Source organism: Barbus barbus, assembly GCF_936440315.1.
Source record: "Barbus barbus genome assembly, chromosome: 3".
NCBI classification, from domain to species: Eukaryota; Metazoa; Chordata; class Actinopteri; order Cypriniformes; family Cyprinidae; genus Barbus; species Barbus barbus.
In genome coordinates, this window is record NC_136731.1 from 28,837,645 (window position 1) to 28,909,733 (window position 72,089).

Consider the following 72,089-nt stretch of genomic DNA (forward strand, 5'->3'; position numbering starts at 1 on the left):
GAGATAAAAGGTCAGAAAAGTAAAAAAGTAAATTGTATTTTTTAAAAGTTAGTTTTTTTTCCTTGTGTGGCAGAAATAGGTTCATATAGATAATATACAACCTAAAATTAAAGGGATAGTTCACCCACAAATGAAAATTCTGTCATTATTTACTCACCCTCAAGTAGTTCCAAACCTGTAGGAATTTATTTGTTCTGCCGAACACAAAGGAAGATATTTTGAAGAAGGTTTGTAACCAGGCTGTTTTGGGGCACCATTGACTTCCATAGTAGGAAAAAAAAAACACTATGGAAGGCAATGGTGCCCCAGAACTGTTCTGTTTCCCACATTCTTCAGAATATCTTCCTTTGTGTTCAGCAGAACAAAGACATTCGTACAGGTTTGGAACTACTTGAGGGTCAGTAAATGATGACAGAATTTAAATTTTTGGGTGAACTATCCGTTTAACCTATATAGTTATATAAATAATAATATGAAAATATAAAGTTTCCATTTGTCCAACTATTATACCTGTTAATGAATGTCCTTTCAGAAATCGACAACAATTTTCATGGAACAACAGACAATATATACTTATTAATACCTTGCTTCAAATATTCATGTCACTATTTTTTTTATTGGCGGGTCTCCACCTTATGCTTCTTTGAAGAGTCACACAGATTTGCAGTAAACTATTATTTCAGCACTGTGCATTCATTCTGTAGGTTTTCACTATAAGATCACTGATGTAAACTGATAGATGATAAATTTCCGATTTGACCATGGAGTGTCAATAAACATAAAATATTTCTTTAAAAATTTATTTTCAAGATAGTGAATTATCGTATCGTTGTTTGGATGTATGTGCTTCCTTCTCAGTATTCATCAGCTATTGTTTCTTCAAGGCCTTCTGCAGTCTGATTGCACATCACAACCGAAGGAAAAAAATCCAGTCAAAATCCATTGAACACAAACTGTTTGCAGTGCAGTTTCTATTTGCAGCCTGCCTGAATGTGAATCACAAGGAGATCGTGCTTCTGTTTCTAGAAGGGAAGAATACAGCAGACTAGCTCAGAGATCCTGTTTGCGACTGCCCTTCAAACATAACACGTAATCAATTTATATTAAATATGGATGCTCAGCATCAGTAATGAGGGTTCATTAACCATTAATAAAACAAAAATAACTATTAGGCAATGCAAGGGAAATATATTACTTAATTTCATTAGATGGGGGTGATAAAAGGGGTAGTTCACACAAAAACATAAATTTTGTAATCATTTTCTCACCCCAAGTCATGCTTATATGGTTTACAATGTGTTTCTTTTACTTTCAAATTATTTTTACATCCTGGTTCCAAAGTCTGCTTCACTTTTACTGTATGAAAAAGAGCAGCTTGGACATTCAGCTGGATATCTCGTTTTTGTGTTCCACGTGACAGTAAAAGGCCAAATATTGCTGTTCTGTTTGGTCAGGAAGAAATAAATATTACTGAGCCTACAGACTGCAAAGCCAGCCATTAATGTCGCTCAGCTCTGCGTGTGGCTGCTGATAACTGCCACAGACATTTTGATTATCGAGATTTCAGACCCCTCTTTTCTGAAGAAAGCCCTCCTCGTAATAGGTATCCATGTTCACTTTTAGTTCTCTGTTGTCAAACACTGACAGTCGTTGTCACTTAAACTATGATGGCTTTGAGTCTGAATGGGATTGTTCAACCAAAAATGAAAATTTGCTCACCCTCATATTCCATGGGTTTCTCTCTTCTTCTTTTTGAAGAAAGAATGAATGAATAAATAAATAAATAAAATATTCTTGCCCTAATCAGGAGAGAGACAAATAAATCGACTTGGAACAGGTTTTCATGAGCAGGAGTAAATGATTACTGAATTTTCATTTTTGGGTGACTGGCCCTTTAAGAACAACATTACAGCTATATTTGTTTGCTTTCCTCCTCCTAAAACATCCGAAGTAGGAGAACCTCAAGGAAATGCACAAAGCAGCGCAAGAAAACTAGAAACTGCACCTGGTAAAACCAGCATGAAATGATCAATAAACATTAAACGGCCTTTCCGCACAAACAGAGAAAGATTACGCAAACACACGCTGTATAAAGAACAGAAGATGTGCAAATACGCTCTCACCATCTGCAAATCCAGCCTTAATGTGATGATAGTTTCTAATCATTATCCATGACCCCAGCCTCCAAAGACAACCCGGTTAGTTTTATTTGCACAGGGCCAGGCACATATCATTAGAAGAGTCATTTCCAGTCTGTCTGACTGTGGTTCTGTGATAGATGACATCAATGAGGGGCGATTCTCATTTCTCTGCCATTTTGTTTGGATTCAATTTAGTCAGAGCCCACAGTAGATGACACTTTGGTTTTGGCCTGGAAGCGCCCGGTTTCCACAGAGTGTCAGAGAAGCAGATGCTATAAATGAACACGAGAGCGCTAAAAAAGGAGGCTATCAAAAAAGGGTGTTGAAATGTTCATTGCATCTGGCTAGCGATTAACATTTTTCTGGGAATGTAAAAGTATAAATTAAACCTCTAGATGAAGATTTTCAAACACAAATGTTGGCATGCAGAGGGGGAAAAAAGATAATCAATTTGAACTTCATATTAATTATGCATTATATAATTACATATGCATTGCACATTATAATTTCTTCATATTAATGCAACACAGTGTGCTGAAAGGACAGATTCTGTTTTTAAACATAATCAGTGATAATCAGTGATCTTGCTACAAGAATTTATTTTCATGTTACTAAAATGACCAGTAATACTTTACACTAAGGTCTCTTTTGTTAACATTAATGCGTGAACTAACATGAACTAACAATGAGCAATAGATTTTTACAGCATTCATTAACCTCTGTTAGTGTTATTATGCATTGTTAAATAAATAGTTCACGCAAAAAGGAAAATTTGCTGAAAATGTACTCAGGCCATCTAAGATGTAGATGAGTTTCTTTATCGAAACAGATTTGGATAAATTTTGCATTACATTTACATTTACATTTATTAATTTAGCTGACGCTTTTATCCAAAGCGACTTACAATTGCTATATATATCAGAGGTCGCACGCCTCTGGAGCAACTAGGGGTTAAGTGTCTTGCTCAGGAACACATTGGTGTCTCACAGTGGATTCGAACCCGGGTCTCTCACACCAAAGGCATGCGTCTTATCCACTGCGCCATCACCACCCATAATACATTCCTTGTGTCACTTGCTGCGTGTTTGTAATAAACAAATCCATCATTAAGGCTTTTTAACTTTAAACCATTTCTTCAGGCTAAAATATGAGCCCATGATCCATAAAACTTTCCAAAAAACTGTTGTCCTCTCACATTAAAATCCACCAACATATTTGTTTAGAACTGCCAGAAGCAATGATGTGAGGTTAAAAATACCTTAATTATGGATTTCAAGCTTTTCACTTTACAAGATTTTAACTGATTGTAATGGAGTTGTCTGGTTTACTTGTGGATTATTGTGATGGTTTTATCAGCTGTTTGAACTTTAATTCTAACGGCACACATTCGCTGCAGAGGATCCACTGGTGAGCAAGTGGTGTAATGTTAAATTTCTCCAAATCTGTTCCAATGAAGAAACAAACACATCCCAGATGGCTTGGGGATGAGTAAATTATCATTTAGGCTACTCATTCAAATTGCCATTTTCCGGTTAACTGTTCCTTTAATTATTATTTTGTGTTAACAAATGTAGTTAACTAATGTTAACAAATAAAACCTTATTGTAAAGTGTTACCAAACCAACCGACTGAGCAACCACCACAAAAAAACAAACAAACAAAAAAAAAAACATACACAGATCAAAATGAAATGGGAGTTACATGTGCTGTCTTGTGCATGAACATCAAAAATATGAAATCTTCCACAGTGTTGAAGACACAATCTAATAAATCTGGGATTTCTGCCAGTCAGAGGAAATTACCAAATGCCAGTCGGAGCAGCCGGCCCAGTTAATGATCATCTACTCAGTCTTGATCAAGCTCCTGCACTTCAAATATCAATGATAAATTGATATTTGATTAAATTACTATAAAATAAGGAAAACTGATAAATAGACTACAAATCACTGGGTAAAACAGTATTGTAATTGAACTGACCTAAAACCGTTTTAATATCAACTATGTGGGTGGCTCATTTGTAATATATGAGGAAAGCTTTATGACACCCTAATAATATTTTACAGTGAAGTGTTCAGCCGTCTCGTAGCGAGACAAGTCAGACTAGATAAATTACTGGCAATTTTCAAGATGACGTTCTGAGAGAAAGGATCCTGTGTGTTGTTGTAAGTGTCATTAAACTATCCATCAAAACGCCAAACCACCCTCGCTGCCCGCACACCATTTACAATAGCACTAAAGTGTTATCAGTTGAAACGCCTGTTTCATTTTATTTATTTATTTTTTGTAATTTTTGTGTCTTTTATCTCCAGACAAAAAGGTTTGTTTTGACTTATCTAATCGGGTTTACTTTATACTTTTTTGGAAAACCCAAAAAAATCTTATTTTAGCAAAAATCGGAATCATCTCTAATTGAAGTGGAAATATGCTGTAGTCAAACTACACATATAGAGTAGGGCTAAAATAAGGGTGCATTCTGGCAGGTCTCTGGACAGGAATATCTGTAAATATCACTGCCTGCTGAGTTTCCTGCTGACTACTGCCAATACAGACTGGGTGACAATTACCAGGTTCCAGAGAAAGGCTCAACCAAGACTCTGAGCTGATGACCAAACGGGTGACATTTCTAACTCATGTCCCCCTTTGGTGAGCAAACATTAGTGATCGATGGATCAAAACAGTTCTGATTTAAACAACACAGGGAAAATGTCAGTAACAATTAGCTGATTCGGTCATTGGCAGGAGAAGCAGTAACCTGCTGTTCAATGGCCTTTCCTGGGCACCTGGTTCCATGATATTACCTTTCCCATAATAAAGAAGAGATAACAACGTTTATGCCTCTGGAACGCCGCTAGTGGCAAACACACAACGGTTCAAACTGTCACATTTTCCACTTGCAAAGGTTTAAAGTAAAGAGAGGGTGAGAAAATTTTCTCCAGCCTTTGAGGCTGAGAATGATGCATGCAAGCAAGGGCTCTAATCTTATTACTGTGGAATGATTGCCCCAAACCGAATTCAGAGGAATGAACAGTCGTACAATGGTGATTGGAGCTTAGAGAGAAATGGCTCAGCCCTGTGCAAAAGGTAACACAAAGAGCACATCTAGCACATCTAAAATACCCGTTCCTTTCCACAAGGAGGACAAATCTTGTGCACCTGCAGATTGGATTATTTCATTTGCAGAGAGTGAGACAGTGACTGGTAACCCTGTCATGATTAGGACTAATCTTTCGACAAAAATACGAAACAAGAAAAAAGTTATTTTTTGTTTTTTTTTATAATTTAAAAAAATATATATATTTGTTTTTATTGTGTCTCTTTGAGGGGTCACTTTGCGGGGCTGCTACTGCAAAAAGAGTAACACAGTTAGGTTATATCTAGATTTTGTTTGTTTATTGTTGATGTAGCAAACTATTTTAACATAAAGACCATTCGACACATGACTAAAAGGTTACTATGTCTGTATGAAAGAAAGCTCTTTTGACAAGAAGCAGTTTTCAGCACCATGGACAGCGGTGCTTAATGGTGCTTAAATGAGTGCATTATTATAATAAAGGGATAATTCATGCAAAAAAAAATATTTTGTCATCATTTACTCACCCTGACAGTGTTCTGTGGAATACAAAATATGGTATTTTTCAAATCTTCGTACAAAAATAAAATAAATAAGGCGACTAAATGATGTCAGTTTGTTGACAGAATTCGAGTGATTTTCAAATAACTTTCTTTTGTGGAAGAAAAAAGATTATTTTGACAAATTCTTGACAGAAGTTAAAGGTAAATACAACTGTTTGGTTACCAATATTCTTCAAAATATCTTTATGTTCTACAGAAGAAAGAAAGTAATACAGATTTGACATTACGTGGGTAAGTAAAGGATGACAATTTCAATTTTTAGGTGAATTATAAATACATAACAAAATTCTGTCATTTCAGTGTTTTGTCAATCTAATCTTCACGCTCAAGAAAGAACTAAGGAGAAGGTGGTAGTTGAAACATGTAATGGAAACATGTAATGGGAAATACATAGTAGAGTAAAAACATATTAAATAGATAGGTGAAAACAACCCCCAGATGTGTCATTCCAGGATATAACCATGTAATTGAAAATCATTTTGAAATGGCACTCCGCTCCTCTGGAAATATTACATCCAGCAGAGTTTGAAATTGTTCCACTAAAAATTAAACAATTCCTTAAAGGCTCACCGCACTTTGACCTGGGTTATTTCAGATGATATCTCACAGCACTAACCTCTGAAGCCAATAACATTTCTATATATTGTAGGGAATGCTCCTGATCTCGTTCAGAGATATCAAGAACGAGGCTCAGCACTTGGTGGACTGAAAAGGTTAATGAAGCCCCATGCTTAATTGTATCAGTGTCATCTGGGCCAATGCTGTTGACCCAATTGATCCATGGTCTCTGATCACATTTCACTAAAAGCGGATTCAGAATCACAGCAAGGGTGGCTGATTAGCGAGACAGACTCTCTGGTGCCCCACTAATTGGGAAAATTGTCTACAGATAAACACTCTCTCTGTAAACCCTACGCTTTCACTGAAGAGAATAGTCCCATAGCTTGCAATATATATTTACATGCCATGACCTTTGGGGAAGGTATTTTTTTCTCTTAAGAAAGAAAGAAAGAAAGAAAGAAAGAAAGATTAAGCTATTGCAAGGCAAGTTTTTCACTGAGCAACATGATAATCTTAATATGTTCACATTATTTTGGGGTACAGTGCTCATTTTGTGGTGTCAGCATTATATAAATATAACCTGCACATCCAGTATTTTGTGGGAAATGTCAGAACGTCACCAAACGAGTGACATTTGCTGACTGAAATGCTCTTGTTCTCTTGTGAAATTCATGTCTACAACATCCAAGCCTTTGGAGATAGTTAGAAATGATTTGTTTGCCTGTAAGCAGAAGTACAAGACACTTAGGATTATATCCAATAAAAGTAAGCAATGTTAATGAGAATGTGTTTATCACTTTCAGCCTCTACTCCACACTAAGACATGTAGATTAAAATCCTCCGCTCTGAGAGGATGATTATAATCGTAGGGATTTCACATGTGCAAACCAAAACCATTTCGAAACTGTCTCTCTCTCTCCAAGAGAAATGAGACCCGTCAACAATAATGTTCTTCTAGGCAAACACATTGAAATAAAGCTCTGTTAATATAATTGTCTTTAGGAGATATTAAAACTAAAGATTTGTGCTAGTCCAATGCCTTTGACCTTATTTAACCTTTCGACAGAGGCTGATATCTCCAAACAACTAAAACAGCGAGAAAATTATGGTTTCTATCTTCTAAACTACACTTACAGATGCTCAAATTGGATTCTGTATGTGACTGATATATTAAAGTTTACACATACAGTGTGATCCAAAACTCTAAGATTCCAGTTAAAAAATACTATAGCCTAGATATATCCAATCATGTGAAAAAGGTGCATGTTATTTTTTTTAATTTTTTTTTTATTTTATTATTATTAGGCCTACCATTTTTTTTTTTTTTTTTTTGCATTCTTCTCAGCAACAGTAAAGCCAAAAACGGGCAAAAATGCTCTTTACTTACATTAAAGTGCAATTACACTTGAGTTTGAACTTTTTAACAGAGCCTCACGGCTGTGACTAAATCCACATTTACTGTGCAAATAGCATCCTCTTAACACCACTGGTGTGAAAACCTCATAAATATCAGTTTTAAGCAGAGAGCTGTTTACTTTAGGGTCTCTGAGAAGCAATTTCATAAAACTGTAAACAATTGAATATAATTACAGAATCGATTAAGGATCCACTCCAGGGTTGCAAGCAATTCGTGAAGACGCGGGGCAAATGAGAGTTTAAGCAGAAAAAAAGGCACTTGGTGCAATGGTAGCCTACATGCAGCTGGGCAGTAGCTACTCCTTTAAAAAGACAAACGCACGAGGAATATGAAAATATGACGTGACGTCAGGCGTCGTCTTTAAATATTGATCTCGAGCGCTTGACTGCCGCAAAGCCGCTCTTGAGAACTTTAGAAAGACACAAACATGAGCTGAGCGGCGGCGAGGCGAGCGCTGCGCGGCTTCGCGTTGGGAACTTGGGAGCAAAATGTGCCTTTTAGACCTGGAATGTGACATTTCCAAAACGGATTACATTTAGTAGGACGCTGTGTCACAACACCAGGTCAAACAAGAGGATTACTTTTAATATTTTAAACACTACATCAGCACAGAAGCAAGTGCGTTGCTGAGGTGATCTAAAAGTGACGCGACGCGGAAACTAAAGCGCAGTGGGATTAGGTTTGTTTTCGCTGATTTGGAAACTTTGCGTTATTGATACCTGTTCTTCTCAGACTTTCTGTCATCTTATGTGTCCGGTAGGGAATATTAGCTATCCTTTTCCCAAATGAGATGTAAGTTCGCGCCGTCGGAGTTGATGGGGAGAACGAGACAGCCATCAAACCTCACAGAGAAACTTACGGACAAAACCATGCCGTCTTTTCATCCATGGAGACATGGCATATAGGTTCCTGTCCAGCCGAATCGTGCCATCCTCAAACAGATTAAGCAGAAGATTTATTTTTATATTCACTATCTCTTTGTCTTTCATGTATCTATGCTACAGCATCCTCTTCTGCTCCGGTACAATCATGCCTAACCAGAGATTGGAGGTGCACCGCTGCGTCCGTCTGAAGAACATGGGGAGTAAAAAACTTTTACAGAAGTCACATTATTGCACTATATCAGCGAAAGCGAGAGTCATCTCGGACAAGACGAGGTCTGTGGGTCTCTTAAACCTTACTGGCAACCAAAGCAAACATTCAGCCTTTCAGAAAACACAAGACGTGCTTGATTACAAGCAGAGTAATAACAGTAATTCGCCAAAATATGGGAATAAGAAGTTGCCCAATGCACTTATAGTTGGCGTTAAGAAAGGAGGCACCAGGGCGGTGTTGGAGTTCATCCGGATTCATCCAGATGTTCGAGCACTTGGGACTGAACCACATTTCTTTGATAGAAACTATGACAAAGGATTGGACTGGTACAGGTAGGTTTCTTTTTTGGCTTTTTGCATCAGTATTCTGGATTCAAAATTTCATTAGGCAATAGAAAATCCACCATTGCGTTATACAAGAAAACCTTGAACATTTAAACTGTATACTGAAAATTGGTCATCACTCTCATGCAAATATTCAGTTCCACAGCACAGCTGCAAGAATGATATTAATATTAATAACGAAGTTAATATTGAGTAACATGCATATCAAATATTGCCCTTATAGTTTTTGTTTCTTTTTCAACAATGAAAATAATTCCTAAAGAAGTCAAAGCATCATCTTTATGTGTCATAAAGCAGTGCACAGACAAAGCCTAAAAGGAACAGATAATATGAGTGGCGCAGATTTATCTTTGCTGCACAAAAGGTTTTCTAATCACTCCACTTCAGCTCCACTTTGGGTTTTACATTGTGTTATTAGTCAAGGAAACCTCATAATTGATCAAGCAATCGATCAATAATAAATAATAAAAACTACAACAACAGCTCAATGTCATTTTTATTAAACCCGCTCTTTGCTCCAGGCAAAAATCACATTGTCTCCAATATTGTTTGCAAAGAAAAAAAAAACATAATTGTTCCACCTTTAAAAAACCTGCTCCAGGCAAACTCCATTCCTTCCTCCACTTTCACTTACAAACTGCTCACATACAGTGATACGTTTAGTAAAAATTTTCAGTGCTGTTCTACTAAATGAGTATTCTTGGAATGTAGATTGGCCTGACAAATTACTCAACAAAATTAAACAAAATATGTTGTTTTTTCACAAAGAAACAATGCTCAGTACAAACTATTTGTGTGGCAGTACTGCTGTTAAATTGTTGATATTTATTTTGATTTGAAAAGGGGAAGCTGACATCCAGTTCAATAAAAATATGAATTAAATCATATGAATTCAAGAGCCACTCAAATTCAAAGAAAATGTTGATTTTAGGTAAATTGCATTTTTCGAAATTACACAAATCGTAAAAAAGAACTGTCTATAATGGGTAAAATGTCATAAAGGTAAGATCAGCAGGGTGCAAAATGATGAAAACTGCTTTTTTGGGGTGGCAGTGAGACAAGAGCTGAAAACTCGAACTGCTGACAAGGAGATGTTAGCAGTAAGTCATACTGAGAGAGCAGGAATGATAGCGTTTTGGCCAGAGACCCAGAGCGGAATGACACAGAGTGATTGCAGTGTTCGGTTTCAGGGGGAAAATATGCAGATAAAGGCCAATGGAGCTCTTTCAAGAGTAAACCTTCCATAAAGCCTGCTAGGGAAAGGCATGGATCATATTGATCAGTGGGCAGATTAAAATCAACTCCTTCCTTCCTTCATCCCTTTCTACTGATGGGCTGCCATTCAAATACCCATTGGGGAGCCGTTCGACTGTATGAGAAGTCTGTGTCAATTCTGTGTGGCGTGTAGTAGGGCCGTGAAGTAGGGGTCTCTGGGAGACAATATCATCCCTCCCTCTTCCAGCACGGCGTCTGCCTGCAGCTCAGCTTCAGTAATTGCACACACACATCACATCCCAGCTCAGGCAGGACAGAGAGCGAAAGAGAGGACTCCCTGTGGGCCATGTCCAAACGTGAGGGGGGAAATCCATAGAAGCAACAGTACATACCTGTGTGAGAGCAGCCCTTCAGCCATTAGCAGGTGTTGCGGCTTGTTCGGTCTGCTTGTCGTCTGGAAACCACAATAAAACACACTTCTCCTCTGTTTGCTTTCGTTTAGGGGCAGCTCCACTCACCCACAGCCTACTGTGCTTAAATCAATTGAAGCGGATGTGTTTGTGAAATGTGTGGATCGATGCTAGTCACTTGTATTTGGACATGGGGAGAAAAAGATGAGGAGGAAAAAGATGTAAGGAGAAAAAGAGCCAGGATAAGGGGAGATGAAAATTAATTTTGTGGCGCAGTATGACTGCTAAACAAACAAATGCCCACAAACAAGCTATTAATAGAGTAATAGATGTTCTTTTGTTAACTACAGCAAGATGAACCCATTATACAGTAGTTCTTGATGCTGGGAACAGTTTGTGTATGGTTATGCTGGTAATTAAATCATAAAGCATACGTTGCTTTGATATAAGGTGTCACGGTTTAGTTTCTGTCTAGTTTCCCTTTTGTCCATATTTTCTTCCTGTTCTGATTTACTTTATTAGTAATCATCGTTTAGTCCTGTCACCTGTTTTGTGTTAATTATCTCGTTTTCTCTTTTGTTCCCTGGTCTTTATAAGTCTTGAGTTTCCTTGTCTAGGTTGTCGTGTCTTAAAGTTAGGTATACGTTTGTTCTGAGATTGTTTTCTTGTATCCTGAAACTCTTATTTTATTAAAGATCTGTTTTTCTATTTACCCGCTGGTTCCTGCATTCCTCCATGGTGTAAACCGTTACATAGGGTAGATTACTTATAAATTGTAGTCCATTACTGATTACATGATGAATACTGTATAGTTAATAATATAATCTTGGTTACTAATATATTCTGAATGCTTTTTAGATGACCTTTTTTTTTTTAATCAAAGTTGTTTTAAACTTACTATTAAACTTACCATATTGAAATAAAAAAGTAGATATAATATATATATATATATATATATATATATATATATATATATATATATATATATATATATATATATATATATACGTATATATATATATATATATATATATATATAGCAACATAATAAAATGCATTACATTACACCAAGGTTTCCCAAACTATGCTTAATCTAAAAACTGCAGTGGGTTTGTGAGTTGATAAAAAGCTATTAATTAAATAATAAAAAAATTAAAATAAACTAATTTAATTTAATCTTAACTTAAATTATTTTTTTTATATTACACTAAAAATATAGATATCTTATTTGTTTACCGAATGTGACCAGTTTCCAACATCAGAGAACTGTAAACATGAAAACAACAATGATATTCCATACTAGGGTTTGTAATTTTTTTGCCCAGACTTCCAGAATCAATAATTACTGAAGGTCACTGGATATGATGATAACATCAGTGTTTCACAGCTATACATCACCAGTAACTTGCATATTATTTGTTTCATACATGATCTAATAGCTTGAGAGTTGCTTTTTCCCTCAAATTCAGAACCGTGGTTTGTGAATATAGTCAAGTCTTAATTGTTTTATACACAGTAGGATTTTTTAAAAAGGAAAATGTAAAAGAGAGAGAAAAAAAGCATTAGGGAATATTAATAAATTACGAATCATTTATTGCCATTGTATGAATATGTAATTAATTATGTAATCCATTAATATTAACTGTAATCTGATTATGAGGTTTTAAAAATATAATACACTGTAATTACAAGTACTTAACTTTAGAATATGACTACATAATCCAGATTACATGTAATCAGTTACTGCCCAGCTTTATAATCACACACACACACACACACATATAGGGATGGGTATCGTTCAAAAATTTTCGATATCGATACCGATACCGATACCTTGAGTTCGATACCGGTTCCTGAACGATACTTTTTTCGATACCAGTTTTATGAAATCAGTTTTAATAAGATTACATTATCTCAAAAAACTTTTTTTTTTTAGCTTGTTGATATTTATACAGACTCAAAGCCTCATCTCCTGAGCCACTGAACAAAGGAACAAAATATATCCAACACAATAAATAAATAAAATTTTTTAATAAAGTTCAAATAGTTTTCAGTTTACACATCTGTTAGGCTACGTTTACATTAGTGCGTGTTCATTTTAAAACACATAGCTCAGACAGAATCATCATTTCTAGGTTGTTAAAGAAATTTAAAATCTTCATCCACTTTCATAAGTGGGTGTTTTATTTTCTTTCACCATATATTTTATTGTTATTAAATTCTGGTGTAGTATGTCTAATTATTTGAATGCATAAAAATAATTTAGTTTATTTAAATTTATTCTTAAAATAGCCTAATTCTGTGTTCTGTATCTGGTTTTCAAATGAAGACATAAAACATTAATTTAATTTATCTTTAAATTATTGAAAATCAAAGTTTATTTATTTTGGCAAACAAAGGGGGTTACTGTTAAAATTAAAACATGGAATAACTGTTGTGTGATCATTACTAAAAAAAAAATAAAGTTTTAATAATTTTAATAGTAGCCCAGTAGTACCAGTATGTACTGTCTGCTGAACAATATTAATATATTTCTGCCGCAGTGTCTTCCAAGTTAAACCGAACTTTTATTTTGACGGGTTGCCTGGAATACCTTTACAGTTCTATGTGTATATGATATGACGCAAGTTTTACTCGAATCAAACGGTAAAATGCTCATGAAGTGACTCTCAGAGCAGGTCTGGAGATGTTGTTCATGTGTTTATGTCCTCATTTAGTGAGACGGCAGACGCTGAAATGACCGCGAGCGTCACGCGTGCTTCAGTCTGTGTATAATAAACAAACCACGCGATATAGAGAGCAGACTGCTCCTTACGCTTTCGAAACGCTCTCGCGGAGGTCAAACACTGATCAATCAGCACGTCACTGTTTCTAGTCAAACACACCTAGTGCTGCAGGATTATTGGCTCACTGACGGTGATGAGTTTAACCCCTTAGGTATCGAAATTTGGTACCGAACGACAAGACGTTTTTCGATACTCGGTGGTATCGAGGCAATTCGGTCGGTGCCTAAAAAGTATCGAACTCGATACCCAGCCCTACACACATGTGTGTGTGTACATATTACAACATGCGTGTAATATGTACATAAGCACACATTAACACATAAATACTCAGCTTCTCTTATTCTCACACTAAGAAACTCATCAATACTATTTGTGGATAGGTTAATTAAAATGCCACAGAAGCCAATACACTGAAACAGTCACCCTAATCCTTACTGAAAGTCATTTTATTTTAGCCACTGACATCTTGCAATAAGAGGACCAATAAGGGTGGCAATAAAGGGCAGAAGTAATGAGAAAGATGAATTGGCTGATTAAGTCAAAAGTTCCTTATAAAGCCCTTTAATAATGTGTTTTAGAGTCTTGTTTTTCATTAATCTTTGTCTTGGCAAGGCCCATTCATTAAATTCATATAGCGTTTTTGAGATTACCCCTGGGTTTGTACTAGAAGTTGTCCTAGGTGGAGAAAAAGCAACAATGTCCTTGCTTTAAATAATAAGATCTCTGGCATAGCTTAAAAAAAGCAAGGTTTCTGGACAATTTTGTTAATTGTTTTTTGAGTTTTATATGCTCTACCACTCTGACGAAGCATACAAGAGAGATGCAATACATACGCGGCGATGCTCATTACTTTATTTTTAGAATGGACAAGGTTCCTTACGGCCTCATTTGTTGTAGGCAAACCTGTTTTCCCACTATGAGTCAACACTCGTCAGCCTGCTGATGTCACGAATCTGGCCCATGCTCTCCCGGTTAACCACCACCAGAGGTCACCCGTTCACCACATTGACTTTCACTCACAACACACTGGACTCCATTTCCCACAATGCATTGCACAGATCACAGCTGTCACCATTCACACATCACACACACCTGATGCTCATTTCACAATCACTCACTCTCTATTTAAGCCTGGGACTTGCTTTTGCTCACTTCCGAGTATTGATCTGCGTTTAGTGCTCTCCTAGCGCTAGCTGCTTTACCGTGCCTTCCGTGTTTCTGTTCAGTTTCTGTAATTGTTAGCGTTTATCGCTCGCATAGTGATAGCAACTTTACAGAGCCATTGATCTAGTCCTAGTCTTGCCTTGTTTTCCTGCCGTGTTTGACCCTGCTCGTGTTTCCTGGATTTACCCTTCGCCTCTGCCGTTTGGACTCTGTTCGCTCCCCATTTGGATTATTGCTCTCGTCTCTGGATTATCTCTCTGCCTTGCCCCTTTGGATACTGTTCGCTGATCGTCGACCCACGCTTGCTCCACGGATTGCTCTGTCTTGTCCTTGCCATACCTGTTTGCCGATCTCTGACCCTGCCTGTTTTCTGACCATGTTTGGTAATAAAGCTTTGCATATGGATCCGCACGTCTCACACTCTCGCACTCTCGTCAGCCCCGTAACAGCTGATGTAGGTTTCATATTCCAGCGATTCATCAAATTAAACAAATACTCTGCACTACACACCATCTTGACTTAAAAGGGCATCTGAATTCTACTGATTTTACTATAGCTGGAAGTTCTTCAAGTAGATTCCCTAAGAAGTCCTCAGATCGTACCAGGCATCTTTTAACATTTGCTAGAGCCAAGAAATTCCTCCTGGTCCTCCATTAATTGGCTCGAAGGGGAAAGGAGCAGCGAAACACAACAGTCAGAAAGGATGATGAGGACAGAATGTTGGACAGAACTTATTTATCTTGGAAAACCGCACATTCCTCCATGCACAAGAGAGACCTTTCTATTCCCCTGCATCACTAGTGGGAATTGCTAATCCCAGCATGGTTCAGAGAGTTGTAGAACTTCCTGTAGCATTAATTACCTACACAATTCAGTCTTGGATGTGCCCCAGTAGGAAACAGCAAGCTACCGAGATGGTTTGATTTAGCGATTTTAGTGTAAATTACTCATTAGATATGAGTGCCACTAGCAAGAGCACCGAACAAATAGGAGCTACTCTGAGGCAGTGTGTCTACCAATGGGAGTCCATTATGGGACTGACTGGATGAATGTTGAATGCTCCGAGTCACTCTAGAGACAAACCACAGAACCATGGAGGAGCTGAAGGTGAGGGCTCAAATTCACTTCGAATACTTGAAGAGAAGCAGTCATCATATATTATCATACATTATGCTATTCCACTGGCACTCTGCTGTGCAAATTAAATTGTGCATATACTGGGCCTGTAAAACACATTCACCCCTTCACACATTGTGTGCTACTCTGTAATGCAAAGTAAAAACACTAAATAAATTACAAAAAAATAATATACTTTGTGCATTTAACAAAAACCATCCCCTTGCTATTACATATGTAAGTAAAAAAAAAAAAAGAACTAAATGCATACTTCATGCATTTAATAAAATTCACGCCCTTGCTTTTACGCATGTAAATTACCCCTGAAGTTTTCTCTATACACATTAACATGACCTGCGACCACATGCAGCTGAGGTGTTATGTGCAGTGAAAATGCACACGTTCTTGGGAGAATACTCTCCAATGTAGTACATTTCCAGGAAAGGGGTGCATCATAAAGACCAAGGACACACTTCATGAACCTGCCTTATATAGTGAGAAGAAATCCTTTTTGGAAAGATATATCTCTTGAACCTTTAACACCACACGTTGTGTTTGGTGATAACCTAACATTGCACATTAGAACACGTTCCTGACAGTGAAGCACTAGGAGAAGTTTTTTGTGGATGCTTCGCAGTTCACAAAGACAGGGGAAATGAATGGCGCTGCAGAAAAAAAAAAAAAAAAACAGAGGAAAACGTGCTGCAGTCTGCTGAAGTACTGAGACTTGGAAGATGATTAATCTTCCAACAGGACAATGACCCAAAAATATCCCCAAAAATATAATAGTCGCATTGGAGCGGAGAGAAAAGTTCATGCTCTAAAGTGGCCCAAATCAAAGTCACTCCAGATTAATTATATGCATAGGAAAAATGACTTGTTATTCATCAACAGTCCCCATCAAACTTGGAGCATCAGCAGTTTTGTTAAGGTTAACAGTTATGTTCTGCATCACCTATCTCGACCGAAGAAAACAACAGCTGGAATGAGGGAGAGGAATACTAATGTATCCAATTATTATCTATTTTTTATTTGTAGAAGAGTAAAATGTTTGGATTTTTCCCTTTGACATCATAGAGCACTTTGCATCAATGTGGAAAAAAAATCCAAGAGATTTTATAGCGCATATATGGGCACCAGAGAGGGCTATAGATATCACTTTTCACTTTTTTTCAGGCTCCACTGCATAAATATAACCATTCCCCATTTTAAAATCAATTCACAAGCCAATGCATATTCACAAGTTCACCTTATGGGAGAAGATGGTGGGAGATGGTGTGCAGTGAAGTTCCCTTCCAGGAACTTCGAGCTGCGTCAGAAAACGCTATGGGGAACGCCATCAGCGTTACCACGCTCTGAATCACCTGTGCAATCAGTCCAAAGGAAGGGCGAGGCGTCACGGGCGGGGTGACGTCACGACCAGGAAGTATATAAGCACGTGCGGCGGAGCCGGCGTCAGCTTTTTGTCATTCAGCAAGCGCTCTGTGTGTTGTCAGTCCGATTTTTGTCTTGTGAGTCTTATGTAGTGTTGTCTGTCCTAAAAGATGCCTAAATCCAAGGCCAAGACGATGGCGATCCCAGATCGCGTTTCAGGTTGTGTGTTAGTCCCTGCCCTCGCTACATCATGAGTGGACACACACACACACACACACACACAATCTGTGCGTGGTCTGCCTGGGTGCGGAGCATGCGGCAGCGGTTCTCGAGGGAGCCGATTGCCTGCATTGTGAGCGGCTCTTGCTGCGCACACTCTGCACCCAGAGGGCTCTCTTCGAGGAGGGAGCCTTTGTGAGTGTTCCTCACAGTGCTGGTCCCGCTTTTGCTGAGGAAGAGCGGCGGCTGCACTCGTGTGGCTCGCACATGGATTATCAGACCCAGCGCCCGCTCTCTGTGTTCGGAAGCCGCGTTTCTTCCCCCAGAGAGAGGGCTCGACGCTCCGCTTGTCTTCCTCCGAGGAGGTGGATGTGAGGGACGTCATGAGCTTTGCAAGCTGCAGTGTTTGCACAAGCATAAACAGAAAGTAAAGCCGGCCCCGCTTCTGCCGTAAAAAAAGAGAGAAAAAAAAGGCAGAGCGGCGGCTGCGCTCACGGGGCTTGCAGAAAAGGAAAAAAAAGCTGATCTGGCTGGCGAGAGTCAGACGAGGCATGTCTCTATCTCCTCCTGTGTCCGCCAGATCTGACGCCCCGTCTCTCGGTTTGGAAGCGGTCTCTTCCCCCCGAGACGAGGGCTTGACGCTGCGTCTATCTTCCTCCGAGGAGGTTGATGTGACGAGCGTTGGCGAGGTTTCGAAGCCTTTTTCGCCCCCGTTTGAGGAGCCACTTCTATACAGGAGCCTTCCGTTTTTTCCCCAATCTCCTCACCGAGGTGTCGAGATCGCGGTTGAAACCTTTTCGTCCCGGCCATTCGTTCCCGCGGGAACTGAATGAGTGCGGGTAGGGGGCGGTGCCGCGGGTTGTGCAGACGCTTGCGAGCTATCTGTCTCCCTCTATGGCATCGTCTTTGAAGGCTCCTGCTCTGCTTACAATATCTTTGATGGGCAGAGGGTATGCGCGCTCTAACTCAGGGGGCTGCTGGGCGGGCGCAGCCTCCTCCGCATACCAGCTCCTCGCGCAAAAGGTCCTGACGGGCGAGCCCCAGGACCGTGGAGGGCGACCGCTACTGGGGTGGAGCGGCTTACACCACGGTACACAGTGACCGTCTCTCCTCAGTGCCCTCCGGGGACCGTTCTACCAACCCTGCCATTGTTCCAGGGCTCAACGGGTCCCAGCGAGTATTTCTCTCAGGTTTTTCCGCCTGTGAACACAGCGGGCCTGAGAGACTCGCCTCAGCTGCCGGATCGCGCGTCCTTCCGGTGCGCCGCATCGAGACAACGGTCTGGCCGCTTCTATTACACCAGAGGTCAGTCTCGATGGACTGATTCCCCTAGTAGATCATTTGGCAGTCTGGCAGCGACTGCCGAATGTGTCTCGTTGGGTCCTGCAAATCATTCGGCGTGCCACCACCGCCGTTCAACGAGGTTGTTGTGACTGAGGTCCGCCCCGAGCAGGCTCTGGTTTTGGAACAAGAAGTCGATATTTTGCTGAGGAAGGAAGCCATCAGATCGGTTCCTCCTCATGAACTCACACCGGCTTCTACAGCCGGTACTTCTTTGTTCCAAAGAGGGCTGTCTTGTCGGCCAAGACGTCCTCGGCAAAGAAGTCCTGACGGGCGAGCCCCAGGACTGCGGAGGGCGACCCCTACTGGGGCGGAGCGGCTTACACCGCGGTACTCGGTGACCGGCTCCCCTCGGTGCCCTCCGGGGACCTGTCTACCAACCCTGCCGTTGTTCCAGGGCGCAGCGGGTCCCAGCGAGTATTTCCCTCAGGTTTTTCCGCCTGTGATTTCAGCGGGCCTGAGGCACTCGCCTCAGCCGCCAGATCATGCGTCTACTGCCGGTGCGCCGCATCGAGGCAGCGGTCTGGTCGCTTCTCTGACACCAGAGGTCAGTCTTGAGAGACTGATTCCCTTAGTAGATTGTTTGGCAGCCTGGCAGCGACTGCCGAATGTGTCTCCTTGGGTCCTGCAAACCATAGCGAATGGATATCGCATTCAGTTCGGCGGGTCATCCCTGCCGTTCAACGGGGTTATTGTGGCTGCGGTCCGCCCCGAGCAGGCTCTGGTGCTGGAACAGGAAGTCGAGACTTTGCTGAGGAAGGAAGCCATCGAGTTGGTTCCTCCTCACGAAGTTCACACCGGCTTCTACAGCCGGTACTTCATTGTTCCAAAGAAGGATGGGGGGCTGAGGCCCATACTGGACTTGCGTCTGCTGAACCGCTCAGCCAGAAAGCTGAAGTTCAAAACGCTCACTGTCAAGCAGGTCGTGTCACGAATCAGGTTTGAGGACTGGTTTGTCACGATAGACCTCAAAGACGCCTATTTCCATGTCTCCATCCTTCCTTCTCACAGGAAGTTCCTGAGGTTCGCTTTCGGGGGCAAAGCGTACCAGTATTGGGTTCTTCCCTTCGGCCTAGCACTCTCACCCCGCACTTTCACCAAGTGTGTGGATGCGGCACTGGTCCCGTTGCAACTGCAGGGCATCCGCATACTCAATTATATCGACGATTGGTTGATCCTCGCTCAATCAGAGCGGTTGGCGATTCGGCATCGAGATGTCGTTCTCGCCCACGTGAAAGACTTGGGGTTAAGACTAACTACCAGGGAAAGTGTGCTTTCTCCAGCTCAGAGAACCGCGTATCTAGGCATGGTGTGGGATTCGACCACGATGCAGGCATGGTTATCCCCTGCTCGGATCGAGTCGATCCTCATGGCAGTCGAGAGATTACGAGAGGGCCAGCCATTCACTGTCAAGCAGTTTCAGAGGCTGCTTGGGCTTATGACAGCTGAGTCCAACGTGATCCGTTCGGCCCGCTGTACATGAGGCCCCTACAGTGGTGGCTGAAGACCAAAGGGGTCTCCCTGAGGGGAGACTCGCTCCGAGTTGTCAAAGTGTCACGCCGCTGTCCGTGCCTTAGACATGTGGAGGGATCCTTGGTTCATGTCCCAGGGCCCGGTGCTGGGAGCTCCTTGTCGCCGCGTCTCGCTTGCGACGGACGCCTCCCTCACCGGTTGGGGTGCGGTCATGAGTGGCCACCCTGCCCGCGGTCTGTGGAGTGGTCGCCACTTGACGTGGCATATCAACCAGCTAGAGATCCTAGCTGTGTTCCGTGCGCTCAAGCACTTCCTCCCGGACCTGAGAGATCACCACGTGCTGGTCCGTCCTCTCACAGGCCAGGGGCGCCATTATGCACCCCCGCCCGGAGTTGTGGAAGCTGTGGGTGTGGCCTCTGAGGGGGCGCAACTCATAGCTTCCGGTCTGTCACCTGAGGTTGTCGAGACCATTCTCCAACCCAGAGGTCCCTACACGAGGAAACTGTACGCTTTGAAGTGGAGGCTCTTCACTTCTTGGTGCGGAGACCGCCAGCTCGACCCAGTCAACTGCCCGATTCGCGCAGTTCTGGAGTTCCTGCAGGCCCCGTTTCCCCGCAGGGTTAACCCGCTCCAGGATCAAGGTCTACGTTGCAGCTATTTCGTCATACCACGCCCTTATTGGTGGCCAGTCAGTGGGTAGATACCCCCTAGTTACACGTTTCCTCCACGGTGCGTTGAGGCTGAGGCCGCCGGTATGCTCTGCTGGCTGAGGAGGGTGAGTGACCTTCAGGCCCTGTCTACGGCCTCCACTGACTTTGCGCCCGGCATGGCAAAAGTATTTCTCTAAGGTCCCATCGGTCGTACCACAGCCAGTCGTACTCCAGGCCTTCTGTCCTCCTCCCTTCGGGGAGCTAGACCAGGAGAAGCACAACTGTGTCTGTCCAGTGCGAGCACTGGGCATGTGCATCCACAGGACATCCCTCTGGAGAAAGTCGGACCAACTGCTCGAGTGCTTTGGTCCGCCTAAGAGGGGTCTTCCTGCTACGAAGCCCACTCTTAGTAGGTGGATAGTGGATGCCATCAATCTGGCATACGAGGTCTCTGAGCTTCCCCCGCCATTGGGAATCAAAGCACATTCGACCCGAGGTGTGGCGGCCTCCAAGGCCTTCTTGGCAGGTGTCCCGGTTCAGGACATCTGCAACGCTGCTGGGTGGTCCACGCCCCTGACATTTGCCAGGTTCTATAACCTGGACGTCCGAGCCACTCCAGGCTCCTCCGTCCTTTTGTCCTGACATCAGGCAGGGACTTGTCAGTCTGGCTGCATTGGTATATCGTTCCCCATAGCGTTTTCGGACGCAGCTCGAAGTTGTTGAAGTCGTGGCCACACTTCCGGCATCCCTGCCAGCGCTTGCTTCATGACTGGAAGCTGACGCCGGCTCCGCCGCACGTGCTTATATACTTCCTGGTCGTGACGTCACCCCGCCCGTGACGCCTCGCCCTTCCTTTGGACTGATTGCACAGGTGATTCAGAGCGTGGTAACGCTGATGGCGTTCCCCATAGCGTTTTCGGACACAGCTCTCGTTCCCTTCAGGGAACCTGGGTTACATACGTAACCTGGTACGTTATTTGTCGCTACTGGATGCCATTTTAGTCATGACTTCTTTGGGAATGGCTCCAGTGTCTGCCACTGTACACATCATCTATGACCATTACCCTTCAGTAGCTGCATCACGAAAAAAACTATGGAATAGTGTGTACATAGAGTATGTTATTTAAGGCCTCTATTTTCATGCAATTGGACAAGTCATTAACTTGAGAATCTGCAATGACATTTTGTTTAGATCACACTTTACTTGCGTGTTAATGAATCTCGTATGAGATGAAATGCAGGTATTCGGCATTGCGTTCAGGTGTCCTCTGAGCCATTTGCATTTCTGCCACATACTGCGTAAGCCTGCTTCTCATTATTCCATGGTAATGTTCCCATTATATCCTGCAGCTTTGCAATGAACCCTTTAAAGCAGGAGAGAAAAATAGTTCTGAGGAGGCAAGTAAACCGAATACGAAGTTACACCCGGCTGGCATGCCATGACACAAGCATACATAGCTGGATGTCTATTTGAATACATAACGCTCTGGATGCAACCCAACAATGAATTACAGTAATCTGAAACATTGACACAATTAACTACTAAAACTCATCAGAGAATGTGCAGTTTGCAGACCTCAGATTTGGGAGGCCATGCATTTTCTTTGTGGGTGGATCAGACCCGTTCCCTGTTGGACAATGAAAGCTTTGGCTCTCCTCGTTTTTCACTTATACGTCCTTCTAAAGCGAGCAGTACGTCTGTGGCTTTGAAATGAACGATAGCATATTGTGTTTTCCGAATCAGAATCAGAATGAGCTTTATTGTCCAAGTATGTTTACACATATGAGGAATTTGTTATAGTGACAGAAGCTCCACAGTGCAACAGAAAGACAGCAACAGGACAGGACACAGATAATAAAAGAATAATATACAAATATCCAAATAGGCAATGTACAAAACAGCAAAAACGCAATATATAATATAGACAATTATGTGTATACAGGTCTGGTATGTGCAAATTTGAAATGAAAAAAATAAATAAAAAATAAGTAAGTGCGGTGAATAAATAATGTATAATAGAGTTGTGTGTTCTGCGTTTTATTGTCAAGTGTTCATGAGATGGATTGCCTGAGGGAAGAAACTGTTCCTGTGTCTGGTTGTTCTGGTGCTCAGAGCTCTGTAGCGTCGACCAGACGGTAACAGTTCAAAGAGGGAGTGTGCTGGATGTGAGGGGTCCAGAGTGATTTTGCCAGCCCTTTTTCTCACTCTGGATGAGTACAGTTCTTGAAGAGTGGGGAGGGTTGTACCAATGATTCGCTCAGCAGTCCGGACTACCCTCCGTAGTCCTCTGAGGTCAGATTTGGTAGCTGAGCTGAACCAGACAGTTATTGAAGTGCAGAGGATGGATTCAATGATGGCAGAGTAGAACTGTTACAGCAGCTCTTGTGGCAGATTGAACTTCCTCAGCTGGCAAAGGAAATACAACCTCTGCTGGGCCTTTTTGACAATAGAGTCAATGTGATTGTCCCACTTCAGGTTTTCAGAGATGGTGGTGCCCAGGAATCTGAATGACTCCACTGCAGTCACATTGCTGTTCATGATGGTGAGTGGGGGGAGTTCAGGGGGGTTTCTCCTGAAGTCCACAATCATCTCCACAGTTTTGAGCATGTTAAGCTCCAGGTTGTTAAGACTGCACCATACAGATAGCTCCTTAACCTCCTGTCTGTAAGCAGACTCGTCACCATCCTGAATGTGTGGTGTCGTCTGCAAACTTCAGGAGCTTGACAGAGGGGTCTTTAAATGTGCAGTCATTGGTGTACAGGGAGAAGAGCAGTGGGGAGAGAACGCAGCCCTGAGGAGCTCCAGTGCTGATCGTAGGGGTGCTGGATGTGTATTTTCCCAGCCTCACTAGCTGCTGCCTGTCTGTCAGGAAGCTGTTGATCCACTGACAGACAGAGGTGGGGACGGAGAGCTGTGTCAGTTTATTCTGAAGGGTGTCCGTGATGATGGTGTTAAAAGCGGAGCTGAAGTCCACAAACAGGATCCTCACATAAGTCCCTGCTCTGTCCAGATGCTGCAGGATGAAGTGCAGTCCTGTATTGACTGCATCAGCCGCAGACCTGTTTGCTCTGTAGACAAACTGCAGGGGGTCCAGTAAGGGTCCAGTGATTTCCTTCAGATAAGCCAAAACCAGTCTTTCAAGTGATTTCATGGCCACAGACGTTAGAGCCACAGGTCTGTAGTCATTAAGTCCAGTAATTTAGGGTTTCTTTGGGACGGGGATGATGGTGGAGCATTTGAAGCATGAGGGGACTTCGCACAGCTCCAGTGATCTGTTGAAGATCTGTGTGAAGATGGGGGCCAGCTAGTCAGCACAGGTTTTTAGGCAGGCTGGTGACACACCGTCTGGGCATGGTGCTTTCATTCTTTTGTTCTTTCTGAAGACCTGGCCGCACCTCGTCTTTGCTTATCTGATTTGTAGGTGTGGGGGAGAGGGGGGTTGCTGAAGGTGTGAATGGTTTTGTGGAGAGGTGTTCAGAGCGGGTGTGAGGTGATTTTTCAAACCTGCAATAAAACTCATTCAGGTTGTCTGCTAGTTGTTGATTCTCCAGAGTCCTGGGGGATGGTGTCTTGTAACTGGCGATATCTTTCATACCTCTCCACACTGAAGCAGAATCACTGGAAGAGAATTTGTTCCTTAGCTTGTCAGAATAATTCCTCTTTGCCACTCTGATCTCCTTTTCCAGTGTGTATTTGGCCTGTTTGTACAAGACTTTATCCCTCTTTCTGTAAGCATCTTCTTTGGCCTGACAGAGCTGTCTGAGTTTTGCAGTGAACCATGGTTTGTCATTGTTGTAGGTTAAATGAGTACTGGAAGGAATGTGCATATCCTCACAGAAACTGATATATGAAGTTGCAGTCTCTGTGAGCTCGTCCAGATCGGTGGCAGCAGCTTCAAAAACAGTCCAATCAGTGAGAGAGAAACAGGCTTGTAAATCCCGCTCTGTTTCATTAGTCGATCTTTTAACAGTTCTTAATACAGGTTTCGCAGATTTAAGTTTCTGCCTGTAGGTCAGAATAAGATGAACCAAACAGTGATCAGAGAGTCCTAAAGCTGCTCGTGGAACAGAGTGATATACGTCCTTTATTGTTGTGTAACAGTGATCCAATATATTACTGTCTCTGGTGGGACATGTGATGTGCTGTCTTTATTTTGGCAGTTCGCGTGAGAGATTTGCTTTATTAAAGTCCCCGAGAATGATTAAAACAGAGTCCGGGTGTTTTTGTTCTGTGTCTGTGATCTGATCAGCGAGTTTCTGTAAAGCTGAGCTCACGTGCGCTTGCGGTGGAACGTAGACATGAGAATGAACGAGCAGAACTCCCGTGACGAATAGAACGGCTTGCAGTTAATGAAGAGCGTTTCTAGATCTGAACAGCACATCGTCTTTAACACAGTTACATCTGTACACCACCTCTCAATGATGTAAAAGCACGTCCCGCCGCCACGCGATTTCCCCATTGATTCCACATCCCGATCTGCTCTGATCAGCTGGAAGTTAGCCAGATGTAGCACGTAGTATGTCGCCATTCAGCCAGGTTTCTGTGAAACACAGAAAATCCTTGTTTGTTCGAGAGAGCAGGAGTTTGTCCGTTTTATTGGGTAGAGAGCGGAGAATCGCCTGATGGATGCTAGGCAACGGCATTCGAAATCCCCCCTGATGAAGCTTCACAAGCGCGCCGGCTCACTTCCCCCGTTTGCGCGTCCTGAAGCGTTTGACCAGAGCTACGGTTCCGCCAACTACAATGTCCAGCAAAACGTCTGAATAGTCAAAATCCAGTAAAAGAGTTTGTGGTGTGTACTGCCGAATGTTCAGCAGGTCATCCCTGGTAAAACTGATCGTATTTGAGTAACAAAAATAAACAAAGATATAAAAAAACCAAAAAAAAAAACAAACAAAAACAGTACAAACACTGAAGAGCAAAGCACAGTAGCTGCCATCTGCGGCGCCATCTTAGATTTATCTTAGATGTGACAATGCCACTGATACAAGACTGAAATTAATTGGGATAATGAAGCAACAACACTATAAGACTCGTCAAATTTTGTAATCACTGATATAATGAGTATGATTTTTTTTAACAAAACCTTCCTACACAGTTCTTAGCTGTGTGAAATTTGAAGCAATTTAACAACCTGAGATGCTTATATTACTCAGTATGATTGAGGCTACATCTGTAATATAATTAGACATATGCTGTGTCCCAAATGTGGCATAATACACCATTTCTATGTATTAAGTACTTTACTGTCTAGTGTATAAAATTTAACATTTTAGAAATTACAACAATAGGGTAATCCATTCATTTTCTCCATAGGGAAATAGATTTCTAACAATACCGCTTAAATCTTTAAAAACTGAGCTCTTGTGAATTTCTGGTTAAAAAAACTACATTACCCATGATACAGAAAATACAGAAAATTACACCAATCAGAGAGTCACAGGGAGCAAAGCAACCCAAAAGAGATAGTTAAGCTACTCACTTCTATAAAGCAACACAAATGACGTAATCGAGTCAGTAAAATATATTGTTTCTATAGATACAACCAGCAACTTTAAATTATAGCTTTATATACCTCTGTTGTTTTTAATTCCATGTTGTCATTGCCAATGTTTCATGGGATTGTAGTTTTTCCCTCATTGGACTGCAATACCTTTGTCTTTTTGCCCAATTTTCAGATAATTTTTCATGTCAAATCAAAGTGTAATGTTGTGCTTCTCTTTGGAGTTGATTGGTTTGGTTCATGGCTTATAATGCTTTATCAAAGACTTTTTTAAAACCCCTATGGGAAAATATGTACTTCTGTGAACATCACTGCTGAAAAAGTGGGCGGGCACTAATAAACTTTATTTGGTTATCCAACATCAGAGTCTGATAGCCCCTCCCCCTCCACTACTTAAGGCACATGTAAAGCACATGGGATTTTCTATATCAACACTATACTCACTATTTATACTACAAACAGCATAGAATAGTGTGTATGCATGCAAATTGGGAAGCACCTATAGATACAGGTATGATGATCGTATTTGATACACGTGTGATGATGTGCATCGCAGCTTGAAATATGAGCGTTGGACCACCATGCTCTGAACTGAAGCCAGAATCCAGGAGACATTACCTCTTTGAGCTCGCCTCCTCCTCCCAGGGACGTATCAGAAGTAAATGAGACCAAAAATACCGTGGCACTGCTGAGGCGCAAAAGATGTTTCAGTTCCAACACAAATGAGTTTGGAGATTGACAAATCTGGGACCTTTCATCTTTTTATAGTCTCTGTTGAGGAGTTCTTTGAGCAACTACACATGAAGTCTGCCGACGCACCGCTCTGAATCAAAATACACCGATTCCCGGTGTGGTGTATGGTAAAGTTAATTTATCATCTTGTGGCGGCCTTGCAGTCTATTTCGTGGTAGTCGATGATCTAATTCCTCATGTTCTTTCTGTCCAGATCAATAATACCAACAGATCGTTATTGTTTAATTTCATATGTTGCAATTACAGGTAAGACATAGCATGATGAATCTATGAGGGCAAGTGAACACTGAACATGTTGTGTTGACAAATGTCTAGCAGAGCTTTAGCATGTATAAATCATTCATTAAAAACAAAGGGCTAAGATGAATGTGTGGCTGAAATGATAACACATTTTTAAAAGGTGTCATATTGAAGGAGTTATAATTCATTCAAGTGCTGGTTTTAGTTGCATTACTACTGCCAGCACTGTTCATCTCCACCCACAGTGTGATATATGTGTGGATGCCTCATGGTTAACTCTTAATAGACTTTCTCTGAGGCAAATTCCTGTTGCTGACTGGTCATTAATGGTCTGACATCCTCCCAGAAGAAAATCTGAGCAGCTGAAATATTCATGATCCGTATTACAGTGGTGGCCATTTATTAAGTTTAAGAATTAAGCCATTCTCTTGCCAGGCCTGGAAGTGCATCGTAATTAGACATACATCTGTGAGATTATATGACTTTGTTTATTACTGCTCATGGAGATGTAATCAATTCACAGGTTTGACAATTACGGTAAACTACATAAACGCTTTCAATTAACTTCATAGCATGGCATTGTGTACTAGACATAATGTGAAAAAAGGTATCTTTTCCACTAGCCATGATGGCAATACACCACCAGTGATGAGATTCTATTTGGAATGCTTTCTATTTCTGCAACATAGCAGCTGGCAGCTCAATCATTATTTTAGGTGCGTATGTGTTTTGTTCAATATTAAAATAGTTGAATTTCAAATAATTTTTGCATGACTTTAATAGCCATAGTGAAAATGATAATGGATAATTTATCTCAGTTTTTGAAAATAACTTAAAGGCTTTAAATGACAGCACAAGAGATAAACATGAGAGATAGAAGGAAAAAAGAAGTACATACTGGATTCAAACTTGCGTTCCAATGAGCCATGGCTTATACATCAGGATGCACATGCATTTCTAGTCTCAGCCTCAGACACCAGCCCCACCGTGACCGTCTGATGCAATCGTACATCTGATTGGCTGGTGCTATGCAACTTCGTCGACTCAGGAGTTTACCTTGAAAATAAATTGTGTTCAGGGTCAAAACAGTGAATCTTCTGTGTAAGAACTACATAAACACTTAATATGCCAAATTTTCCAGTTTAGTGCACTAAAAAGTGCTATGTTTTTGAAAAATATTTTAATTTAGTTTGAGACACCTAAGTTAGTTAACTAGAGGTCTATGTGTAGAATTACACACTAAGTGTAGAATACATTCCGCAAAGGTATTTTGCCACATTCCCTGTATGTATGTGAAATGGACTACCTTTATGCCTGATCGCTTCTGCATTTAGCCTCAGTGGCAACCACAACTTCTGGTGTAGCGCAGTGTTTGAAAATTTTGAGGGAAATTAAGCGCAAAATGAAATCTTACCAGTCAATATGGATGTACCTACTGCTTCTATGCACAGCTTATATTACTTATAATACAAATATAATAGTTGCATTCTAGCTTTATATATAATAGACATTTTTGAGTGAAAAAATGCACATAATACAACAATCAACAAATCTCAACAATATAAAAATGTAATATTTAATAGGTATGTAGTAACTGTATAGGTAAAAAAAATCAGTTACAATAGAACGATCAATAATGAAAAAAAAATATATATGTATATTCAGGAAGTGTAAAGCAATATCGATATGATACACCTTCATGCTAACTGTACTTAAAGCTTCCGTAACTCATTAATGCTAAAATATTGTGTTTACAATAGTTATAATGCACAATATACTATTACATTACAGTTTGTTGTGATTGATAGCTATAGCAGACTATGACTCAAATATGTCAGATATTGGAACCTTGCATGTCATTGAGATTTTAGTGGAAATACGTGGGATGTACAGTAGAGTCTACTTTTTGGATGGACACATATTCAGATTACAGTCTGCACACATTTTTGCTAATTTCTTTGTTTTTTTCTTCTACTATTTCATATAAACCTGTATATAAACAGCATATAAAAACAAATCCAACTGTGATTGGCTGCTGTCTTCCTGTCTAAGTGGGCAGTTCTTGACCAGAAAAAGCTGCAAACTGAGTTGATGCTATTTTGAAAAGTCTGGCTATGCGAGACTTGATGAACTACCCACTTCTAAATGTTTCCAACAACACTTTTCAACAACGTTTGTGCTTAGCATGTTGGATGCCAAGCAAAGGTCCTGTTGAAAACATTTATGTAATTAAACCAAAAAAGTGCCATAAGAGACAAACTGATAGTACTTTATATGACCTAGGAAGACCGAGGGACAGGATATTGTTAACTGGGATGGGTTCATTAAGAGTGTCAGCGATGACAAGCATTTGAACTGAGACAGGAAATGAGGGTCGCTGTCTAAATCGCTGTGAGCGTATGTCCCTGCAGCTTTGTCATGGTGATTGATGCTTTTCATTTGAAATACCAATCAGATCAGCACTTGCACCAACATGATTGTGCAATCCTCTGTCCTGCAATAAAGCACTTTAATTACCACAATGAGGCTTAGATTAATTAGAAAGAAATTGCAACGTAACTACCCAGTTAACAATCGCATATGTAGGTTTAAGCAAGACTTCAGCTAATGCAATACTGCAGAGCCTCTGAGCATGCATTATCTAAATATGACCAGGTTAAGTTTAATACCCGTGGATTGAGTCATTAGATTTCTATAGCGGGTGTAGAGGAAAACAAACCTCAGGACACCGTCACACATAAATGGACTAAAATCTACCCTGCAAAAGAGGGAAGTACAAATAAAATCCCAGGATTAAATGTGTGAAGTTATAAGTATAGAATTGTTAGACCAGTCAGATGTGCTTAAGTGCATGAAAGCATCACGCACAGTGCAGAAGAAAACATACTTTATTCCCAGTCCTGCTCAGACAGCATTGGGAGGGTGTTTAGTATATCATATTGACTGAACATTCAAAACTGACCTTTTCATCAGATGTTGGTAGACATTTCTAAGGATCAAAATGGTGGACTTACAAGTTCCAATTTGAAGTGAAGGTTCAGAAATGTGAAATTAAAAGAAAATTCCATAAAACAGCAATCAAAGTGCAGAGTCGACTGTACTCTAGCTGTGTTGCATTCCCCAGTCTGTCTGAACTTCTAGAAAAATCCTCATGAGGTTGCATCAGAACAGTGTATAATGATAACGGTTTTATATATATATATTTATATGTGTGTGTGTGTGTGTGTATATGTATATATATATATATATATATATATAGATCTGCAAAGTCAGTCAAAGTCACATTCCAAATGTTTCACAGATAACCTAAACAGGCATTTCCAAGTCAAACTGTTACAAAAAGAGACACAGAATGATAAATTAATGTGAGGGCTGTTTGTAGTAGAATCAAAGTAGAATCTAGACACTATCTAGAGAATCTAGAGAAGATGATGTGCACTACAGTCTTTCTTCACAATTGAACTTTTCACTTTCCAGTGATTAAAATACTTTTTACGTTGGTTGGATTTGGTATTATCAGATAGTGTGTAAGAAAGATATGATCCAAAAACATCTAGTCAGTTGTGGAGCCATTTATAGGTGACAGCAGAGTGCTGCCTTACCAGTCTATATTTACGTATTGACTGCTTCTAAAACATAAATATATTAACATATGCACAGATTTAGACACATAACATATCTTCAGTTTCATTCCATTTTATATAGATATTTTGAGAAAATAACACCATGTGTGTCCTAAAACTAACCACTTTTCAACAATATACAAATGTAATAGGTAGTAGGTATATAGTAACTCTACAGGTGACAATACTCTGTTATAATAGACTGTTATTTTGATATTTATGTAATGTAAACCATTATAATATCAAACTGGGAAAATGTGTTCAATAAATTTGACAGCATTGAACATATTTAATCTCACTGATTAAACAATAAAATCAACATATGAATTAAATTAATGTTCAATGAAACTAAAAGGATTCACAAATATATATCTCAAAAGGTGTTCATGTGTAAAATGATTTTGATGCTGCCAATACAGTTATGTATATTTTAGTGTCTGTGCAAATATATGAAACTGTGAAACTATCACAGTCATGTCAAGCGCAAAACAGATTACGATATGCTTCTTTGGTGTTAAATAATGGTGTAAATACCATTAATCTGACTAGCACAAACCTTAGTAAATCATGTTGCATGATTTATTTAAATACTCTCCTCCCATAAATTTTGTGTCTGAAAGTGAAAGCCGAAACTCCTACAAATGCATATGCTGTATGGCAAGCCGTTTTGACTTTTATTCCTTCTCAGGATATGAGTTCTTGATATCAACAATTCAGAACTTCGAGCTGCATCGAAACGCATATGGGAACGCCTTCAGCGTGACCAGGCTCTGAATATGATGTGTAATCAGTCAAACAAGGGCGAGGCGTCACGGGCGGAGTGACGTCACGACCAGGAAGCATATAAGCACGTGCGGCGGAGCCGGCTTCAGCTTTTTGTCATTCAGCGAAGCGCTCTGTGTGTGTCAGTCTTATTTACTGTTATTTGTCCTAGTTTTAAGTGGAAAGCATTCAGTATCATGCCAAAGCCAAGGGCAAGCTCAGGGGTGAAGCTTTCAGACCACGTTTTAAGTCGTGTGTGCATCCTTGCCCTCGCTATATCACGAGCGAGGACACACACGATTTGTGCGTGGTCTGCCTGGGTGCGGAGCACGCAGAATCGGTCTCCACACCCGGGGGGCTCTCTTCGAGAAGGGAGCCTTCGCGAGCTCCCCACGCGGTGCCGGTCCCGCTGCTGCCAAGGCAGAGCGGCGGCTGCACTCGTGGGGCTCGCAGGCTGATCTGGCTGGCGAGTGTGAGACGGGCATGTCCTTATCTCCTCCCGTATCCGCCAGATCTGGCACCCCGTCTCTCGGTGTGGAAGTGGTCTCTTCCCCCGAGACGAGGGCTCAATGCTTCGTCTCTCTTCCTCTGAGCACTTCCTCCCAGACCTAAGAGATCACCACGTGCTGGTGCGCACCGACAGCACGGCAGTGGTCTCTTACATCAACCACCAAGGAGGTCTGCGGTTGCGCCCCTTGTATAAGCTGGCACACCAGATCCTTGTGTGGTCCCAGGGCAAGCTCCTATCACTGAGAGCTGTGCACATTCCTGGGCATCTTTATGTGGGAGCAGGCATCCTGTCGAGACAGGGGCCGAGGCCCGGGGTATGGATACCCGAGGGGTGAAGCAGATGTGGAAGGTTTTGGCCAGGCACAGGTGGACCTCTTCGCCACTCGAGAGTCAGCGCAATGTCCCCTCTGGTTCCTCCAGCTCCTCCGGGACTGGACGCTATGGTACAGACGTGGCCGAGGCTCCGTCTGTACGCCTTCCCCCCCCGATCGCTCTGCTCCCGGGAGTTCTGGCAAGAGTGTGCCGGGATGAGGTCAGTCTACCGTTGGTAGCGCCGTTCTGGCCGGGCCGAGTATGGTTCTCGGACCTGATATCTCTCCTCAACGGCACTCCGTGGGAAGTGCCGTCAGGAGGGACCTCCTCTCACAGGCCGGGGGCACCGAGGTGCACCCTCACCCGGAGTTATGGAAGCTGTGGGTGTGGCCCCTGAGGGGGCACAACTCATAGCTTCCGGTCTGTCAACCGAGGTTGTCGAGACCATCCTCCAATCCAGAGCTCCCTCAACGAGGAAACTGTACGCCTTGAAGTGGAGGCTCTTCACTTCTTGGTGCGGGGACCGCCATGCTCGACCCAGTCAACTGCCCCGTTGGTGCAGTACTGGAGTTCCTGCAGGCCCGTTTCTCCGCAGGGGTAACCCATTCCACTGTTAAGGTCTACGTGGCAGCTATTTCGTCATACCACGCCCTTATTGGTGGCCAGTCAGTGGGTAGACACCCCCTAGTTACACGTTTCCTCCGCGGTGCGTTGAGGCTGAGGCCTCCGGTACGATCTCGCGTCCCTACGTGGGATCTGGCTGTGGTTCTGGAGGCTGTGTGCAATGCACCTTTCGAGCCCATTCAGGAGATAACTGAGCGACTCCTCACTATCAAGACCGTCTTCCTATTGGCTATCACCTCTCTGAGGAGGATGGGTGACCTTCAGGCCCTGACAACGGCCTCTATTCACTTTGCGCCCGGTTCGGCGAAAGTATTCCTCTACCCCCGCGTGGGGTATGTTCCGAAGGTCCCGTCGGTCGTTCCACAGCCGGTCGTACCGCAGGCCTTCTGTCCTCCTCCCTTCGGGGAGCCAGACCAGGAGAAGCACAACCGTATGTGTTCCCGGGAGTTCTGGCGAGAGTGCGCCGGGACGAGGTAAGTCTACCGCATACATCCACAGGTCCTCCCTGTGGAGAAAGTCGGACCAGCTGCCCGTGTGCTATGGTCCGCCTAGGAGGGGTCTTCCTGCTACGAAGCCCTCTCTTAGTAGGTGGATTGTGGGTGCCATGGCTTTGGCATATGAGGCCTCTGAGCTCCCCCCGCCGGTGGGAGTCAGAGCGCACTCAACCCGAGGTGTGGCAGCCTCCAAGGTCTTCTGGGCAGGTGTTCCATGCAGGACATCTGCAACGCAGCTGGGTGGCCCCTGACTTTCGTTAGGTTCTATGACCTCGACATCCGAGCCACTCCCGGCTCCTCTGTCCTTTCGTCCTGACACCAGGCAGGGACTTGTCAGTCTGGCGGCGTTGGTATCTCGTTCCCATATGCGTTTCGACGCAGCTCGAAGTTCCTGGAAGGGAACGTCTCAGGTTACGTATGTAACCATAGTTCCCTGAAGGGAACGAGACGCTGCGTCGCGTTGCCACACTTCCGGCATCCCTGCCAGCGCTTGCTTCATGTCTTGAAGCTGAAGCCGGCTCCGCCGCACGTGCTTATATGCTTCCTGGTCGTGACGTCACCCCGCCCGTGACGCATCGCCCTTGTTTGACTGATTACACATCATATTCAGAGCCTGGTCACGCTGAAGGCATTCCCATATGCAATGTACATCAACGATATCAATGTAATTATTGATATCAACAATTTAGTTCTTGATATCAACAATTTAATTGTCACTAGTGACAATGTTCATTTCTGATATCTGAAAATGTATTTCTGATATCAACAATTGGGAGGGTAATTTCTGATATCAACAATTTAATTCTTGATATCAACTATTTAATTATTGATATCAGAAATGAACATTGTCACTAGTGACAAATAAATTGTTGATATCAAGAACTAAATTGTTGATATAAATAATTACATTGTTGATATCAAGAATAGACCTTTTTACTAGTAAAAATGTAATTATTGGAATCAAAAATTATATTTCTACTAGTAAGAAATACAAAGGTGATATGTGCATTTAGAATTGTAACTAGTAAGAAATGCATTTTTGATATCCGTAATAGTTTTGTCGCCCTTTTAACATTTAAACATATGTATTGTTGATATCAACAATTAATTCCTGATATCAGCCATTTAATTCCTGATATAACAATTTAATTCCTGATATCAGCCATTTAATTCCTGATATCAACAATTGTTGATATCAGGAATTGCTTTTTGGATATGTGCATAGTAATGAATACCTTTTTGGATATGTGCATAATTTAATGACGAGTGCCGCCCATTCTGAATGTTTATGGCTGATAGACGACAAGGTACAGAGCCCAAAAGAGAACGGCTCATTCGAATGCCCTCTCATAAAAATAAAACGCTCCTGCAGGCTATTTTTAATAATTATTTTGTTTTCATTTAGGCAGAGGCTACTTCTACTAACTCCGCCTACCAATGTGTCGTAGGATTAGAATACTGCAAAAAACTTTTAATCGCCGTAATCTTCAGTGGCGCAGAGGGTAAAACATGATGTAGTTGCTTTTTGACACGATCGACACGGCTTCTTTTCCGCCTTCTACCGACCTCACTCTACTCTCTTTTCACATCTCGTATCACATCGGACAGGCACTTATTTTCAGTAAAAATTTGGGAAATAATGGAAAATAACGTGATTATTGGTTAAGGGTAGGGTTAGTTGTAGGGGCGGCATCCAGTTAATAATTTTAATACAAATTATAATTTACACTCAGTACGTTATTATTGCATAGCCTACTGTTTTATAATGTAGCCTACTACAATACTGAGGTGCAGATATCGCCCACTATTTGAAATAAACAGCATCAAACAACTATTACTGCAAGAAAATATTACTATTATTAAATAGTGTAAATATAACCTATTGCTAAGAAAATATGATATTTTCACTTAGTGTAATTAGAATTCATTGTATTCACTGAATTCAAATAGCTGCTGCCAAAATCAAATTCTAAACTAAACAACAGAAATACTACAATTGTTGTTAGGTCTTAAGTAAACACATTTATAGTTACAAAGTAAGACAACAACAACAATATAGCCTAATAATAAAATAGTGCAATAGGCTAATAATAGCAATTATAATATAAAATAGCCTAATAATAATAATAGTAATGATAATGATAATAAGCAATGAACCAGATGGGCAAGATTACATAATTCTTATTAAATCGTTGTCCATTCCACTCCGACGCCACTACAATTGAGAGACTGTTATTCATGTCTTAACTTTCAGAAGAGTGTATCAGTGCAGTATCATTAACACAACATTGAAATGGCTGAGACAGAGATGAGAAAGAGGTTCAATAGACTTTATCATTAATCTTGTCCAACGATACTTCAAGAACTGGACAACATGTTATTTAAAAATAATGCAAGTTGGGCAATTCCACCGAATGGGTCATTTGTTTCCAAAACTGTTAAAAAAGTTTTTTTAATTTTCTATATTTTTTTAAGACTGAATCTAGTAATACACATTTAACTATTGAAAATCTGTATTGGTCAATCTCAGGTAACTTTATTAAATTTTTTTCACAATTTTTAAGTTGAAGATGGATGCATTTTTCTCAGTCCTGTTATCAAAACTCTAATCTTTTTAAAAAGCATTTTAAAAAAATTTGTCCAGAAATTCCTTCATTTCCCCCTCAGGGACATGTTTATTTGAAAGAAATTGTTGGTTTCATGGTCAAAAAATAATATTTAGTAAGAGGAATGAAACTGGTAACAGTAAGATATACAGGTCCTTTTCAAAAAATTTGCATATTGTGATAAAGTTCATTATTTTCTGTAATGTACTGATAAACATTAGACTTTCATATATTTTAGATTCATTACAACACAACTGAAGTAGTTCAAGCCTTTTATTGTTTTAATATTGATGATTTTGGCATACAGCTCATGAAAACCCAAAATTCCTATCTCAAAAAATTAGCATATTTCATCCAACCAATAAAAGAAAAGTGTTTTTAATACAAAAAAAAGTCAACCTTCAAATAATTATGTTCAGTTATGCACTCAATACTTGGTCGGGAATCCTTTTGCAGAAATGACTGCTTCAATGCGGCGTGGCATGGAGGCAATCAGCCTGTGGCACTGCTGAGGTGTTATGGAGGCCCAGGATGCTTCGATAGCGGCCTTAAGCTCATCCAGAGTGTTGGGTCTTGCGTCTCTCAACTTTCTCTTCACAATATCCCACAGATTCTCTATGGGGTTCAGGTCAGGAGAGTTGGCAGGCCAATTGAGCACAGTAATACCATGGTCAGTAAACCATTTACCAGTGGTTTTGGCACTGTGAGCAGGTGCCAGGTCGTGCTGAAAAATGAAATCTTCATCTCCATAAAGCTTTTCAGCAGATGGAAGCATGAAGTGCTCCAAAATCTCCTGATAGCTAGCTGCATTGACCCTGCCCTTGATAAAACACAGTGGACCAACACCAGCAGCTGACATGGCACCCCAGACCATCACTGACTGTGGGTACTTGACACTGGACTTCAGGCATTTTGGCATTTCCCTCTCCCCAGTCTTCCTCCAGACTCTGGCACCTTGATTTCCGAATGACATGCAAAATTTGCTTTCATCCCAAAAAAGTACTTTGGACCACTGAGCAACAGTCCAGTGCTGCTTCTCTGTAGCCCAGGTCAGGCGCTTCTGCCGCTGTTTCTGGTTCAAAAGTGGCTTGACCTGGGGAATGCGGCACCTGTAGCCCATTTCCTGCACACGCCTGTACACGGTGGCTCTGGATGTTTCTACTCCAGACTCAGTCCACTGCTTCTGCAGGTCCCCCAAGGTCTGGAATCGGTCCTTCTCCACAATCTTCCTCAGGGTCCGGTCACCTCTTCTCGTTGTGCTGCGTTTTCTGCCACACTTTTTCCTTCCCACAGACTTCCCACTGAGGTGCCTTGATACAGCACTCTGGGAACAGCCTATTCGTTCAGAAATTTCTTTCTGTGTCTTACCCTCTTGCTTGAGGGTGTCAATGATGGCCTTCTGGACAGCAGTCAGGTCGGCAGTCTTACCCATGATTGCGGTTTTGAGTAATGAACCAGGCTGGGAGTTTTTAAAAGCCTCAGGAATCTTTTGCAGGTGTTTAGAGTTAATTAGTTGATTCAGATGATTAGGTTAATAGCTCGTTTAGAGAACCTTTTCATGATATGCTAATTTTTTGAGATAGGAATTTTGGGTTTTCATGAGCTGTATGCCAAAATCATCAATATTAAAACAATAAAAGGCTTGAACTACTTCAGTTGTGTGTAATGAATCTAAAATATATGAAAGTCTAATGTTTATCAGTACATTACAGAAAATAATGAACTTTATCACAATATGCTAATTTTTTGAAAAGGACCTGTAAATAACAAAAAAATTATAAATATTAAATATTAAATTCAAATTTATATTAAAAATAATAAACTTAAATCATATCTTTTCAGTTTTTCTGTGGATATTGTTTTCTTATAGCACAGCTCACACTGAAACGCCATTCCATATATAAGTCTAATACATAATTGCCACAGGACAGAAATTTCAAGTACATTTTCTGTGATACTTGCAGGAATGTAATATAAAACAACAATGCAGGAACAACCATAGGTTTTCTCTGGGCAAAAGCATCGTCTCAGTGTGGATAGAAGGCCAAAACTTTGAGAAAAAGATGCATTTTCAAATTTATCTAGATTAATATGGATGTAGCCTAATATTTACATTAATAAATCTGAGGACTACTCACTCCTGTTATTATTACTCAGTTACTATATATACGTATAGGATATATGAGTATATGAGTAACAGGACTGAAAGTAACAGGATTGAGAATTTAGGATAAAATTAGCAAATACATGTAATCTAGCCACATGGAGTACATGCTAATATTATGAGAATAATCAGCAAATTATAGTGATTCACCAAAGATTTGTATTTTTAAAATAAACAAGTAACATATAAGAAATAATTTAGGTAACAGGACAGTATATTTATAATGACGCTCCCAGCCAGCTTTACAAAATCATCAGATATACAGAAAAGAAAATAAGAGCACATGCTTCCGATCATTTCATTGCATTCAGAAGATCCAGATGTTGCAATATTATCTTGAAAATGTGTCTTGTGGATTTTTCCCTGTTTTTTGAGGGGGAAATGTGTTAGGGTAACAGGACTGAGTGAAAACCTGGGGACTTGACTAAAATGTGTATTTTATCCAAAATATTATACATTTATTTTGAAATAAATGTATTTAACGCACAGATGGGATATGGAGGTACACAAAAATGCAAAATAAAAATTATTTCTGAAGGATTTTAATGGGGAAGTTTTTAATCATTTTTAAAATTATATATTTTAAATTTGCCGTTAGATTAATGTGCAGGACATTTTGCTTAATAATAACATGTATATTATAGTTAATTTTTATGTATCTTTGTACCTATAATGTCCTGGGGACACAAATGGCACCCATTCGGTGGAATGGCCCAGTGTGTATCACGTTTGGTACCAATGGTCCAAAAAATCCGAGCCGAATTGGGCAGAGAGTGCAAATATGTCGGCTCATCAAACGTGTCGGTGTTATATTACATCAAAATGTTCAGTAAAAAAAAAATCTGCACCCGCTTTTAAACAAAGAGAAACGCCGGCACGAATTTGGGCACGCAATATGATAACTCGTCCATGTAGCCTAAATACAATTATATTAATAAATAAATAAAATCCAGCAAAACATTCAAACTTTGTACGCATTATTATGTTTTATTTTTCATTTTGGTTGCATTTTTTATTTGATGTATTAGAAGAAAGAGTAATGAAACCAAAAGTAAACATGAAAAAATGACATGAAGTAATTTTTTATGTTATGGCTAAATGAATGCCTTGTTCATTTTTCTTTTAATTATCTGAAGGACTTGGTGGCCAATAAAAAGAAACCATTAACAATAAATAAATCCAGTCATAATTTAATGTTTCATTGACAAAACAAATAAATAAAGCAGCCGTTTCTGTGCATGGACGTTCTTCCGCCATCTTTGGCCAATGCTGACGCTAAAAAGAGGATTATGGGAAAACCTGATCTCATTAATATTCATGAACTCATTACCATAGCTATTCTTACTAGTGAAAATGGAATTTCTAGATATCTGTAAAAGTATTTTTACTAGTTAAAATGTTATTTAAGATATCAGTAATTCTATTTTCACTAGTTGCAAGGGCAATTTCAGATATCAACTGCCTTTGTTGCTATCAATAATTATTTTGTTACTAGTAAAAATGTGAATTCTTGATATCAACAATTCAGTTGTTATTAGTTGAAATGTTAATTCTTGATATCAGTAAATGTATTGCAACACGTTACATTTGTTATTTCTGATATCTGAAAATGCATTTCTAATATCAATATCATTTCTGATATCTAAAATGACTTTCTTACTAGTAACAATCTCATTCATGATATCAGAAATTATCATTGTCACTAGTGACAATTGAATTGTTGATATCAAGAATAGACATTTTTACTAGTAAGAATTGTATTTCTGATATGTGAAATTGGATTTCAACTAGTAAGAATTTAATTCTTGATATCAACAATCTAATTCCTGATATCAAGAATTAACATTTTAACTAGTAAAAATTGAATTGCTGATATCAAGAATTCATATCCTGAGAAGGAATAAAAGTCAAAATGGCTTGCCATATATGCTGTGTGGTCAGCTACAAAAACCATAGCATGCCTTTTAATTGCTAATTTTTCACTGCATGTCTTTAGGAAATCCTGAATCTGAGACTGCGCTTGCTAAGTCTGTTAGTAAATCTGGTCCTACATGAGCTAGAACCACACTTTACATACAAATACAAATGAGATCGTGCTGGCACATCGCTGTCACAGATGCACTTCATTTGTACAGTATCTCTCATCTGAACACTCTTTGAATAGTGCGCCACTGAGAAGTCAGATGCATTATTAATTTATTTACAAAAGTTTCCAGAGCCACATCTCATAGCCAGGCTGAAATCCTCCAACTTCACCCGAGAAGAATGAGATTAGATAGTTTCCAAAAGGTCTTCTGCATCCTGTATACTGCATCTATTAGACAAATACTGCAACGTGTGGAACACAAAGGTGGGGTGCAGAAGAAAGTTATATCAGCGTGCAGGTTGGCCAGAAGCCTTTTTTAATCAGAATCAATGGCCTCGGTAGGAATGGCACATTGGTTTGCACTTAGCACGGCATGCAGACTCGTCTGATTTTTTTTGTCTGAAGTTTTTTGCATTTATCGTCCAGCTCATAATGTGGCCCTAGACTAGAGATGCCTGGGCTGACAAAAGAGCCTGCAGGAGACTTTTAATTTGAGATGATAACTTCAGGTTGGCGGCATTAATATGACACTAGCTGATGCAATTCACAGAGCTTGTTCTCCAGAGCTCTCACGACCTAGTCAGCAGATCCCAGACAAATCATAAGAGCTGCCCGGCTCTCTGAAAACTTCTCTTCAGCAGAAAAGACAACAGGAATACATCGTGCTCTGGCAGACAATTAACAGCACTGTAACTTTCAGATGTAATATCAGACCTTTGCCTGATGTCATTTCTCTGAGGTGGTGGATTTGTTGGCAGTAAGTAGTGACTAAGCCCCCTGATGAATTAGAATGTCAATCTGCATTAAAACTGAAAGCCAGTGAAACCAGACATCAGGATGTCCTCCATTATATAGACCTGTGTCTACAGATAGTGTGATCTAATAAACGCAGAGCTTGGAAAGATAGCTGAAGTAAATGTTATGATGCAAACGTTCCCCTAGGAACATTAGGTTTCAAACTGGCAGTAATTGTTTTATGTCTTACTTGTTTATGATAGAAATTCAATTAGGAATTAATTCTCTTTAATTCTGCAAGAGACTGACTTCAAAGTTAATACAATAGGAAAAGAAAAATCTTTCCTTTGCTGCACCATGATAAGCTTATTAATTATGTAATTGCAGAGGAATTATGCCAGTGATTAAAATGTTAAAATTTTTGGCATGCTTGCTGTTGCTATTAAAATTGGTCCTATTACAGCGTAATTTCAGGACTCTATGTACACACTTTACTTTCAGATTGTCTTTTTATTCTTATGCTGAGTAGTGTAAAAAACAATGGGCAAAGGTTGATTGATGTTTTCCGTACAACGATGTAGCTCACTGCTTAGTGCGATGCATCGTTGGAGAAATTAACCAGCTAGTCATGACTGTTTTCTGAAACCGTAGCAACTTTGTCTTTCGAACCAAGTTGGTTCAACAATATAGAACTTTCATTAAGTGAAGTGAAGTGAAGTGACATTCAGCCAAGTATGGTGACCCATACTCGGAATTCGTGCTCTGCATTTAACCCATCCAACGTGCACACACACAGCAGTGAACACACACACACCGTGAACATACACCCGGAGCAGTGGGCAGCCATTTTATGCTGCAGCGCCCGGGGAGCAGTTGGGGGTTCGGTGCCTTGCTCAAGGGCACCTCAGTCGTGGTATTGAGGGTGGAGAGAGCGCTGGACATTCACTCCCCCCACCTACAATTCCTGCCGGCCGGAGACTCGAACCCGCAACCTTTGGATCACGAGTCCAACTCTCTAACCATTAGGCCACGACTGCCCATTAACAATGTCACACAGGAGTTTGAGTAACAAATTCTGTTAATTAATTAGCTCAATATCAAATAAAAAATTAAATCAAATTCCTGTAAATAACAAGCATTGCATAAGAAAACAGTTTTCATTCTCTTGACAAGCTAAAAGGTGTAGAATGAATTTTGTGTTGTCATGCTTTTAAGCAAGCATGATAGTGCATGTCGTACTAACTAGAAACAATATAACCACAAAAGCTTCCCACAATTTTGCAATCCTAATTGCGAATGTTCATCGGAACTATAGTAGGGTGACTCTTTTTCCTGGACATGTCCCGACTGAGGTTTCTAAATTGCTAAAAATGGGTTTGTTTTCCTATTGACATGCTCTCTACTGTCATACATACCTCATACATTACATGTATGCTTATTTGCATTGACCGTTCTCTGTAGATTCCACCTTCTTGGATTGGTCAATTATGCACAATGCCTGCATGTTATGGTCATTTTGGTAGTGACCATAGTTGGCTAACAATGCTTTTTGAAAACACACCCTTGGTTTTAACTACACCATCTGATTTTGAAACCATCTATTGAAATCAAATTTCTGCAAGCAACATAAAGGTGATATTTTGTAATGGCATAGCAGATTTATTATAGCAATTTTGGAGTGCTCTTAATGCCACTTTTTTTGTCAAGGCCCAGCATAGTAAAATACTTATGGCTCCATCATTCAATCAGCATCAACATGGAATCATTTTCTGGTGAATATTTAGCCAGATCACATTTTGGTTCAGGTGATTGGCTCAAAAACATTTCAGGCATCCAGAACTAAGATAGAATATTTCAAACCATGTACTTCAACTACCATTGAGATTAATGACAATACTAACAGTCAGCTTTCTTCCAGTATTATTTAGAGCTCCTTAAATGAAGTTTTTATATTTTAAATTGAAAGTGAAAATTAAGCTCTAACAAGCCTCTACTTCTACTCCATTTCCCTTCTTTTTTTTTCTTTTTTTTGATACTATTTACTTTTGTTTCGGCATTAGCCACAAAAATCAAAGCTTTTAAAAAATGTTTTACAAAGTGCCAGGAACTTTTTCCACTTCACTGGCTACTTCACTGGCTAGTCTTCACTGTGGACCCAGCTTAGCAGTACACTTCTGTGCACCACTTTGCAATTAGCACCTCTCTATTCCAGCTTTCAGCTAACTTAGCCTTCACTCTTCTCACTAAATTAATTTTCTTCTAAAAGACCAGAATCTTATGTAAGCAACAGAGCATCTGCCAGCCCCCATCTCAAGACAGCAGATGAGAGGCACATCAGTGATGTGATAACAGCCAGATGGGCAAATTCATGCCATCTTTTGATACTTGAAAATGCACTTAATTAAAGAACTGTGAGTACAGAGGCAGGCGATGGTGCAAACACAAAATAAATTGGAGTTTGGGCCAAAGCCTTTCTTTTAATAAATATTCTGTATAAGAGGAATATTTTTTCGCAATTCTAAGGAAATGTCTTTTCTGTGCAATTTAATAATAATTTCACACAAATATTCACATAATAAAAATCAGTATTCACTGAGGAAAATTATAGTGCACTTCATTTGAGTTGAATAAAGCATAAATTCTCCCTTAGCGATGCATGAAATATTAGAGTTTGCAAGGAAAAATGTAGTCTAGTGTTACAACTTCAATAAGACAGACTCAGAAAAAGATTTTTTTGGAGTGCATTTTTGATGGATGTCTGGAAAGAAATACAAGTTTGATTATGTAACTGAAGTATGCATTGCATCAGTATGAGGCTGTGATTGGTGCTCTGCATTCAAACACACAGTAAAGTTGTTTAGTGGGTGAAGCTCCATTGCACCGTATGCAAGATTAATTGCTGTCTCTGGTCCTGAACTGCTAAGGCTAACAGATACACCCTGGCCAGGAACGCACCATTTATAAATCAAGCTAAATGAATCAATATTTTCAGGACTATAGAGGTAAAGTATAGCAACTCCTGCTTTAGGAAAGCCCATTATGAATAAGGGATGAGTCACAACTGGTGGACACCCGAGGTTATTCTCTGACCCCTGTGTTCCATACAATAAAGACGGTCAATATAATTTCCATTTTTATTACAGTCTTTCGCTAAGATTTAAATTTTTAAACCCTCACTAATCCTGTCTTATAGCTGTAATTCTCAATTTAATGGATGAATGCTGATGTAATCACATAAAAAGTTAATTTATAGCTTGGTTTAATACTGCCTCAGAAGAAAAATATGAGGGATTTGTAAATGTATAGCAAATATCTCATTCATTAATGTTGATTCCTTACAAGTTTACTTGATCAATCATATAGCAAAGTGCATTAGCAGGGAGCATTTGAACAAAATATTTAACAAGACTCATATGTTTGTGATTTTTTGCATTTTTACTAGTTTTATTCATTCAGTGATGGAGAATGGGTAGGAAATGTTGCAGAGAAGGGAAGGAATAGAATTGGGAAATCCAGGGGCTTGTACCATGAACAAACTAGGGGTTGCAGGATTAGTGTAGAGTTGACATAACCAACCCAATCCAATCTGGTTTTGCATGACAGTGATCATCAACTTTCTTTGACATCTCAGGCTTGATCCTGAGTCTATGGAGTGAGTGCACATGAAAGTGTGACATCAGTAATGAACAGCCTATCACATGCCTTGACATTGTGATTCACTTATCTCAAGAGCGAGTCAGTGTCATTTTGCTCAAAGCTAATTGGTCAATTTTTGGTTTGAGATCTCTAAACCAGAACATAACCTGTCCTGGAGCAGGTTAGCCGTGGAAGATTTAAGTTATTATGGTGATGAACACAGCTAAACCAGCTTCATGGTGGGAACCTCGAAATTCACAATGTAATAGAAGTAATGACAGATCTTTTCATATGTTTTGTGACCTTCATCCAAGTGAATTATCAAATAGAAAAGAAATGTTGGGCAGAAAATTTGTTCGAGGCTAATTTGAATTAAGACTTGCAGTCGCTTTAAGAAATGGATGGGGTTTATGTTGATGATATGATTGGAGTCCACCATACTTCATACTTGGAGTCCAGCATACTATACCAGAGATAAGTCTACCGTTTTTCCAGAAGATTAGTGGTGTGGCCTTCATGAATGATTCATTCCATTTTGAACAAATCTTTAATATGACTTGGGAACATTGAGTCATCTAAGCGAGGGATTCATTCATTTTGTGTTGACAGTGCATGCACAACATCCTGCTGGTTCTTTACAGGAAACAGAAATGATTGGTTTACCTCTCTAGTCTTTGGGTCTGAGTTGTTCGAATGACTTGAACCCGAAGACTCGAGAGGTGAACGAATTAATTCTGTTTCCAGTACAGACTGCATAGCTTCAGCTTACAGGGATATGACGTGACAAAAGTATGAATATTTTTAGGGGAGGTGAACTAACAGACTGCATAGCCTCATTGAATTGTTTTTGTTTCTCATAATTTGGCCTTGGTTGAATAATAGTTTATTTATTTTATTCTAAATGTGATCATAGTAGATATGTTGGAGAATTAATTTATTAACATGTAACATTTTAATTATATTCTGCTGAAATTAAGGAAATAATTTGAAAAATAATTAATTCGTTGTAATGAACGAGATTCAAAGGTCCGAGTCAGTGAAATGATCCAAACTTTCCATCACTATAGAAGAAGAAGATCTAGTTATGATATTTGTATTAAAAATTACAAGCTTGGAAAAACAAAAAAAGGTACTGCTTGCTTTCCCAGTGAGTACACATCTCTCTCTCTGTGTCTGATCTGTTCAGCGAGCGGCAGAGAGCAGCGCTTTCAGTTAAAATAGATATTCTGTTGCTTCTCTAATTTTAAATGCAAATACAGCACAGCCATTGTCTTTATCTTATGCGTATTTGATTTCATCAGATAACGGCTCAATTGTAAATCAGGATTTCTAACATGTTGGAAGGAAGAGCTGGTTATGTAAACTTACAGGGCCATGTTTCAGTCACTATTTCATATTCATCCCGTTGTCTGACAACAGAAAAATAAAATATATAAATGAAAACAGTTTTATTGCTAATAGGCAATATGACGCAATGACGTTGTGAATATGCTAATTAACATAAGATGTTATCTAGTGACATTTACTGACTTTAAGATGGCTTTAGCTGCTTTCCATTGAAAGAAGTTGGCAACACTGAACCCCACTCTGCACAGACATGATAGCGCACCACGTCAACGAAGCTGAACACCCAAAATGACTTGCTAAACAGTAACATCTTGCATTCAGATAGCAGTTTTCCTGCCTAGGGCTGTCGTAGAAAGGAGTGTGATTTCTCAAGACACCTGTTTCAGTGATATCTGCCAGGTAAGAGGGAAGTTCTCTGCGTGCCGTTCCATAAAAATTGCTTACAGCACCGTTAATACTCTCGCTCCTTCAAAGAGGATGACGGGGCAGCAGCTATCTGCTACAACAACAGAACTGTGACCGAGTGGATATCACCTTATGTAGTTCATCAGTTCAAGTCAGAACAACTCTAAAGTTGGACTTCATGGTTTCGTGAAGAAACTTGCGAAAATAATGACCTATTTCGCATGTCCCAGATTTGCCCAAGCCTTTCTCTCTATTGTGCATCTGTAATGCAGGTGATGGTGATTTATGAGCAGGAGTAAAAGAAGTGCCTGAGATTTGATAATTTCCCCATACCCTTCAGCATCACACTCACCCTGGAGATAAGAGACTAGAAATATTGCCGGCGAGTATTAAAACCTCATGTGTGCGCTCTGATTATTTTGTCACTTGCTGTAACTGAATTCCTATTTGTCATGCTGGAGTCTACACTAACGTGAGGGGTGACCACGTTCCACAAGCTATTTGCTTTTTCCTCTCAAGGCTGTGAAAAGAAAATGCCAGGGTTGCTTACATAGTTTCCTAAAATAAATATAATGCATTTTTTACACTCTCTGAGGAAATGCGAGTGGTGTTTTCCTGTGGAAAACTCACAATGGTTTGCTGCCAGGGCTGCTAAGGTACTATGGGTGAGTGGTTTTTAGCATGTTGCTAAGCGATTGCCAGGTTATTGCAAGACGTTTGCTTACTCAAGTCAAAAGTGTGGTTCCTGCTTCCTATAGAATTTTGTCCTGGTTTTATTTGCCAAATGTCAGACTGCTCGGAAAAGCAATAGCACACCCCAAAAATGTTATGTATCATTCATGTCTGTAGGGACATGAATGGGGAGTTGCATGCTGAATTTTAATACTTGGGTTCGTGCTTTGTACTTTTGCTATGTCACGGTTTAGTTTCCATTCAGCTCTGTTTTGACCTTATTTGGTAGTTCCTGTTCTGGTTTAGTTAATTAGTAATCATCGTTTAGTCCTGTCACCTGTTTTGTGTTAATTATCTTGTGTGTTCCTTTGACCTGATCCCTTTAAAGGTCCTCAGTTCTCCTCATGTCTCTGTCAGGTCAGTTAAAGTGCGGTATAGGCTGTTAGAAGTTTGATTCCTTGTATTCTGAAACTCTTTTGTTATTAAAACCTTGTTTTCTACTTGCCCTCTCGTTCCTGCATTCCTTCGTGGAGCGTAAACCGTTACAGAAGACCTGACCGAACAGAAGATGCGGAGGCGGCTGATGATAGTTCCCCGCAAGGGAGATTCGGGGATGTTCCGCGAGCTTCCTCCGCGGCGAAGATGGTGCCGCCGTACGAGGCGATGATGATTCGCGCTCCCAGAGTACCCCTGAGAAGTCGCACTTCCAGAGCACCCCCGAGAATTCGCGCTGTCAGAGCGCCGCCGAGAGTCCGCGCTGCAAGAGCGCCCTCCTGCATCTCTGCTGGTCCCGTCCAGCTCTCCTTCATCTCCGCTGGTCCCGTCCAGCTCTCCTGCGTCTCCGCTGGTCCCGTCCAGCTCTCCTGCGTCTCCGCTGGTCCCGTCCAGCTCCGCGCCTCCCGAGCGCCCTCAAGTATCCGCGCTGCAAGAGCGCCCTCAAGTATCCGCACTGCAAGAGTGCCCCCAAATGTCCGCGCTGCAAGAGCGCCCTCAAGTATCCGCGCTGCAAGAGCGCCCCCAAGTGTCTGCGCTGCAAGAGCGCCCTCAGGTATCCGCGCTGCAAGAGCGCCCTCAAGTATCCGCGCTGCAAGAGCGCCCCCAAATGTCCGCTCCTCCCGAGCGTCCTCAAGAGCCCGCTCCTCCAGAGCGCCCTCCAGTGTCCGCTCCTCCTGAACGCTCCACAGAGCCCGCTTCTCCTCATTTGTTCCCTGGAGGGAACTTCCCCAAGAAAATTTTGGAGGGGGTGCTATATACCCCTGGTCTGCGTGGCCGGTCCGAAGGCAAAGGCGGAGCTCCCTGTGCTATCTCGGCCAACCCAAAAAATAGTCTCTCCAGGGCCTCCCGTTTCTCCTGATCCGCCATGGCCTCCCGTGTCTCCTGATCCGTCATGGAGGCTTCCCTGGTCTCCTCCCTGTCCTGGCCCGGCTCCAGCCTCCAGAGCGCCAGGACGCACCTTCTGGGAGGGGGGCGATATCTGTCACGGTTTAGTTTCCTTTCAGTTCTGTTTTGACCTTATTTGGTAGTTCCTGTTCTGGTTTAGTTAATTAGTAATCATCGTTTAGTCCTGTCACCTGTTTTGTGTTAATTATTGCCACAGCCATATCACCCTGCAGCCCAAGACTGGTTGCCCACTGAAGCTAAGCAGGGTTGAGCCTGGTCAGTACCTGGATGGGAGACCTCCTGGGAAAACTAGGTTGCTGTTGGAAGAGGTGTTAGTGAGGCCAGCAGGGGGTGCTCACCCTGTGGTCTGTGTGGGTCCTAACGCTCCAGTATAGTGACGGGGACACTATACTGTCAAAAAGCACCGTCTTTCGGATGAGACGTTAAACCAAGGTCCTGACTCTCCGTGGTCATTAAAAATCCCATGGCACTTCTCGTAAAAAAGAGTAGGGGTGTAACCCCGGTGTTCTGGCCAAATTCCCTCCACTGGCCTCTGACCATCATGGCCTCCTAATAATCCCCATCCACTTGATTGGCTCTATGACTCTCTCTCCTCTCCACCTGTATCTGGTGTGTGGTGAGCGCACTGGCGCCGTTGTACTGTGGCTGCCGTCGCATCATCCAAGTGGATGCTGCACACTGGTGGTGGTTGAGGAGAGACCCCCAAATGATTGTAAAGTGCTTTGGGTGTACAGCTATACACAATAAAGCGCTATATAAATGCATCATTCAATTATCTTGTTTGTTCCTTTGTCCTGATCCCTTTAAAGGTCCTCAGTTCTCCTCATGTCTCTGTCAGGTCTTAAAGTGCGGTATAGGTTGTTAGAAGTTTGATTCCTTGTATTCTGAAACTCTTTTGTTATTAAAACCTTGTTTTCTACTTGCCCTCTCGTTCCTGCATTCCTTCGTGGAGCGTAAACCGTTACATGCTAAGTATGAGCAATAATAATAGCTCTCTAAAAAGAAGTTCGGGGGACCTGTTACTACAACTTAAATTAATTATTATTTTGATGAGTTCTGTTGACAATGTTGATCATTATATTAACTTTAAAAATTTAAAATAAAATGTAAATTTAAAATAATTTATTTGTTTATAGATTTTTTAGTTTTTTCATTTTTTTATTTTTTTTATTTTTAAGCAACTTAATTGTAGTGGCAGCATCTGAAATTGTCTTAACTTCCAAAATTGGGAGGTGGATCTCATTTCATGTTGATTTTTTTTATTTAAATAAAAATATAGTGTTTAATGCTGTTATATTTTACATTTAAAATACTTCTTTTATGATGAAAATAATTAAATTCCTCTAACTCAAGAATTATTTTAAATTATTTCAGAATTGTCATAATAAAAGAAAAGATGATAAAAGTATTTCCCAGGGAATACATTAACTAAATGTATAGCTTAAATGCAATGCAAGTAGCTTTGGACAAAAGCATCAGCCAAATGTTAAAATAAATATTTCTAAATATTTATTCAGGGTAAGAATATTTATTTTATAATTATTGTTTAAATACATTTATGTATGTATGCATGTATGTATTTATTAATTTATTTTTACTTTCCTTTTTTAATATCCTTATCTTATGGCTTACATGGCTCACATGAAAAAACCTTGTGAACCTATATTATACACTCATTTTGATGAATATTGCTGTTTCTTCTTTTCACAGGGATCTTATGCCGCGGACTCTAGACAGTCAGATCACCATGGAGAAAACACCAAGTTACTTTGTGACCCGGGAGGTGCCGCGGCGCATCTCAAACATGTCTCGCAAAACAAAGCTGATCGTAGTAGTGCGGAACCCAGTCACGAGGGCGATCTCCGATTACACACAGACCCTGTCGAAAAAGCCTGACATCCCTTCTTTTGAGGAACTAGCTTTCAAGAACAGGAGTCAAGGCATTGTGGACACCTCCTGGAATGCCATCCGCATAGGCATGTACATCTTCCACCTGGAGAACTGGCTGCAGTACTTCCGTCTATCGCAGATCCATTTTGTCAGCGGGGAGCGGCTCATCACGGATCCGGCTGGAGAGCTGGGCCGCGTTCAGGACTTCCTGGGGCTCAAACGCATCATCTCGGACAAGCACTTTTACTTCAACCGAACAAAAGGCTTCCCGTGTCTGAAGAAGCCAGAAAGCAGCAGCCAGCCCCGCTGCCTGGGCAAATCCAAGGGCAGAACTCATGTTCAGATTGACCAGGAAGTCATTGAGCAGCTTAGAGAATTTTATAGGCCATTCAATGTGAAATTTTATGAAATGGTGGGTCATGACTTCAGATGGGATTAAGGAGGAGGACCTTGATGAAATCCACCTCACTTTTCTAATGATGAACACATCTTCATGGGACAGTTCACCTGAAAATGTAAATTCTATCATCAATTATTCACCTTGAAATTGTTGCAAACCTGTATGCCTGTTATTCTTCTGTGGAACACAAAAGATTATATTTAGAAGAACGTGCAATTTGCTCATTTTCCAGTAAATTATACGGACTACTATTATAATAATTTTATGGAGTTTTTGCAGCCTTCAGTCTATTATATATACAATATCCTTCAACAGTTTGGGGTCAGTAATTACTACAAACTGGAAAAAAATATCGTAGTTCCCACAAAAAATATGAATCAGCACTACTGTTTTCAAGATTGATAATATGAAATGTTTCTTGAGGAGCAAATCATCATATGTGACCCTGGAGCACAAAAGCAGTCATAAGTAGCACGGGTATAGTTTTAGCAATAGCCAAAAATACATTGTATGGGTCAAAATTATTATTTTTTCTTTTATGCCAAAACTTATTATGATATTAAGTAAAGATCATGTTCCATGAGGATATTTTGTAAATTTCCTACCATAAATATATCAAAACTTAACTTTTGACTTAATTTGGACAAATTTAAAGGTGATTTTCTCAATATTTAGATTTTTTTGCACCCTCAGATTCCAGATTTTCATATTTCTAACAAACCATACATCAATGGAAAGCTTATTTATTCAGGTTTCAGATGATATATAAATCTGGTTTTGTGATCCAGGGTCACATATTAGAATTATTTCTTAAGGATCACGTGACACTGAAGACTGGAGTAATGATGCTGAAACACATGGATAAATTACATTACATTCAAATAGTATATTTAAATAGAAAACGGCTATTTTGAATTTGAATAATGATTAATGTTTTACTGTATTTTTGATTAAACACAAGCAGCCTTGGTCAGTATAAGAGACTTCCAGCATTAAAATCTAACCAACCCCAAACTTTTTAACAGTAGTGCATATTATGCAGGTTTGGAGGGTGAGTAAATGATGACATAAATAATTTTCATTTTTGGGGTAACTATCCCTTTGAATCAGTTTGCAAGACAAAAGGAAACAGAACACCTCAAACTAATTAAGACCCAGTGCTCTTAATATATTAAAAAAGATAAAATATGGGCAAAATAAAATGTTGTATGTACTGTACTGTAGCTCAAGAGGACTTTGCCGTTGACATGAAATGCTTTAATACATTTAGAACCCATGCAAGGTCATTAAACAGAAGAAGTGAGAAGCTCTTGTTCAGTGTCACAGCGTTTGGTATGCACAGCATTTGTTTCGTTCATTGACCTCCTGTTGCTGTTTAAAACACTGAACCAAGTTAATCGTCTTGATATGAAATAGAAACCCGTAAAGCATACAGTGACTGCTGAGGTGTGTCATAACGTTTATCTCACAAAATGTAACACAGCAAAACAAATTAAACAAATCATAAAAAAAAACAAAAAAAAAACACATTCACTTTCATCCTCAGTGCAGTACGAGAAGTTAATTCAGGTTCTGTTCATGCAATGAGAACAACCTCTGGCCTTTTGTGTTTTTCTTTTTTGTTTGTTTGTTTTGTTTTTTTGGATAACTCTCAAGTGCCAGTGGAAAAACTTGTTCAACAGATTAAGCATATTTTCATTGGTTATTCTGATGCACAATTCTGACTGTAGGAAAACATCAATGCATAACTGTCTATGGTAAAAACTGAAAATAAGATGTTCTTGCTTTTTGTTGCTCTACAGTATAAAACATCATCAAACATTGAACAATCATCTCTCTTTCCCCCCAGTCATTCAGAAATCATCACAGGATTGATGCCAAAGCCATGAAAACATTTAAACAGGGCAGTTCAGTGTACTGCTTTCCTGTAGATCATGCTGCTAGCAACAGCAAGGTCACAGGTTTGATCATCTGATGGAACTGATTAAATTATCAAGGCCTTAGGGGGGAAACAGTCATGTAAAATTTATTTAGAAGGAAATTAATGACAAATATCTTTGATTTTTTTTTTTATTAATATTTTGGAAATTATCTTTGAAAGCTGAATATTTAATATCAATTTTAATAATGAAATTGTGTGAAATATGACCAATTAAATATGTGCTAAAATATATCAAATGTACATAAAATGTACATGCTTAAATATACAGCCACGTTGAATTTCAACTCCTAAAAAAATTAAAGCCATAATGAAATGCATTTTTTTTTTTCCAATTAAATTCTTAAAAAGAAAGGTTCTTTATTAGCATTGATGCTTCCGTGAACATCCTTTAACATTCATGGAATCTTTCCATTGAACAAAAGGTTTATTTATAGTGAAAAAAAAGGTTCTTCAGATTATTAAAATGTTCCTCACACCATCAAAAAGTGGCTACTTTAAGAACTGAAATGTGAAAAAATTAAATTAAATTAAAAATGGTTGTTGGAAATTTTCAGTTAGAAATTACCAGCAAATTTTACACATAATTACAAAGAAAATGCAAGTATTTATGTATTTATTTAATGTAGTGCCATTCATCGTGCTTTGTTTCAAACACATTTGTCATTAATATACTTCCATATTCTTATTATAACTTAAACTAGAACCAACTCAAAATTAATACAAAATTACGTTTTTTTTTTGTTTTTTGTTTGTTTGTTTGTTTTTTCAAGACACAAAAGTGGACATTAAAGGAGAGAAAATGGTGCAATAGTGTCCTCATATGCCCCTATACTGTTTCCTCATTTCAAACACTGGTTTTAGCTCTACAGTCCCTTGGTTAAAATCTATAAATGACAAAATGTAGTGGTTGAATGTAGTACACTCACCTAATGGTCATTTGTCTTTCATCTTTTATGTGCAGTGATGTCCTTTATTATGAATGCAGTATTTGCAGCATTTTGATTGAAGCAGAACTTCAGTCCATCTGTCAAAGCGATGAATCAAGCATTAGTCCTTTAAAACACATCAGTGTGCTCTGAAAAGGTCTGTCATTGATTTGCTACGATCATGAGGGAGGAAACAGCACAATTACTGGTAGAGGCCAGTTTAACCTTCAAAGTAAATACCGAGAAATAAACAGACAGCGCTGAAAATGTCATGAACTTTGAGCTTTTCAGAAGCATCTTGTACCTCGGCCTTAATAAGTAATCTCAACAAAGTCAGGTATGCCTCGTCTGCCTGTCAGAGATGGTTGGAGAGTGTGATTTTTGAGCTTTTAAATGGCCTATGAAAGCATCCCACATAATGGTTAACCAATATGAAGTTTTCAATGGCTGATGCAGAAGGTAATAACTAGAGATGCAGTGGATGATGCTTCTCACACTACTCAAGAATCCATATTTTGCCAATAGCAGGGATAGTGGATAGTTAAGAAGGATTTTAATGAGATTTTAACTCTTTCACTGCCAGCAATTTTTATAATATTCACAAATCTTTCATGACCCCCAAGAATATTTTGTTGTATGAATATGTAAACATTGAATATATCAAAGGGAAACAAACAAAATATATCTTATTCCTACGCTTAAGTGCCATCAAAAAGTTTAATTTTTTATTATGCTGCTGAATGCTTGGTGATCATGTTAGAACAATTATCCTGGTTTATGCAGATGTTCTTTGCATGTTTTAACCCTTAAATGCACGAATGTTTCCCCAATAATTATTGCATATTCGGATCTTTAGAGACCCGGACACCTAACACGGACAGATTTCTAACTGCTGCAATAGCACAAAACTTTTCTGATATTTTAATAACAATTACAAAAGCATAAATAAATTATGTTTCCTTACCTTTTGAAACTTGGAAGGGTTCAGTTTGAGCAGATGATTTTACAATTACTGTCATCGTCAGAGCACTCTTATACAGTACATTCAACATCTGGCTCATATTCACGATTTTAAACAAATTCTCAAAAATATTGTTTTCAGTGACGTCAAAATCAATAATTTGATCACTGGCAGCTTATTCACCACATTCAGTCAAATGACAGTGACAGTAAAGCCATTCAATCCAGTTAAATTTTTGCTGATGATATTCTTTTGCCTGTGGTAATTATGAGTGAAACATCACGCCATTATTGTGTATAAAACGGTGCCACCTTGAGGAATAAAGGTGAATTGCACTCATTGAGTCATCAGATATGTAAATATTGTTGTGCAGGAAAAATATATAGTTCAGTCATGAAACTCTAGATGGCGCAGGCTGACAGGTTGTTAACATAACGTCTCAGGTTACGCATGTAACCATGGTTCCCCAAAGGGAACGAGACGCTGCGTCCGAAGATGCTTAGGGAACGCCTTCAGCGTGACCGCACTCTGAATCATCTGTACAATCAGTCCAATTGAAGGGTGAGGCGTCACGGGCGGGTGACGTCACGACCAGGAAGCTATAAAGGCACGTGCGGCAGAGCCGGCTTCAGCTTCTAGGAATGAAGCAAGCGCTGGCAGGGATGCCGGAAGTGTGGCTTCGAGACGCAGCATCTCGTTCCCTTCTGGGAACCATGGTTACATGGGTAACCTTAGACGTTCCTCTTCAGGAACTCGAGCTGCGTCCGAAGACGCTTAGGGAACGAGATACCAACGCCGCCAGACTGACAAGTCCCTGCCTAGTGTGTACTAGGACGAGAGGACAGAAGAGCCTGGAGCGGCTCGAATGTCGAGGTCATAAAACCTTAGAAAAGAGAGGGGCGTGGACCACCCAGCAACGTTGCAGATGTCCTGCATAGACACACCTGCTAGGAAGGCCTTGGAGGCCACCACACCTCGGATTGAGTGAGCTCTGACTCCCATCGGCGAGGGGAGCTGAGAGGACTCATAGGCAATATTAATAGCATCCACTATCCACCTACTGAGGGTCTGCTTATTAGCAGGAAGACCCCTCTTAGGAGGACCATAGCACCTTTCTCCACAGCTCACACTGGACACATAGAATTAAGCTTCTGCTGGTCGGGCTCCCTGAAGGGAGGAGGACAGAAGCCTCAGCGCACCGCGGAGGAAACGTGTAACTAGGGGGTGTCTACCCACTGACTGACCACAGACAGGAACGTGGTAGGCCGCAATGGCCGCCACGTACACCTTAATGGTGGAGTGGGTTAACCCTGCGGAGAGACGGGCCTGCAGAAACTCCAGAACTGTACCAATCAGGCAGTTAACTGGGTTGAGCTGGCGGTCTCCGCACCATGAGAATGGTCTGAGAATCATACTCAGCCCGGCCAGAATGGCGCTACCAGTAGTAGACTGACCTCGTCCCGTCGCACTCTCGCCAGAACTCCCGGGAGCAGAGCGATAGGGGGAAAAGCGTACAGACGAAGCCTCGGCCAAGTCTGCACAATAGCATCCAGTCCCAGAGGAGCTGGAGGAGTCAGAGAGAACCAGAGGGGACATTGAGTTGACTTTATAGTCGCAAACAGGTCCACCTGGCCAAAAACTCTCCATATCTGCTTCCCCACCTCGGGGTGAAGCATCCATTCCCCGGGCCTCGGCCCCTGTCTCGACAGAACATCTGCTCCCACATTGAGATGCCCAGGAATGTGCACTGCTCTTAATGAGAGGAGTTTGCCCTGGGACCACACAAGGATCTGGTGCGCCAGCTTGTACAAGGATCGCGACCGCAGACCTCCCTGGTGGTTTATGTACGAGACCACCGACGTGTTGTCGGTGCGCACCAACACGTGGTGACCCCTTAGGTCTGGGAGGAAGTGTTCGAGTGCTCGAAACACGGCCAGCATCTCCAGCCAATTGATATGCCATGTCAGATGGCGGCCACTCCACAGACCGCGGGCAGGGTGGCCACTCATGACCGCTCCCCACCCAGTGAGAGATGCGTTCGTCGCTAACGATAACTGGCGACACGGAGCTCCCAGCACCGGGCCCTGAATTAAAAACCAAGGTTTCCTCCACATGTCTAGGGCTCGCACACACCGCCGAGAGACCCTGATCATGCGAAGTGGATTCCCCTCAGGGAAAATCCCTTGGTCTTGAGCCACCACTGTAGGGGTCTCATGTACAGCAGGCCAAAAAGTATCACATTGGACGCAGCTGCCCTCAGACCCAGCAGTCTCTGAAACTGCTTGACAGTGAGTGACTGGCCTTCTTTCACTCTCTTGACTGACGTGAGGATCGACACAATCCGAGCAGGGGAATGCATGCCTGCATCGTGGTCGGATCCCACACTACGCCTAGATAAGTGGTTCTCTGTACTGGAGAAAGCACACTTTTCTTGGCGTTCAGTCTCAACCCCAGCTCTTTCAAGTGCGCAAGAACGACACCTCGATGTCGAATCGCCAGCTGCTCCAATTGAGCTAGAATCAACCAATCGTTGATGTAAAAGTGAGGGGTGAGAGTGCAAGGCCAACGGGAAGAACCCGATATTGATAAGCTTTGCCCCCAAAAGCAAACCGCAGGGACTTCCTGAGAGTGGGAAGGATGGAGACGTGGAAGTATGCGTCTTTTAGATCTAACGTGACAAACCAGTCCTCGGACTCGATCTGTTAAAGTTTTGAGCATCTTGAACTTCAGTCTGCTGACTGAGCGGTTCAACTGATGCAGATCTAAAATGGGACGCAATCCTCCATCCTTCTTGGGAACTATGAGGTACCGGCTGTAGAACCCGGACTCTCTTTCGTGAGGAGAACCCAGACTCTCTTTCGTGAGGAGGGACCACCTCGATGGCCTCCTTCCTCAAGAGAGTACTCTACTTCTCGTTCCCTTACCAGAGCCTGCTCAGGGCCCACCTGAGTGGGATTCACCCCATTGAATTGAGGCGGAGGAGAACCAAACTGGAATCTGTAGCCTCTCTCTACAGTATGCAGGACCCATGGAGACACATTTGACAATAGCCAAATAGTCTACTAAGGGAATCAGTCTCTCGAGACTGGCTTCTGGTGTACCCAGAGCGGCTAGCTCGGTGTCCTGGAACGGCACACCGGCAGGAGACGGCCGAACTAGCTGCTCTAGAGACCCCTGAAGGGGTGGCGAGCCTCTCAGTACCGCTACATTTCCGGGCGGAAGTAACTGAAAGAAGCGTTCGCTGGAGACCGCTGCGCCCTGGAACACGGCAGGGTTGGCAGACCGATCACCCGAGGGCACTGAGGAGAGACGGGCACCGTGTAATGCGATGTACGCCGCTCTTCCACAGAGGGGCCGGCCCTTAGAAGTCCTGGGTCATAGGCAGCAGGACGTTTTAACCGAAGACTATCCAGCGAGAATGATGATCCGCAGATCCGCCTTCTGCTAGAAGCCTTTGGCCCGGGAGCGCGACTCTGACTCCAATATTATCGGGAGTACGAGAGGTGATGCTCCCTAAATGAGGAGCTGGAACACGGTTGGGGCTGTTCCGCCCAGCAGCCCTTGCTGATCACCTCAACCTCCTCAGAGGAAGAAAGGTAAAGCATCGTGCTCTCACTCGAGAAAAGTCCCAAGAGGCTCCTATATACACATATATGTATGTGTATACATATATACACATCTAACTTCTCCTAGTTATATGAATACATAATTTAATTCCTCAAAAATTAAATGCAGAAAGACAACCAGACGAGTGAACACGGTCTGATATGAAAAGGATTCATAATAAGAATGAGAATAACAATGCACGCGGTCGTCTCGGCAACGCGCACTGCAACAGCGAGCTTTCACTCAAAGGGGAAGAACCGCACCGTGGGCTTCCAGCCCCGAGTGAGAGTGCTAGATCTGGGGAATGCAGGTGGAGATAGGGCGAACCGTCTCCAACCCATCCGCCAGATCCATGTTGCGATCCCCACTATCTCACTCGCCGCTATGCCTCAGCAGTGGCGGACCGGAACCGCGAGATCTTACGGCGGGGAGAAGCGCAATCAGCCCTTTATCTTAGAGCTGACAGCGCGAATATAATGATGTCGTCATTCATAATATGCTTGTGCAAACACTGCAGCTTTACAAAGCTCATCGACGTCTTTCACGTCCACCTCCTCGGAGGAAGACAAGCGGAGCGTCGAGCCCTCTCTCTGGGGGAAGAAACCACGGGGTGGGGCTTCCGAACACAGAGAGCGGGCGCTGGATCTGATGGAAAAGGAAGAAGATAGGGGCTCGCCCGACTTCATCCCCTCCACCTGATTCATGTGCGAGCCCCACGAGTGCAGCCACCACTCTGCCTCGGCAGCCGTGGGGCCAGCACCTTGAGGAAGTGTGAGTAGCGGAAGCCGCTCACAGTGTGAGCAGTCGGCTCACTCGAGAGCCGACTCCACATGCTTCGCGCCCAGGCAGACCGCGCACAATCTGTGTGTATCCCCGCTCGTGATTGTAGTGAGAGCAGGGAGGAACACACAGCTTGAAGCGTGATCCGAGATCGCCCTTATGCTTTGATTTACTTGTGGCCTTGGACATAGTGCTTTTTGACAAACAACACCAAATAAGACTTACAAAACAAATATCGGGCTGACAGACACACAGAGCGCTTGCTGAATGACAGAAAGCTGAAGCCGGCTCTGCCGCACGTGCCTTTATAGCTTCCTGGTTGTGACGTCACCCGCCCGTGACGCCTCGCCCTTCCATTGGACTGAATGTACAGATGATTCAGAGCGCGGTCACGCTGAAGGCGATCCCTAAGCGTCTTCGGACGCAGCTCGAGTTCCTGAAGGGGAACTGGTGATATTCCAAAAGTTAAACGACTTGGCACAAGCCGATTAGTTCATGCTGCATATGCAGTTAATGAGCTTACTGCCTTGCATTTATATGGCTGGCTAGCATTCACTTGAGATTCTTGCAGCACGCTTTCAGAGTTTCTCAGAAACCCATCTGCTACGGGATATTTTATATGCTAATTGTGCAGTAGTAGTATGTCATAAATACTCACGGTACCATATCGCCATATGCATTGGCAGTAGCAAGTTCCTGAAGTTGCTTGCAGCAGCAGCAATAATCTACAACTACAGCAATAACCAACAGCAGCAGCAGCGTAGCAGATCTATTCCGCCAAGACCAAACACATTAACATTGTCATAACCATCACCATCCTAAAATATTCTTAGAGTTGTCATGATTGAAATGTACTTACACTATTACATACCTGGGGTCGCTAGCGAAAACAGGCTTTTTATATAATTGTTTTTTTTTTTTTGTTATATTGTTTACTATAAATAAATTGAGGAATACTAAGAAGGTTGATGTCTAACTTTGAATGACATCACGGGTCGCCAGACCTGAGGTATGCGTTTAAAGGTTAATAGTCAAAAACTACTACAGAAGTTCCGCAATAGTGTCCCCTATCATATAAAAAAGGACTTTCCGGAATAACTTATCAATGGTGCAGAAGCATTGTGTAATAAATGATGGAAAATGTCATCAATTGTGGGGAAAGGGTTAGTTAAGATGTGTTACCATCTTTCTAACCCAGCCCTATAAAAACACAAACAATCCAATGTCAGCAGAGAGTATTTCTGATTGGATAGTTTTCAAACAGCTATAAACCTGTTTAAAGAAAACACCTGTCAGGTAGTGGGACATTGTGTGCTAAAAAAACATTTATTAAATAGATTCACACTTTTAAACAACTTGCCAATGTAATAAGCATTTCTATTCTAAGATTTGTAAGCATAACTAATCCAAAACATCAGAATGTGTTGGAAAATGTGTGGGCAAAAAAAACAAAAACAAAAAAAAAACCAGTCATCATTTTCACACCTGCAACACAATGTAAGCTGCCGTGCTTTAATGCAAACTAGTTTAGTTAAAGATTCAAGATACCAAACTTTCAAATCAAGTAGTTGTAATTGATCAATTTAACCTCTAAAGAACTTTGATAACACAGCAGATGTTAAAGATTTTTTGCTGATATGGATTAGCATACTCATAAGAGTAAAAAGGTGGATTACAACATTATGTTGCACCATTACAAACATCAAAAATAGACGTGCTAATGAGCAAAAAAATCATATTGCTCCACACTTCAGACATCATTTGAGGTGCTGAAGAGTCATCATCCATCTGCTGAAATTCATTACAATTCAGAAAATTCCTTCTGAAAAAAAATTTCCTCATGAAAAAAACAAAAAAAGATCTTTCCTTCATTTGCTCACGCAACAAATATGCATCAATATTATAATAGAACTTGCCCGTGTTGGCCATACAATTTATAATGGAAAAAGCATTTTGTCTTGCTATGAGGGGGAAAAAGTCTAAAGTATACCCAAAATCCCACAGATATCAATGGACGGAAATACCTGCTGAGAACTGTTCAAAAGTGGGAGTATCGTGGGGAAGTGAGGCTTGCTGTAGCTGATTTTGTGCATGACACACAAAAGATGTGATCTCCTCTAAGGCAAAGTAGTTTGTTACAAATGCCTGCACAACGGCACCACAAGTTTTCTGCAAAAAGCCTCTCAATTAGCATTCTATCTTGATTTGATAAGGCCAACCCCTTGTCACGGCTGTCAAGTCAGAGACGGTTTTGTGTCCTGCAGCGGTTTGAGCATTTAGAGCTCAGACTGGCATGTAGAACGAGCAAGGCCATCAGAGGCTATGAGTGCCACAACACTGTCTCAACTAATGAACAGCATGCCAGAAACGTCTGTGTTCATGCAGTATTAGTCCATCCTTGTTAAAGGAAAAAAGAGCTGCTTTTGCACTGAACGTGGTCACATTTATTTAGGCCACAAGACTGTGGATTTCTGCCACACGATTCAAATCAAGCACTTTATTTGGTCCTTTAATAAGCCATGTAAATGGCACTTTCCATGAATAAAATATGAATGAATAAATGGAGATTTTTATATCTCTTCTTCAATAATGGCTAGTGAAAACAGGTGCATAACAACCTCAAGAGATCAAACAAAAAATACACTAACATTCAAAAGATTGAGGTCAGTGAGATGTTTTTAAAGACATTAATACTTCTATTCAGCAAGGACACATTCAATTGATAAAAAAAAAACAGTAAAGACGTTTATATTTCAAATAAATGCTGTGATTTTCTAGTCATCAAAGAATCCTGACAAAAATGACACAATCGTGGTTTCAACATAGAAAATAAGAAATATTTGTTAAGCAGTAAATCAGCATATGTGACCCTGGAGCACAAAACCAGTCTTAAGTCACTGGGGTATATTTGTAGCAATAGCCAAAAATACATTGTATGGGTCAAAATTATTTATTTTTCTTTTATGTCAAAAATAATTAGGATATTAAATAAAGATCATGTTCCATGAAGATATTTGATCAATTTCCTACTGTATATTTATCAAAACTTAATTTTTGATTAGTAATATGCATTGCTAAGAACTTCATTTGGACAACTTTAAAAGCAATTTTCTCAATATTTAGATTTTTTTGCACCCTCAGATTCCAGATATTCAAATAGTTGCATCTCAGCCAAATATTGTCAGATCCTAACAAACCATACATCAATGGAAATATTATTTATTCTGCTTTATGATGATGTATAAATCTCAATTTCAAAAAGTTGACCCTCATGACTGGTTTTGTGGTCCAGGGTCACATATTAGAATGATTTCTGAAAGATCGTGTGACATTGAAGACTGGATTAATGATGCTGAAAATTTAGCTTTGCCATTAAAATAAATTAAATTTAAAAATATATACTTAAAGAGAAAACAGTCATTTTAGATTATAATATTTCAATATTCCAAAATATTTGAGTTTTTACTGTATTTTTACGGTTGTTGTTGTTGTTTATTTATTCATTTATTTTTTCCAAGTAAGTGCAGCCTTGGTGAGCAAAATAGACTTTTCTACAACCTTAAACTTTTGAAGGATAAGTTTTTTGGGGGTTTTTTTTGTTTCACCTCTTGAGTTTAGCAGTAAAAATTTTATGAAAGTTATGCACCTCTTTTCACTTTTCAGCATTATTGGAATATAAAAACAAAACATCTCTTTTTATTCATTATTTTTTTCATGGAAAAGTGCCATTTAGACAGCTTATTTAAGGGTTACTCCACCCCAAAATGAAAATTTTGTCATGAATCACTTACCCCCCATGTCAATCCAAACCCGCAAAAGCTTAGTTTGTCTTCAGAAATACAATTTAAGATATTTTGGTTGAAAACCGGGAGGCTTGTGATTGCCCCATTGACTGCCAAGTAATAGCACTGTCAAGACCCAAAAAAGTATGAAAGACATTGGATACAAAGTATCCGTGCGGTGCCGTTGACACAGAACAGTGTACGCAGTTTGCGCCCTGCCTCCTTACACAGAGGAGAGGAATTGTTGAATAAAGTCGTTATTTAAAATTTTCTTTGCTTACAAAAATTATTCTCGTCACTTCATAACATTCAGATTGAACCACTGGTGGCAGATGGACTATTTTGATGATGTCTTTCATACTTTTCTGGGCCTGGACAGTGTTATTTATTTGGCAGTCAACAGCCTCCCGGTTCTCATCCAAAATATCTTAAATTGTGTTCCGAAAACAAACAAAGCTTTTATGGATTTGGAACGACATGGGGGGTAAGTGATTAATGACACAATTTTCATTTGTGTGGAGTAACCCTTTAAAATAAAGTGCTTCATTTTGCCATGTGAGTCTTGTTAATTTCATGTTTTTAATACTTTTGATATGTGTGATTTTGTTTTGATTTAGTAACACATACTAAATAAATGTGAAAACTAAATAGACTAATTAAATAGTTTGAACAACTGGCAAGAAATTAAATATATTGTCAATTGTGTTTTTTATTATTTTTGGTGTTTTTGATTGATTTGGTCAAAACAATAAAATTTGAATATGATTTTTATTGTTGGATACAGAGGGAAAAAGTCAAATCATCTAATGAGCGGAGGCTAAAAATCACAATTTTAAGGGCAGGGAGTGATTTGATGAGTTTAAAACTAGCTAATTTCTAGGTTAACTGCATGTTAGATAGCCTATTAGTTCATTTAACCGATCTAACAGCTCACAATACATAAGAAACGTGGGATTTGTGTATCTAAAAAAAATACACAGCATTCATGGAAAGTGCCATTTAGCATGCCTCTCTTCATATTCATCCAGAATACATAGCCTATGTTATAAAGAGCTGAATGAATAATAAAAAAATAAAAATTTATTTTTCCTCCATTTTCTTGGAAGCACATTTAAATAAAAAATCAGCTTTTTATTTACAAGGAAAATGTATTTTTAATACTGCTTTTCTAATATATAGTTGGAATTAAAAAAAAAAAAACAAGGTCTTCCATAACATTAAAACTCATTAAATAAAATCCAATGGGGAATAAACAAACCAAACTCTCAGAGTAGTATTATGGCCCAAGATGTTACAGACCTGCTAGGCTCTACCACCACACAATCACAACGATCACTCTCACCTGAATTCTGATTACACGCACCTGCTCCTCGTCACGCTCCTCATCACCGCTCCACATAAAAGACACACACCGCCAAGCACTTGATGTCTGGTCTTGTTCATCAAAGGAGGACTGCTAAAGCTTCCACAAGCCTTAGTAGCAGCTGTGATAGTATTACTTACCTGCTTATCTACTTACCTGCATTCTGTACTCCTAGGATCCAGTTCCAAGTCAGCTCCGGTGTTCCCGAGAATCAGCTCCTGGTTGGCGGTGTGTATGCCCGCTGTCTCCGTGTTTGCCGCTGCTCCTGCAAAAGTCAAGATGCAAGTTAATACCCCTTCGCTCTGGTCAAGATCTGCTCAGTTCCCTACGCACCTGCCATATCTCCAGTTATCTATTGGTGATCAATAAACTAACCTGAACCTTCCGTCAGTCTATGTCCTCTTCTGTAACACAAGAATGGTTCCCTCAGCATTTTAAGTGATTAAATCTAATTCTCTAAAGTAATCACCTCTGCTCTGCTGAGTGCACTGCCAAACTGATGAGCAAAGCACAGAGCTGGAAAATGGGTCCCTCTCTGTAAAAGTACATGACACTTGTAAAAAGCTCGTCATGTTTTGATACGGCTTTAAATCAATTTTATCGGTGCTAAAATCACGGTGTGTTTTTCTCATCCCTCTCCTTATCCCATTCGCACGAGAGCTGTTAATGGTGACGGCGACTTTGTGAAGTGTTTTTATCAAAGCACCTCACCTCACCGCTCTTCACCGACAGGCAAGCCCACACCGGATAATGAGAACGGCGCCTGGCCACACTGCCAGAGAGGAATACTCGCCTATGGATGATTTATAGGATGACAGGCATGTCCCACCTTCAAAGGATTTCTTATTATGTACAGGGCGATCATGTGAGCAAACCTCTTCCTGCTCCAGGACACAGCGGCTCACAACAGTCATCAGCGCCACTGCACCTTTTTCCCAAAATAGGGATTTTATGACATTGAGAAACATTAAAATGTAGTGGCTTGGTTTAAAAAGCAGCAGTAATGGTGGCTGATGAGGGTGTGTATCTCAGAGACCTGGGAGCAGCTTCTCTGATTCTTTATGCTTGACATACTCAAGCTGACAGCTCCTGTGCCACGCTAATGAAGAGCGAGCTATTAGAGCTGCAGCGCACACAGTTAGCAACTTTGATGAAGTCAAGGTCTCCCCATATCCACGCATGTGAAAAACAATGAAAACCATACGTACGAGCCCACGAACACATTTTTATTTTTTTTTATATACATAAAATACAACTCGGTTCTATTGATGTGACCATCTGGCTTCTTTCAAGAAACGTGAGTAGAACAAATTCCAATAGAAACTGTACTTAAAGCCGTTTGTATGTAAAATGTTACAGACTATTCAATGTCCAATTGTCAAATAAAAAAATGTCTTGCTTATTAATGAAGCCCATGGTTAGCTATCCAACATCAACAGTGTATTACGTGTACAGGCTTCATATGGCAACAAATATGCAACATTCTTGAAATATTCTGTGTTCCACGTTTAAATAAATAACAGAAGCACCAAAAGCAAACAAAAAATAAGCAGGTTTGCAGGGGGAGTAAATCAAGTTAAAGAAAATATTAATTGTAAAATAACATTTCCTGTTATTGATAAAAGTTGTGCTGTTTAATATTTTTGTGGAGAAGAGATTTTTTGTTGTTTCTTTAAATATATGTTTAAAATAAATACATTGCATAGCATTACATTTATTTATTTATTTATTTAAATATTTTTGTGGAGACCATGAATCAAATGATTTTTTTTTCTTTTTAAATACGTTTATATATATATATATATATATATATATATATATATATATATATATATATATATATATAAACTTCAAATAAACTAAATAAGAAATTATTTCTATTTCATTTATTTTATCTTAAACTACTAAAAATTTTGAGCTAGATTTATATTTTATTATTATTATTATATTGTTTTGTTCATAATTTACTGATTAAACTTCTATTTAACTATTATCTTAAAAGAAATTTACCCAAAAATGTAAAAAAAAAAAAAATTAATAAAATTGTGGAAGTCATTGTCATTTTGGCTGCCTTTTTTGTCAAATTGAGAATTTGCATTTAGTCATATTATTAATGGATTATTACGCTTCATTTAAACATAGCTATCTTCTACTATCTGCTAATACTTGACTGTTTTCATTTTGCTTGTTTTTAAACCCACTTCAGACGAACACAAAACCTGCTGTGCATTGGCTCAGTCTCTTTTTAATGATCAGCAGCAGGAATACTGATAAACTTCCCTTTGGCAACGCATGTTTCTCACGCTATCTTTAGACGAGACACTGTCTGGGCGCCAGCTCCAATGCCTTCACCATCTCCACCTCCCCTCCTAGCTGGGCTTGTCGAAACCTCCTTGGTGCTGCTCATTTTCCTGTGGCCTGTTGAACACGCACCGGTCGCTTACCTTTAGGAAAGGTCAAGCGCTGAACACTTCTCCAGGCAACAGAGCTGGGCTAATTAAGCTTCAGCAGTGGAGAATTCTGAATCCCCAGACGCCCGGCTCAGAGAGGAGACCTCTGCAGGTCATCGCCATCTTGTCCCAGATTCATGCCTGTGTATGCCATTTGCATTCTCTTGTAGTCAATGCGTGATAAAATCCCTCAGGAACATCCGTGGTAAGTTAGAAAATTTCTATGACAGGAAAGGAGAGAGGAATTTGAGATGCTCTGAGCGAAAAAACTCCTTGATGAATGAGGTTGGGAATGTTTTTTGTCACTGGCTCTGCCTTGGCGACACTCACTAAACAAGACACTCAAGTGAAGGTCTGGCCGTATTCATCTCAAAGAGATGGGGGGTGAAACGTTACAAGTAAGATGTTATTACATTTATAACATAACGTCCATATTGCTTTTTCAAATATGTAACATGGACTATTTTCTATTATTTAATATATTTATTAAGAAATACAACTGAAAACTCCTAGAATTATGATGTATATGTAAGGTGCACAAGCAGGGTAGATTATTTGGTTCATATACAGAGCATGACAAATTTGAATTAAATTAGCGTAGAAAAGAATATTCTAAGGCACTCGCGTGATGAAATGTAGAAACTTTTAAAGAAATAGTTCACCCCAAAATGAAAATATACTCACCCTCAGGCCATCCAAGATGTAGAGGAGTTTATTTCTTCATCTGAACTGATTTTGAGAAATTTATAATTACATCACTTGCTCACTAATGGATCCTCTGCAGTGAATGGGTGCCATCAGAATGAGAGTTATAACACTTAATAAAAACATAGCAATAATCCGCATGACTCCACTCCATCAATTAACATCTTGTGAAGAGAAAAGCTATGTGTTTGTAAGTAACAAATTCATCCTTAAGGCTTTTTTAACTTTCTCAGTGAAAAAGTCGTCTCATCTGAATCATGAGAGAAATATGCCCAGATGAAGTTTCGTTTACGTTTACAAGCAACAACAGTGGTATATTTTGAAGTGATAGGACAACAGGGGATGGGCTTTTTCACTGGAGCTAGTGTTATTATAGATTACAAACTTGTATTGTGGACAGAAACACCAGTTGTGGACACAACACTTGTAGATTATTAAGATGTTTTTATGAGCTATTATACTGATATATGTAATACTAAATTTCTCCAAATCTATTCAGATGACAAAAAAACTCTTGGATAGCCTGAAGGTGAGTACATTTTCAGTAAATTTTCATTTTTAGATGAACTATTCCTTTAAACTAGATGAATAAATGCTGTAAAAGTATTGCATTAATTTAGAATGTATGATGCCTAATAAATTAACTGTTAACAAATCAAACCTCACTTTAAACTGTCCGAAGAGTAACCCGAAAGCCAAGCAAAGCACTTCCACTATGGAGAAAGCTAGTCAGCTACTGAAAGTAAAGGAAAAGTAAAACTTGTAACCTCAACTTTGCATAACATTTAGCAATCGAACATAATTAGTTAATTTTATGATTTTATCACATCATTTTAAAAGTCGTATCGCTCACACTGTCAAAGAGTGCTCAACACTGCCTGATTTGATTTCTTCTCATGTTTACTTCACTTAGGTACTTGACAAGGATGCACATACTTTGATTGTCACTTTCATAAGCCATTGCACTTTAAAGAATTTGAGCAATTCCACACCATTTACTGGAGCTCGCGGTTCAGCATTAAATATGCTCTCACGGAGCTATTACAGCCGGTGAGTTCATAGACAGCTCTGCCTGGAATGATGCATCAACCCATTACACAACAATGGTCATAATGCCAGCACATTAGCTAAATCCTGCGTCCACTACTCTGGTGAGAGGCTGTGCAGATGATATTCTCAGATGTAAATGAGCACCAGCTACTGGGCCTGAATTATAAACATTCCTGCAGTGAGAGATATTAATTTTCTCACATTCACACCCCCAAAATGCCTTGTACACTTTCTGTCCACCTCCACATTCCCAATGAGCAAAATGCTAAAGATGCACCAAATGAGCTAACTACTGAAATTTCCAAACCCTCAAACTTTGTAATATAAATGGGTGCTAAAAACAAGGAACAACCTTTTGTTTTAGAGTATATGGAAAGAAAACGAGGAAACTGGCTGCATGGTTATCTCATTGAGCATTAGTGTGTAATAGCGCAACAGCATCCTCAATTCTGAAAAATTGCAAGTTTTGCTATAAAAAGTCAGGAGCAATTTGTTCCAATCGAGCTGAATACAAAAGGCATCGATGTGAATTGTGTTGAGAGCAATAAAATAACTGTAGGCCTTCATAACCCAATTTGTAGCTGCCAGAGCCTGTGGTTAGCACATTTTTGTGACAACTTTTTCTGTAACAGTTCATTTGCTTATGTCAAGTTCGCGTTTAAACACCATCAGTAACTGGCAGAATAGTGACACAAATTGACAAAAAAGATCTCTGGAATTGTAAAATATGATTGTTTATTCTGTGAGAAACTCTATAAGTATTTCTTTCATAGAACACTAGGGAAGAATATACTGTCCATTGCTGTCACCTGTTCACTTATCAGCGCTTATGATTAATGTGCCATATTTTAACTTTTGGAAGACATACATTAGTTTTGTGTAATAAAACAGACCAAAAATCTTTATTTATTGATAATCTTCCCCTCAACTAATCTGGATCACTGAGGACCAGATCTTAAACTTCAAATTATTATCATAAACAATAAATTATTGTTAAATCATGTATAGCGATTAATACAGGTCATAAAATATACATGTTTTATAAATATGTATGTTTTTAGTGCAAACAAAATTTGGGATAAATACGTTAATAGAAAACAGTGCAGGTACGATATAGAGAAACACCTAAAGAATATATTAAAAATAAACAGACATAAATAAGTAAATACCTCATGAGCAGACCTCTGTAGATAGGTTAGCCTGGTTAACATGCAGATTCATTGCCCATATTTTCACACCGATGCAAAGATTTGTTGTGCATAAATGCGGTGCAACGTTCAAAAATGTCTGTCCAGTGTTTGTTTACAGAGAAAATTAAGTGCAGTGGACTGGGAAATCGCTATTTCTGCCATTTTTTAAATGCCTTAAACATTGTAACCATCTTAACCACAAAGCAGTCTTTTTTTTTTTTTGGACATTTACAGCTTGCTCATTTTGAAATCAGTGGCCAGCTAGCCTATGTTATCATAGCAAACCCATTACAATCCAAATTGTCTTGCTTTTTATTATTTAATTGTTTGCTGGTTTTATTTGCTGTAATATAGTTGTATTTGTTGTATCATTTAGTCTCAATTTTGGTCATTTAATGATTATTGGGAGGTTATGTTTAACTGCATTTCACAGTTATTTTGTTTGTCACCCTACCCTAACCATTGTGATCCGTGTGTTAAATTATGTTCCTGAGAGTCTGGCTTATTTAACATTAGGAAGATTTCTGAAGCGTTCTTTTAGTGCAGGAAACTCACAGTATACTTTGACATTGAATCATTAACTCTTTGATATAGCTAGGAATTCATGGATCTGTAGCTATCTCAGAATTTATCAACAAGAGAAAGATTATAACAATATATAGCTAATGTAATTTAATTAAAAATTATGTTTTTTTTCTTTTTTTTTTAAAATAAATTCATGCATAAAGACCATGTGCACCTCGAGTGCACCATGCGGCACTGTCGGCAAGTCTGCGTTTTTCCAGTGGAATTGGGCTACTTTAACACTGTTGCCGTGATTGTTTTTCATGTGTGCGGGTTGAAAGGACCCCAATAACGCGGCATTTAACCCCTGGAATGCAAATTGTACCAAAGGAACCTTGCCAAAAAATATATATTTTACCCCTCATAACGCGTTTTTTACCGGGGGACCCCCCTCGAAATGCAATTGAGCTAGTTTTGGGGATAGTTCTGAGTAGCAATAGAGCGGGTTTTTTTTGCAAAAACCTGGCAACCCTGCCATGGGGGTCCCACAATCTACGGTATAGTACGGTCCTGTATTGGATATCTTCTTTCTCTCACAAAGCTGCCAGATTACTGATGTAAAAAAGCTTCCGAATGCAGTTTCTTACTTTAAAAGCAAGATAAAATTTAGCAGAAAAGCTTGTTTTCTTTGATTGCCAGAGATCAGCTTTTCCAATTTTCCCTCATGAATTGGCATCCTACATTTGAAAGTGTCGTACAGGAAAGGTTTTGAATAACACAAAGAGGAATGATTCAGAGTAATTGCTTTGTTGATACTGAAAGCGACATTGGAGATGGACTGCTAGTGGCATGCTGGGGAAGGAAGTCCATATCGGTCTCGAGAAATCTTTGAAAAACAACCCCTGCGGGGACACAGGAGTGCTGGCTATGTTTCAGGTGATCCACATAAATGGGCCAGAGGAGAGGTCGATACAGCTAGAGACACACAGACTGGTCCTCAGAGCTGGTCTCGGCCCTTCAGTGCCTTAGACTTCACACAAGGTCAGCTCAGGCTCTGTATTTATAGAGCGATGTCATGGCTTCCTGTAAAACTGCATCACCTGCGCATTTTATATCAACTTACATAGGAGATTATTTTAGGCTTTAATTGAAAGCACAAATCTCACTTCTTCATTATCTAAAGGTTTGATAAACACGCGAAGGAGGTGTTGTCACATTCTGCTGACATGGTACAAAATAAATGAGCCGTCCTAAAAGGGGGGTATTTTTAATTACTGTTGACATAAAAATAAAGCAAGTACAGAAATGAATGGAAGATCAAAGACTGTGTTCACACTACACACAAATCTGAATTTGCTTTATCATATATCTCATGTTTACATTAGTGGCTACACCACAATATTAACCCATAGTTGGGGAGAAGTTTAGTTTAGGCTAAAACTTTTAATATTTACCACAAACATTTGACAGAAGTCATTACATGCATACTGTATAGCAAAATGACTAGTCATTACACATATAGCAAATCAGCATATTGGAAAGATTTTTGAAGGATCATGTGACACTGAAGACTACATTAATGATGCTGAAAATTCACTTTGTATCACAACAATTAAATACATTTTAAAATATGTAAAACTGAAAGCAGTCAAAACTCAGTCAACACAATGTAAATAAATGCAGACCTGGTGAGCATGAGACTTTCAATATATATATATATATATATA

The 72,089-nt window shown here is 40.3% G+C and overlaps 1 protein-coding gene across 1 annotated transcript; it reads left to right on the top strand.

The window, feature by feature from the left end:
- Positions 1 to 8,640: 8,640 nt before the first annotated feature.
- Positions 8,641 to 51,142, top strand: LOC306856799 (heparan sulfate glucosamine 3-O-sulfotransferase 2-like; the record flags this gene model as incomplete). The annotated part of the gene is made up of 2 exons (XM_079396276.1): positions 8,641 to 9,179; positions 50,524 to 51,142. Exons 1-2 carry the CDS (start codon positions 8,647 to 8,649, stop codon positions 51,140 to 51,142), a joined length of 1,152 nt encoding a protein of 383 aa, XP_079252402.1. The 5' UTR covers positions 8,641 to 8,646.
- Between the last annotated feature and the right edge of the window lie 20,947 nt (positions 51,143 to 72,089).